The sequence below is a fragment of the Mizuhopecten yessoensis genome, unplaced genomic scaffold (genome assembly GCF_002113885.1).
Source record: "Mizuhopecten yessoensis strain PY_sf001 unplaced genomic scaffold, ASM211388v2 scaffold2369, whole genome shotgun sequence".
Lineage (NCBI taxonomy): Eukaryota > Metazoa > Mollusca > Bivalvia > Pectinida > Pectinidae > Mizuhopecten > Mizuhopecten yessoensis.
Window position 1 is genome coordinate 1,253,827 of NW_018404512.1, and position 72,089 is coordinate 1,325,915.

At 35.4% G+C, this 72,089-nt stretch overlaps 1 protein-coding gene across 2 annotated transcripts; it reads right to left on the reverse strand.

Annotated features, from left to right (window-relative positions):
* Positions 1-14,549: 14,549 nt before the first annotated feature.
* On the reverse strand, positions 14,550-49,978 carry LOC110445768 (leucine-rich repeat-containing protein 74A-like). Of its 2 annotated transcripts, none has more exons than XM_021490549.1 (13): positions 49,893-49,978; positions 32,560-32,815; positions 30,992-31,182; positions 30,436-30,543; positions 28,932-29,025; positions 28,332-28,381; positions 27,742-27,823; positions 26,608-26,693; positions 24,949-25,143; positions 22,847-22,942; positions 21,692-21,955; positions 20,771-20,856; positions 14,550-15,160 (listed from the first exon to the last, which is right to left on the reverse strand). In XM_021490549.1, the coding sequence occupies exons 1-13, from the start codon at positions 49,938-49,940 to the stop codon at positions 14,584-14,586; spliced, it is 2,133 nt and encodes a 710-aa protein (XP_021346224.1). In that variant the 5' UTR covers positions 49,941-49,978; the 3' UTR covers positions 14,550-14,583. The 2 variants fall into 2 exon arrangements, with proteins under 2 accessions (XP_021346224.1, XP_021346225.1); XM_021490550.1 differs by lacking the exon at positions 49,893-49,978 and adding an exon at positions 37,141-37,405.
* Between the last annotated feature and the right edge of the window lie 22,111 nt (positions 49,979-72,089).

Genomic DNA, 72,089 nt, shown 5'->3' on the forward strand with positions numbered 1-72,089 from the left:
CATTTAAATATAAAATTTAGAGTAACAGCGTTACATTACATATATGATAAATTACGAGCTCATAAAGTGATATTAATAATAACTGCGTTACTGTACCATTTATGTATAAGGGGATACTAACAATCACAGGGTTACCATACCATTAATTGATCGGGGGATACTAACAATCACAGGGTTACCATACCATTAATTGATCGGAGGATATAAACAATCACAGGGTTACCATACCATTAATTGATCGGGGGACATAAACAATCACAGGGTTACCATACCATTAATTGATCGGAGGATATTAACAATAACGGCCTAGCCGTACAATAAATTAATAAGGGAATCTAAACAATTACAAGGTTTCCGTTTAATTATTGATACGTGAGTAGAAACACTTACAGGGTTACCGTACAATACATTAGTAAGGAGATATTTGCACCGTTACATGTACCGTATCATTCATTTATAAAGTTATATTAATGATAACTGCGTTACTGTACAATTTATTTATAAAGGGACATTAATAATCACAGGGTTATTATACCAATAATTGATAAGGGGTAATAACTATAACGGCGTAACTGTACCATTAATTAATACAGGGATATTAGCGATTAATGTGTTACCATATGCATGCCATTAATTAATAAGGGGATATTACAAAGTGACTGTTACATTTATTAATGAGGGTATATTAATTATTACGGCGTTACTCTAGCATTACTAAATAAGGAGACAATTAATATAAGATAATATTTACAATTACGGTGTTAATTTACCATTAATTGATAATCGGATATCTATTATTACAGCCGTGCCATGATATATACGGATATAGCTTAACTTAGGAATATCTACTCTCCCAAATAAACAAGTACCGCATGATAATGATAATCTGAATTACAGATCACCAAACGTCATTCGCAATTCTAGGATGAGACGGTGTTACAATGTATGATCAGTCTTATTCAAGATCATAAAATGAATGTCCAACAATTTCAATGGTACAAGTCTCATTTTATGCAACTTCTTTCATAGAATCAAACAAAGATTATAATATAGTTAGATAAAATAAACAAATTTTCAGAATTTACTGCATTTTTTTCATTTCTTTTTTTAATTCAACATTCGTCATAGATAATATTTTAGCTTTAAACAACAATCAGTTGTGATTCTTATGCAATATTAATGCCAAATGATTCTTGCTTCATTTGAATGAAAAGAAAGTATTCACACAATATGGAATAACATGAAAAACCATATCTCTATCCTCGGATTCATCAAGCTCTATTACTAGGCATGTTTTACAGATTGGTTCCTCTGTCTAACGACAGGAACGCTATTGAGAGATGACTTTGACCTCCGTTCGCTAATTGACGTGACGTCACTAACAGATGACCTGGAGTTTCCTGCGTTAGTGACTTTGCCTTGGCCTCCGTTTTACCTTCGATGACTCAGCTACAAAGGCGATCCGCTCTTGGAGACGTTTGGTCTGGGCTGTTGGAACAAGATTGAGACAGATAAGATTTTGATTGGATTGTGGAAACAAGGGTTCCAAACTAAAATAGGTGATGTCATGACATCAATGGTTTATCAGATACCGGTGTAGTACGTAGTATACACTACATCATACATATCCATATTTTTGTCTCGGGTCGAAGAAAATGGACAAAATTTGGCCTATGCATTTCTAGAACTGCGCTGTCGTAGTTACGACACATTCTTTGTAAGTATGTACTTAGTGATATACTGTGTTGCTATGTTACAGCGCTGTCATACTTATGAAACATCCTTAGTTAGTATTTATGTAGTGACATACTTTGTTGCTATGTACAAGAGCTGTCATAGTTATGAAACACCCTTTGTTGTATCGACGAAGTGACAAACTTTGTTTCTATGCAACAGTGCTGTCGTAGTTTTAAAAAAGTGTAAGTAAATAATTATGTAACAGCGCTGTCATAGTTTTAAAATAGGTTAAGTTTGTGTAGACAAAGAGACATACTTTGTCGCTATGTACATGTAACCACGCTTTCATACTTATAAAACAACCTTAGTAAGTATTTATGTAATAACATACTTTGTTGCTATGTAACCAAGCTGTCGTACATGAAGTCATGAAACATCCTTTTAGGTATTGACGTAGTGACATTCTTTGTTGTTATTTAACAGCGCTGTCATAGTTTAAAAAGTGCAAGTTAATATTGACCAGTGACATAGGTTGTTGCTATGTAACAGCGCTGTCATAGTTTAAAAAGTGTAAGTTAATATTGACCAGTGACATAGGTTGTTGAGGTCATAGGTCATGAGCCATCCTTTGTAAGTATTTACGTAGTTACATACTTTGTTGTGTCATTACACCAATAAAACAACCTTTTGATAAAGTACAGATACCATGCAAACTTAATGTCATATCTACATATACTAATAAGCTACCGGCTGTTTGATAACGTACTTATAACGAATGTGGCTGGGATTATAATATTGGCTATCATTAAAATATATATATATATATTGGTAGCCAAGAAGCCCTAGAAGGCAGAAAGGCCTAGCGGACGATCTGAAAAATTGTTTCTATTCTATATTTTCCTTCGCAAGGACTTATTCATTTATTATCTACTATATATAGGTATATATTTATTGTTTGACTATCTCTTGTCCCGTGTTAAACATAACGCAAATGATATTTGTTTTATTAAATTTGTAAGTTTGACATAACACAGGTTCCGGATTACTGTTTAGTTATCAAATGTCGTGCGTTTGACATACAACAGGTGCAGCATAACTTTTTAGTTATCAAATGTCGTGCGTTTGACATACAACAGGTGCAGCATACCTTTTTAGTTATCAAATGTCGTGTGTTTGACATAAAACAGGTTCAGCATAACTGTTTAGTTATCAAGGGTCGTGCGTTTGACATAAAACGGGTGCAGCATAACAGTTTAGTGATCAAATGTCGTGTGTTTGACATAAAACAGGTTCAGCATACCTGTTTAGTTATCAAATGTTGTGCGTTTGACATAATGGCATACAACCGATACATAATCAATGTCAACTTATCAAATGTCGTGTGTTTGGCATACAACAGATAAGTTATCAAATGTCGTGCGTTTGACATAAAACAGGTGCAGCATAACAGTTTAGTTATCAAATGTCGTGTGTTTGGCATACAACCGATACAGAATCAATGTCAACTTATCAAATGTCGTGCGTTTGACATAAAACAGGTTCAGCATAACTGTTTAGTTATCAAATGTCGTGCGTTTGACATAAAACAGGTTCCGCACAACTGTTTAGTTATCAAATGTCGTGCGTTTGACATAAAACAGATCCTGCATAACTGTTTAGTTATCAAATGTCGTGCGGTTGACATAAAACAGGTGCAGCATAACTATTTGATTATCAAATGTCGTGTGTTTGACATAAAACATGTGCAGCATAACTTTTTAGTTATCAAATGTCTTGCGTTTGGCATAAAACAGGTGCAGCATAACTATTTCGTTATCAAATGTCGTGCGTTTGGCATAAAACAGGTGGAGCATAACTATTTCGTTATCAAATGTCGTGCGTTTGACATAAAACAGGTCCTGCATAACTGTTTAGTTATCAAATGTCGTGCGTTTGACATAAAACAGGTGCAGCATAACTGTTTGATTATCAAATGTCGTGTGTTTGACATAAAACAGGTGCAGCATAACTTTTTAGTTATCAAATGTCTTGCGTTTGGCATAAAACAGGTGCAGCATAACTGTTTAGTTATCAAATGTCGTGTGTTTGGCATACAACAGATACAGAATCAATGTTAATTTATCAAATGTCGTGCGTTTGGCATAAAACAGGTGGAGCATAACTATTTCGTTATCAAATGTCGTGCGTTTGACATAAAACAGGTCCTGCATAACTGTTTAGTTATCAAATGTCGTGCGTTTGACATAAAACAGGTGCAGCATAACTGTTTAGTTATCAAATGTCGTGCGTTTGACATAAAACAGGTGCAGCATAACTGTTTAGTTATCAAATGTCGTGCGTTTGACATAAAACAGGTGCAGCATAACTGTTTAGTTATCAAATGTCGTGCGTTTGACATAAAACAGGTGCAGCATAACTGTTTAGTTATCAAATGTCGTGCGTTTGACATAAAACAGGTGCAGCATAACTGTTTAGTTATCAAATGTCGTGCGTTTGACATAAAACAGGTGCAGCATAACTGTTTAGTTATCAAATGTCGTGCGTTTGACATAAAACAGGTGCAGCATAACTGTTTAGTTATCAAATGTCGTGCGTTTGACATAAAACAGGTGCAGCATAACTGTTTAGTTATCAAATGTCGTGCGTTTGACATAAAACAGGTGCAGCATAACTGTTTAGTTATCAAATGTCGTGCGTTTGACATAAAACAGGTGCAGCATAACTGTTTAGTTATCAAATGTCGTGCGTTTGACATAAAACAGGTGCAGCATAACTGTTTAGTTATCAAATGTCGTGCGTTTGACATAAAACAGGTGCAGCATAACTGTTTAGTTATCAAATGTCGTGCGTTTGACATAAAACAGGTGCAGCATAACTGTTTAGTTATCAAATGTCGTGCGTTTGACATAAAACAGGTGCAGCATAACTGTTTAGTTATCAAATGTCGTGTGTTTGGCATACAACAGATACAGAATCAATGTTAACTTATCAAATGTCGTGCGTTTGACATAAAACAGGTGCAGCATAACTGTTTAGTTATCAAATGTCGTGCGTTTGACATAAAACAGGTGCAGCATAACTGTTTAGTTATCAAATGTCGTGCGTTTGACATAAAACAGGTGCAGCATAACTGTTTAGTTATCAAATGTCGTGCGTTTGACATAAAACAGGTGCAGCATAACTGTTTAGTTATCAAATGTCGTGCGTTTGACATAAAACAGGTGCAGCATAACTGTTTAGTTATCAAATGTCGTGCGTTTGACATAAAACAGGTGCAGCATAACTGTTTAGTTATCAAATGTCGTGCGTTTGACATAAAACAGGTGCAGCATAACTGTTTAGTTATCAAATGTCGTGCGTTTGACATAAAACAGGTGCAGCATAACTGTTTAGTTATCAAATGTCGTGCGTTTGACATAAAACAGGTGCAGCATAACTGTTTAGTTATCAAATGTCGTGCGTTTGACATAAAACAGGTGCAGCATAACTGTTTAGTTATCAAATGTCGTGTGTTTGACATACAACAGATACAGAATCAATGTTAACTTATCAAATGTCGTGCGTTTGACATAAAACAGGTGCAGCATAACTGTTTAGTTATCAAATGTCGTGCGTTTGACATAAAACAGGTGCAGCATAACTGTTTAGTTATCAAATGTCGTGCGTTTGACATAAAACAGGTGCAGCATAACTGTTTAGTTATCAAATGTCGTGCGTTTGACATAAAACAGGTGCAGCATAACTGTTTAGTTATCAAATGTCGTGCGTTTGACATAAAACAGGTGCAGCATAACTGTTTAGTTATCAAATGTCGTGCGTTTGACATAAAACAGGTGCAGCATAACTGTTTAGTTATCAAATGTCGTGCGTTTGACATAAAACAGGTGCAGCATAACTGTTTAGTTATCAAATGTCGTGCGTTTGACATAAAACAGGTGCAGCATAACTGTTTAGTTATCAAATGTCGTGCGTTTGACATAAAACAGGTGCAGCATAACTGTTTAGTTATCAAATGTCGTGCGTTTGACATAAAACAGGTGCAGCATAACTGTTTAGTTATCAAATGTCGTGTGTTTGGCATACAACAGATACAGAATCAATGTTAACTTATCAAATGTCGTGCGTTTGACATAAAACAGGTGCAGCATAACTGTTTAGTTATCAAATGTCGTGCGTTTGACATAAAACAGGTGCAGCATAACTGTTTAGTTATCAAATGTCGTGCGTTTGACATAAAACAGGTGCAGCATAACTGTTTAGTTATCAAATGTCGTGCGTTTGACATAAAACAGGTGCAGCATAACTGTTTAGTTATCAAATGTCGTGCGTTTGACATAAAACAGGTGCAGCATAACTGTTTAGTTATCAAATGTCGTGCGTTTGACATAAAACAGGTGCAGCATAACTGTTTAGTTATCAAATGTCGTGCGTTTGACATAAAACAGGTGCAGCATAACTGTTTAGTTATCAAATGTCGTGCGTTTGACATAAAACAGGTGCAGCATAACTGTTTAGTTATCAAATGTCGTGCGTTTGACATAAAACAGGTGCAGCATAACTATTTAGTTATCAAATGTCGTGTGTTTGACATAAAACAGGTGCAGCATAACTGTTTAGTTATCAAATGTCGTGCGTTTGACATAAAACAGGTGCAGCATAACTGTTTAGTTATCAAATGTCGTGCGTTTGACATAAAACAGGTGCAGCATAACTGTTTAGTTATCAAATGTCGTGCGTTTGACATAAAACAGGTGCAGCATAACTGTTTAGTTATCAAATGTCGTGCGTTTGACATAAAACAGGTGCAGCATAACTGTTTAGTTATCAAATGTCGTGCGTTTGACATAAAACAGGTGCAGCATAACTGTTTAGTTATCAAATGTCGTGCGTTTGACATAAAACAGGTGCAGCATAACTGTTTAGTTATCAAATGTCGTGCGTTTGACATAAAACAGGTGCAGCATAACTGTTTAGTTATCAAATGTCGTGCGTTTGACATAAAACAGGTGCAGCATAACTGTTTAGTTATCAAATGTCGTGCGTTTGACATAAAACAGGTGCAGCATAACTGTTTAGTTATCAAATGTCGTGCGTTTGACATAAAACAGGTGCAGCATAACTGTTTAGTTATCAAATGTCGTGCGTTTGACATAAAACAGGTGCAGCATAACTGTTTAGTTATCAAATGTCGTGCGTTTGACATAAAACAGGTGCAGCATAACTGTTTAGTTATCAAATGTCGTGTGTTTGGCATACAACAGATACAGAATCAATGTTAACTTATCAAATGTCGTGCGTTTGACATAAAACAGGTGCAGCATAACTGTTTAGTTATCAAATGTCGTGCGTTTGACATAAAACAGGTGCAGCATAACTGTTTAGTTATCAAATGTCGTGCGTTTGACATAAAACAGGTGCAGCATAACTGTTTAGTTATCAAATGTCGTGCGTTTGACATAAAACAGGTGCAGCATAACTATTTAGTTATCAAATGTCGTGCGTTTGACATAAAACAGGTGCAGCATAACTGTTTAGTTATCAAATGTTGTGCGTTTGACATAAAACAGGTGGAGCATAACTGTTTCGTTATCAAATGTCGTGCGTTTGACATAAAACAGGTGCAGCATAACTGTTTAGTTATCAAATGTCGTGTGTTTGGCATTCAACAGATACAGAATCAATGTTAACTTATCAAATGTCGTGTGTTTGACATAAAACAGGTCCTGCACAACTGTTTAGTTATCAAATGTCGTGCGTTTGACATAAAACAGGTGCAGCATAACTATTTAGTTATCAAATGTTGTGCGTTTGGCATAAAACAGGTGGAGCATAACTATTTAGTTGTCATTTGTTGTGCGTTTGACATAAAACAGGTGGAGCATAACTGTTTCGTTATCAAATGTCGTGCGTTTGACATAAAACAGGTCCTGCATAACTGTTTAGTTATCAAATGTCGTGCGTTTGACATAAAACATGTGCAGCATAACTATTTAATTATCAAATGTCGTGTGTTTGACATACAACAGGTGCAGCATAACTTTTTAGTTATCAAATGTCGTGCATTTGACATAAAACAGGAGCAGCATAACTGTTTAGTTATCAAATGTCGTGTGATTGGCATACAACAGATACAGAATCAATGTTAACTTAACAAATGTCGTGCGTTTGACATAAAACAGGTGCAACATAACTGTTTAGTTATCAAATGTCGTGTGTTTGAGATACACCAGATACAGAATCAATGTTAACTTATCAGATGTCGTGCGTTTGACATAAAACAGGTGCAGCATAACTTTTTAGGTATCAAAGGTCGTGCGTTTGGCATAAAACAGGTGCAGCGTTTGACATAAAACAGGTGGAGCATAACTGTTTCGTTATCAAATGTCGTGCGTTTGACATAAAACAGGTTGATCATAACTTTTTAGTAATCAAATGTCTTGCGTTTGACATAAAACAGGTGGAGCATAACTGTTTAGTTATCAAGGGTCGTGCGTTTGACATAAAACAGGTGCAGCATAACTATTTGATTATCAAATGTCGTGTGTTTGACATAAAACAGGTGCAGCATAACTTTTTAGTTATCAAATGTCTTGCGTTTGACATAAAACAGGTGGAGCATAACTGTTTCGTTATCAAATGTCGTGCGTTTGACATAAAACAGGAACAGCATAACTATTTGATTATCAAATGTCGTGTGTTTGACATAAAACAGGTCCTGCACAACTGTTTAGTTATCAAATGTCGTGCGTTTGGCATAAAACAGGTGTAGCCTAACTATTTAGTTATCAAATGTTGTGCGTTTGACATAAAACAGGTGCAGCATAACTATTTGATTATCAAATGTCGTGTGTTTGACATAAAACAGGTGCAGCATAACTGTTTAGGTATCAAAGGTCGTGCGTTTGGCATAAAACAGGTGCAGCATAACTATTTAATTATCAAATGCCGTGTGTTTGACATAAAACAGGTGCTGCACAACTGTTTAGTTATCAAATGTCGTGCGTTTGACATAAAACATGTGCAGCATAACTATTTAATTATCAAATGTCGTGTGTTTGAAATAAAACAGGTGCAGCATAACTTTTTAGTTATCAAATGTCGTGCGTTTGACATAAAACAGGTCCTGCACAACTGTTTAGTTATCAAATGTCGTGCGTTTGACATAAAACAGGTCCTGCACAACTGTTTAGTTATCAAATGTCGTGCGTTTGACATAAAACATGTGCAGCATAACTATTTAATTATCAAATGTCGTGTGTTTGGCATACAACAGATACAGAATCAATGTTAACTTATCAAATATCGTGCGTGTGACATAAAACAGGTGCAGCATAACTATTTGATTATCAAATGTCGTGCGTTTGACATAAAACAGGTTGATCATAACTTTTTAGTAATCAAATGTCTTGCGTTTGACATAAAACAGGTGCAACATAACTGTTTAGTTATCAAATGTCGTGTGTTTGGCATAAAACAGGTACAGCATAACTGTTTAGTTATCAAATGTCGTGTGATTGGCATACAACAGATACAGAATCAATGTTAACTTAACAAATGTCGTGCGTTTGACATAAAACAGGTGCAACATAACTGTTTAGTTATCAAATGTCGTGTGTTTGAGATACACCAGATACAGAATCAATGTTAACTTATCAGATGTCGTGCGTTTGACATCAAACAGGTGCAGCATAACTATTTAGTTATCAAATGTCGTGCGTTTGACATAAAACATGTGCAGCATAACTATTTAATTATCAAATGTCGTGTGTTTGAAATAAAACAGGTGCAGCATAACTTTTTAGTTATCAAATGTCGTGCATTTGACATAAAACAGGAGCAGCATAACTGTTTAGTTATCAAATGTCGTGTGTTTGGCATTCAACAGATACAGAATCAATGTTAACTTATCAAATGTCGTGCGTTTGACATAAAACAGGTGCAACATAACTGTTTAGTTATCAAATGTCGTGTGTTTGGCATTCAACAGATACAGAATCAATGTTAACTTATCAAATATCGTGCGTGTGACATAAAACAGGTGCAGCATAACTATTTGATTATCAAATGTCGTGTGTTTGACATAAAACAGGTGCAGCATAACTTTTTAGTTATCAAATGTCGTGTGTTTGGTATACAACAGATACAGAATCAATGTTAACTTATCAAATGTCGTGCGTTTGACATAAAACAGGAACAGCATAACTATTTGATTATCAAATGTCGTGTGTTTGACATAAAACAGGTGCAGCATAACTGTTTAGTTATCAAAGGTCGTGCGTTTGGCATAAAACAGGTGCAGCGTTTGACATAAAACAGGTGGAGCATAACTGTTTCGTTATCAAATGTCGTGCGTTTGACATAAAACAGGTCCTGCACAACTGTTTAGTTATCAAATGTCGTGCGTTTGGCATAAAACAGGTCGAGCATAACTATTTAGTTATCAAATGTTGTGCGTTTGGCATAAAACAGGTGGAGCATAACTGTTTAGTTATCAAGGGTCGTGCGTTTGACATAAAACAGGTGCAGCATAACTGTTTAGTTATCAAATGTCGTGTGTTTGACATACACCAGATACAGAATCAATGTTAACTTATCAGATGTCGTGCGTTTGACATAAAACAGGTGCAGCATAACTATTTAGTTATCAAATGTCGTGCGTTTGACATAAAACAGGTGCAGCATAACTGTTTAGTTATCAAATGTCGTGTGTTTGGCATACAACAGATACAGAATCAATGTTAACTTATCAAATGTCGCGCGTTTGACATAAAACAGGTGCAGCATAACTATTTAGTTTTCAAATGCCGTGTGTTTGGCATACAACAGGTCCAGAATCAATGTTAAATTATCAAAGGTCGTGTGTTTGACATAAAACTGTCGAAGAATTGCTTTATATTTATCACATGTCGCGTGTTGTACAGAACACAAATGCTGCATAACTGTTTAATCATCAAATGTCGTGCATTTTACCAAAGCCATTTGCTGCATAACTGATTAGTTATCAAATGTCGTGTGTTTGGCATAAAATAGGTAAAGCATAACGGTTAGATTATCAAAGGTTGTGTGTTTGGCAAATAACAGGTGCAGAATCAATGTTTAATTATCAAATGTCGTGTGTTTGACATAAAACCGTCGAAGATTTGCTACATATTTATCACATGTCGCGTGTTGTACAGAACACAGATGCTGCATAACGTTATAACTATAAAGTATCGTCTTTTTGGCAGAAAACAGGTGCAGCATAACTGTTTGATTTTCAAATGTCGTGTGTTGTGTAGACAACATATGTTAATAACTGTTTAATCATCAAATGTCGTGCATTTTACAGAAGCCATATGCTGCATAACTGATTAGTTATCAAATGTCGTGTGTTTGGCATAAAATAGGTAAAGCATAACGGTTAGATTATCAAAGGTCGTGTGTTTGGCAAATAACTGGTGCAGAATCAATGTTTATTTGTGAAGTTTCGTGAGTTTGGCATGAAAGTGGTGCAGCATAACTGTTTACCTATCCAATGTCCTGTGCTTGGTATACAACATAAGAAGGATAACTGTTTACTTATCAAATGTCGTACGTTTTACATAAAACTGGTGAAGAATAACTGATGAACATTGCCAAACGTCGTGTCTTTTATAAAAGACAGGAGGTAACTGTTTAATAACCGATTGTCGTGTGTTTATATACAGTAGTTGGTACTGTGTAGGTTTATACTGGAGATTATAACACACAGTTGTAGGTACTCTGTAGGTTTATACTGGATATTATAACACCAAGTTATAGGTACACTGTAGGTTTATACTGGAGATTATAACACACAGTTACAGGTAATCTGTAGGTTAATACTGGAGATTATAACACCCAGTTATAGGTACACTGTAGGTTTATACTGGAGATTATAACATTATAACACACAGTTACAGGTAATCTGTAGCTTAATACTGGAGATTATAACCCCCACTTATAGGTACACTGTAGGTTTATACTAGAGATTAAAACACAGTTATAGGTACACTGTAGGATTATACTAGAGATTAAAACACAGTTATAGGTACACTGTAGGATTATACTAGAGATTAAAACACAGTTATAGGTACTCTGTATGTTTATACTGGAGATTATAACACAGTTATAGCTACACTGTAGGTTTATACTGGAGATGATAACACAGTTATAGGTACACTGTAGGTTTATACTGGAGATTATAACACAGTTATAGGTACACTGTAGGTTTATACTAGAGATTAAAACACAGTTATAGGTACTCTGTAGGTTTATACTGGATATTATAACACCAAGTTATAGGTACACTGTAGGTTTATACTGGCGATTATAACACAGTTATAGGTGCCGTGTAGGTTTATACTGGAGATTAAAACACAGTTATAGGTACACTGTAGGTTTATACTGGAGATTATAACACAGTTATAGGTACTCTGTATGTTTATACTGAATAGTATATCACAGTTATATATACTGTATATGTAGGTTTTTACTGGAGATTATAACACAGTTTTAGGTACACTGTAGGTTTATACTGGAGATTATAACACAGTTATAGGTACTCTGTAGGTTTATACTGGAGATTATAACACAGTTATAGGTACACTGTAGGTTTATACTGGAGATTATAACACAGTTATAGGTACACTGTAGGTTTATACTGGAGATTATAACACAGTTATAGGTACACTGTAGGTTTATACTGGAGATTATAACACAGTTATAGGTACACTGTAGGTTTATACTGGAGATTATAACACAGTTATAGGTACACTGTAGGTTTATACTGGAGATTATAACACAGTTATAGGTACACTGTAGGTTTATACTGGAGATTATAACACAGTTATAGGTACACTGTAGGTTTATACTGGAGATTATAACACAGTTATAGGTACTCTGTAGGTTTATACTGGAGATTATAACACAGTTATAGGTACACTGTAGGTTTATACTGGAGATTATAACACAGTTATAGGTACACTGTAGGTTTATACTGGAGATTATAACACAGTTATAGGTACACTGTAGGTTTATACTGGAGATTATAACACAGTTATAGGTACACTGTAGGTTTATACTGGAGATTATAACACAGTTATAGGTACACTGTAGGTTTATACTGGAGATTATAACACAGTTATAGGTACACTGTAGGTTTATACTGGAGATTATAACACAGTTATAGGTACACTGTAGGTTTATACTGGAGATTATAACACAGTTATAGGTACACTGTAGGTTTATACTGGAGATTATAACACAGTTATAGGTACACTGTAGGTTTATACTGGAGATTATAACACAGTTATAGGTACACTGTAGGTTTATACTGGAGATTATAACACAGTTATAGGTACACTGTAGGTTTATACTGGAGATTATAACACAGTTATAGGTACACTGTAGGTTTATACTGGAGATTATAACACAGTTATAGGTACACTGTAGGTTTATACTGGAGATTATAACACAGTTATAGGTACACTGTAGGTTTATACTGGAGATTATAACACAGTTATAGGTACACTGTAGGTTTATACTGGAGATTATAACACAGTTATAGGTACACTGTAGGTTTATACTGGAGATTATAACACAGTTATAGGTACACTGTAGGTTTATACTGGAGATTATAACACAGTTATAGGTACTCTGTAGGTTTATACTGGAGATTATAACACAGTTATAGGTACACTGTAGGTTTATACTGGAGATTATGACACACAGTTATAGGTAATCTGTAGTTTTATACTGGAGATTATGACACACAGTTATAGGTAATCTGTAGTTTTATACTGGAGATTATAACACAGTGATAGGTACTCTGTAGGTTTATACTGGAGATTATAACACACAGTTACATGTAATCTGTAGGTTTATACTGGAGATTATGACACAGTTATAGGTACTCTGTATGTTTATACTGGAGATAATAACAAAGTTGTAGGTACACTGTAGGTTTATACTGGAGATTATAACACAGTTATAGGTACTCTGTATGTTTATACTGGATAGTATATCACTGTTATATATACTGTATATGTAGGTTTTTACTGGAGATTATAACACAGTTTTAGGTACACTGTAGGTTTTTACTGGAGATTATAACACAGTTTTAGGTACACTGTAGGTTTATACTGGATATTATAACACACAGTTACAGGAACACTGTAGGTTTATACTGGAGATTATAACACAGTTTTAGGTACACTGTAGGTTTATACTGGATATTATAACACACAGTTACAGGTACACTGTAGGTTTATACTGGAGATTATAACACAGTTATAGGTACTCTGTAGGTTTATACTGGAGAGTATAACACAGTTATAGGTACACTGTAGGTTTATACTGGAGATTATAACACAGATTTAGGTACACTGTAGGTTTTTACTGGAGATTATAACACAGTTTTAGGCACACTGTAGGTTTATACTGGATATTATAACACACAGTTACAGGAACACTGTAGGTTTATACTGGAGATTATAACACAGTTATAGGTACGCTGTAGGTTTATACTGGAGATTATGACACAGTTATAGGTACTCTGTATGTTTATACTGGAGATAATAACAAAGTTGTAGGTACACTGTAGGTTTATACTGGATATTATAACACAGTTATAGATACTCTCTAGTTTAATAATGGATAGTATATCACAGTTATATATACTGTATATGTAGGTTTATACTGTGTATTGTAACACATGGACGCAAGATCAGGCGCACTTTCTAACTATGTGTTATAAGTAATATCCCTGGTAAGTGTTGGGATCAGCTCTTGGATATGTTTTCATGCATTATTTATATTTTAAGCATTGACATACAATGACACCAGAAGCAAAACGCAACACAAACATGCAATGTATATAGTTTAATAAATGTGTAAGCCAATCCTCAATCAAACGTGCATATCCATCCAACCTTTTTTTCCTGACATCCCCTTCTCCAAATTATTTCTAGGACTACTACTAAATAAAGCATGTGATTTGTCCTCTACACTAGTCTCATTGTTAGTAATAACGTCAGTAGAAATAGCCTCGTCACTCTGTTCAGAAATTACATCAACAGTTTTAAATTTCTTTTCTGCAATATCCTTATCAGTAGAAGCAGATGCTTTATCAGTAGTATCAGAACTCTTATCATTTTCAAGACCACTCAGATCAAATAAAGCAGAACTATTTTTCGCCGCTTTTGTCTCTCGGCGTTGTCTCACTTTCTCTCGATTTAAATCACGCTTATTTCCGGTCATGCGCACTGCTATTTCTCCATTATTGAAGCCTTTACTGAGTGACTGCTGAAATCGCTCAACCCTACTTTTAAATGCTGGATTGTTGGCCATCTGCTTAGCCATCAGACGCTGGAGCTTTATCCGAACCCGTCCGATCTCTGTGTCTTCCACATCTACTGATTGTTGTGTAGCTTTGTACATCTTATTCATCTTAGCTCGGTACTCCTGCTGACCCGCCATCATCTCGCTAAAACGACAAGCACAATCCTTATAACTAAATGTGTTACCAATCATCTCTCTACAACGACAATCAATCACTTCAACTAAATGTGTCACCAATTACGATAATCACAATCATTACAATAATAGGTGTCACAAATCATGGCTGTATGACGTCAAACCAAACCAATGCAAAGATAAGTGTCACCAATCATCTCTGTATAAAGACATTCACAATAATAACAATGATAATTGTCACCGATCATCCCACTACAACGACATTCACAATCATTGAAATAATACGTGTCACCAATCATCTCTGTATAAAGACATTCACAATGATAACAATGATAATTGTCACCGATCATCTCACTACAACGACATTCACAATTATTGAAATAATAAGTGTCACCAATCATCTCTGTATAACGACTCTTACAATCATCAAAATGATAAGTGTAACCAATTGTCTCTGTATAACGACATTCACAATCATTACATTGATAAATGTCACCGATCATCTCACTACTACGACATTAACAATCATTATAACGATGAGTGTCACTAATCATATCACTACAATGACATTTATAATCATTAAAATGATAAATGTCACCGATCTTTACCACAGACTTCATTAAGAAGTGTTACATCAGGATTACCTTACCACAGCCTCCATTAAGAAGCGTTTCAACAGGATTATTTTACCACAGACTTCATTAAGAAGTGTTACAACAGGACTGTTTTACCACAGACTTCATTAAGAAGTGTAAAGAAGTGTTTCAACAGGATTATTTTACCACAGACTTCGTTACAACAGGATTATTTTACCACAGACTTCGTTAAGAAGTGTAACATCAGGTTTACCTTACCACAGCCTTCATTAAGAAGTGTTACATCAGGATTACCTTAACACAGCCTCCATTAAGAAGTGTTACATCAGGATTACCTTACCACAGCCTCCATTAAGAAGTGTTTCAACAGGATTATTTTACCACAGACTTCATTAAGAAGTGTTACAACAGGACTGTTTTACCACAGACTTCATTAAGAAGTGTAACATCAGGATTACCTTACCACAGACTTCATTACGAAGTGTTACAACAGGACTATTTTACCACAGACTTCGTTAAGGAAATGTAACATCAGGTCTACCTTACCACAGACTTCATTAAGAAGTGTTACAACAGGATTACCTTACCACAGCCTTCATTAAGAAGTGTTATATCAAGATTACCTTACCACAGCCTCCATTAAGAAGTGTTACAGTAGGACTATTTTACCACAGACTTCATTAAGAAGTGTTATAACATGATTAATTTCCATGGACATTTTTTAATTGTTGTGATTAATTCCATTTAAACCATTATGTAAGATATATCAGCAAGATAGATTTTTTAACATTTTTAAGTGCCTTACCAGAATAATATTTCAAACTTTTATTGTAAATGTCATACAAGAAAAGACATCCGAAATCCTAGGAAAATCCAGTTTAAAGTTGCACAAGTTAAGACGGATAGATAAAAGATATCAGTTTTCAAGATTCATAAAATGTATCAGGTACACAATTTCAAACAAATGAACATGAACAAGATGTCAAAATATCCGAGGATCTATGTTCAACTTTGAGGTAGCAGAATACAGTAGAAATGGCCCGACTCTGATAAACAAGGCACATGTCGAGGAAATGTAAACACAGCGGATTTACCCTACACAACACATGTATACATGTATATATATTTGTAAACTGCATTACATTTACAATACATATAAAGCACTGAGAAGTGTATAAACCTCTTTTTTCTATGTATGTCACTTGTGTGAAAACCATGGTTACCACATCAAAAATTACCAAAAAATGCCAAAAAATGCTATTTTTAACCCAAAATTTGACCCCCGCAAGTAGTAATTTTTTTCCTAAGCTCTGTCTGAAATTAAAGATTACCTACCTGGTTGCAGAATTATCTGGGTCGCAGTAAAATTGTAGAACTTGATTTTTTGCAATTTTGCGTCGTGTGCTGTTGTCAAAATTTTACCTCCTGTAAAGCTAGCTTTTCATGTGTACGCACCCTTTCGTATTATGGCCAAAATTTTATTCTCGAACCAAAGAAATCTTCTTTCTTTTTTACAAATGTGAAGCTCACATAGCCCACTTCATCATGCTTATACCAATTTTAGTACAGTTTTATTTTTAATTTTTTTTTACATATCATTATACAGGGGTTAGCCATTTAACAAAAATATCACCCATGGCCACAACCCTCTACTGTACTCTGCTACCTTATACATCACTTTTTTTTCCCCAAAATTTAATCAAAACCTTTTAAATGTCTGGAAAATGCGACAATGAACACAATGATGTATCCGTTTCCTTTCTCACTTTAATAGTGACCGAGTAATATGAATTCTCCTGAAAAGTGTATTTACCAATTCTGCTCTCAAACTACCAACAAAGGGAGGTAATCTGAAAAATGAAAACTTGAATAGGTTTGTAGTTTTCATGAATAAAATTTCTTTTTGGGTGAAATATGATGCCTTGAGATCATGTGCATGTAGAAAACAAACAGTACAGTGATACTATGATGTTACTGTCTTGTTTGATGACGTCATAGTAACTGTGATGTCATCATAACTATGACGTCATCAATGGGCATCTATGACATCATCGAGGATCACTGATATCAAAATATTGAACACTAGGAAACCCATCTCAACAACAAACTAGCAACAGACACACTTCCCGTAACCGATGAACAGCACAGAAATGTAAGATATTCTGAGAAATCAGACAAGTGCCACCATAGCAACCGTTATTTACTTTCCTCGCCTAGAATTGACAGTGACCCTCAGAAATTGTTCATTTAACATATTTCGCTAGAAAAAAAAGATTTTCTTCAGCTGTAATTATGGAAATAAAATTTATTGACATTACTGACTTTGCTTATTTCATCTGTATGCTGAATCAAGTGGGAAAAAAACATCTAACATAGTGTAATTAAAATGAAAACAGATATTTAACCCATTTCCAATAAATACAACTTTATGTATTAGTAACCATGGCTACCGTGTGCTGGACTGAGGGAAACAGACTGAAATCTAGTATGAATGCATCAGGAGATAGCCTGTGAACTATTTGATGTTTGGTATCAACTTTACAACACATCAAAAATTACCAAAAAATGCCAAAAAATGCTATTTTTAACCCAAAATTTGACCCCCGCAACTAGTAATTTTTTTCCTAAGCTCTGTCTAAAATTAAAGATTACCTACCTGGTTGCAGAATTATCTGGGTCCCAGTAAAGTTGTAAAACTTGATTTTTTGCAATTTTGCGTCGTGTGCTGTTGTCAAAATTTTACCTCCTGTAAAGCTAGCTTTTCATGTGTACGCACCCTTTCGTATTATGGCCAAACTTTTATTCTCGAACCAAAGAAATCTTCTTTCATTTTTACAAATGTGAAGCTCACTTCATCATGCTTATACCAATTTTAGTGCAGTTTTATTTTTATATTTTTTTTTACATATCATTATACAGGGGTTAGCCATTTAACAAAAATATCACCCATGGCCAGAACCCTCTACTGTACACTGCTACCTGAAGATGAACCGTCGTGCGTTAACTTTTCTTTGTGAACACGATAACTTCAGTAAATGTTACCGAGTTTGATGAAACTTTGTATGCAGCCATATATCAATAAGATCTCGGACGAGTTCGAAAATGGGAATTATTCGACTGTAACGTACATAGTTATTGCCCTTTGTAATACTATTATTATTGGACCTTGTGAACACGATAACTTGAATAAATATTAACAGAGTTTGATGAAACTTTGTATGCAGCCATATATCAATAAGATCCCGGACGAGTTCGAAAATGGGAATTATTCGACTGTAACGTACATAGTTATTGCCCTTTGTAATACTATTATTATTGGACCTTGTGAACACGATAACTTGAATAAATATTAACAGAGTTTGATGAAACTTTGTATGCAGCCATATATCAATAAGATCCCGGACGAGTTCGAAAATGGGAATTATTCGACTGTAACGTACATAGTTATTGCCCTTTGTAATACTATTATTATTGGACCTTGTGAACACGATAACTTGAATAAATATTAACAGAGTTTGATGAAACTTTGTATGCAGCCATATATCAATAAGATCCCGGACGAGTTTGAAAATGGGAATTATTCGACAGTAACTTACAGAGTTATTGGCCTTTGTAATACTATTAGTATTGGACCTTGTGAACACAATCACTAGAGTAAATGTTAACCGAGTTTGATAAAACTCTGTATGCAGCCATATATCAATAAGATCCCGGACGAGTTTGAAAATGGGAATTATTCGACAGTAACTTACAGAGTTATTGGCCTTTGTAATACTATTATTATTGGACCTTGTGAACACAATCACTAGAGTAAATGTTAACCGAGTTTGATAAAACTTTGTATACAGCCATATGTCAAAAAGATCTCGGACAAGTTTGAAAATGGAAATTATTCGACAGTAACTTACAGAGGTTTTCCCCTTTGTAATATTATTATTATTGAACCTTGTGAACACGATAACTTGAATAAATGTTAACCGAGATTAATGAAACTTTGTATGCAGCCATATGACAATAAGATCCCGGACGAGTTCGAAAATGTGAATTATTCGACAGTAACGTACAGAGTTATTGCCCTTTGTAATATTAATATCATTGGCCCTTGTGAACACGATAATATTGGACCTTGTGAACACGATAACTTGAGTAAATGTTAACCGAGTTTGATGAAACTTTGTATGCAGCCATATATCAAAAAGATCTCGAACGACTTCGAAACTGGGAATCATTCGAATGTCACTTTAAGAGTTATTGCCCTTTGTAATAATATTATTATTGAACCTTGTAAACACAATAACTGTTGACGGAGTTCAATGAAACTTTGTCCGGTAATTATTTGACGGTAACCTGCAGAGTTATTGCCCCTTGTCATTATATTATTATTTGTCCCTGTGATGTTGATTGACATTACACAAGAATAGATGTAAATTCATTTGGTACACCTTTTTTTTCATTCATGACGCATTTTTGCTACTAACAAGGTGCTATTAAAATGTTGTGTCTTATTTAATAAATCATTGATTTACGCTTTTACTTGTTTCTTTTAACCAAGAACATTTTTATGGAAATTGAGGTTTTATAAAGGTACATCAAAGAAATATTACGTTATCTTGTTTTCAACGTTGAATATGGAACCAAGCCAGTTTCGAAAATTTGGCATTAAATAGTATCAATAATTTGGGGTTCATTTTCAACGTTGGGTATAGGAAGTAGTATTGGTGTCAATATACAGTATATGCACATAATAGCATATGCTAAATAATGTGTCATATAATATCAATATATATTTGATGTCATACAGAAAATGAAGTTTTGTAAAATACTTGAACCTAATATGACAAATATATATATACAATTTTAAGGAAAGACGTGGAACGTAGATTGTATTATATGTTTACTTTAAGGTGAACTTATACAAGGAATATGCATAGTTCTGGTCCATAAACCCATTTTTTTAAAAGCCTTATGTTCATGAGAATAAATGAATGCACTACACAAACAAATATTGGAAAAAAGTTACCGACCTGAATTCTATTTCACCACTGCCATCCTCGTCAAGCTTCTCAATCAATTTATCCAGCGCCTTGTCGGTAAGAGGGATATTGGCAAACTACAACATAAATACAGACATGTCGTTGAGGGGGATATTGGCAAATTACAACATAAAGGCAAACTTGTCTTTGAAATGAATATTGGTGAACTACAACATGACATCACACTTGTCTGGAAGGGAGATAGTGGCAAACTGCAACATAAAACAAATTTGTTTGTGAGAGGGATATTGTCAAAATACAACATAAAAACAAACTTGTCGGTGAGGGGAATATTGGTACACTACAACGTTAAAACAAACTTGTCGGTGAGGGGAACATTGGTACACTACAACGTTAAAACACACTTGTCGGTGAGAGGGATATTGTCAAACGACAATGTAAAAACAAACTTGTCTGTGAGAGGGATATTGGCAAGCTGCAACATAAAACAAACTTGTCTGTGAGAGGGATATTTGCACACTACAACGTTAAAAGAAATTTGTCTGTGAGAGGAATATTGGTACACCACAACGCAAGATCAAACTTGTCTGTGAGGGAGATATTGGCATAATACAATATATAAATAAGATTGTCAGCAAGGGGGGTAATGGCAAACTACAACCTAAAAACATACTTGTCTGTGAGGGGGATATTGGCAAACTACAACATATAGGCAAACTTGTCTGTGAGGGGAATATTGGTACACTACAACGTAAAAACAAGCTTGTCGGTGAGAGAGATATTGGCCAACTGAAACATAAAGGCAAACTTGTCTGTGAGGGAAATATTGGTACACTACAACAGAAAACACACTTGTCTGTGAGAGGGATATTGGCAAACTGCAACATAAAAACAAGCTTGTCAGCGAGGGGGATATTAACCTTAACCTTACAATACAGACACGTCACATACCTTTAGTCCTGTCATGATTTCGACCTTATCGAGTGACTTGCTGCCATCCTTATCAAGTGCGGCGAAAAGGTCCATCAGACGAAATCCCATTAGTTTACCAAACTCCATGAGGACCAGTACAGGGTTTTCGTCAACGAGTTCCATACCGTCAGGATCATCCCCTGACCCTTCCTGACCCCGCACTATCCCGTGCTTGATCTCAATCCCTCTCTCTTCGTGTAACGCGGTCGCTTGTGTAGCATATGCCTGCTCAACAACCTGGGTCTGGAAAAGGCGAAAGTCAAAATATCGTTTTGTAGATCATGTCAATGGTTTTCTATGCAGTCCGGGATAACATTAAGAAGACCATGGCGAGCATATGCAGGACAAAACTTCAATACGAAACAAACACAGTAGGAACATAAAAGCAATCGAAGCAAAGGAAAAACCATCATTTGTTTCATGATAATATCAGAGGCAAAACCATGGCCAACGTAAGGAAATATGTTTCCTGCGCCACATGTGATTCCCGTAGAAATGTCTCACGACAAATTATAAGACTAATAATATAACTAATGTGTGGTTACCCTACTGGAACAATTTTATACGGAAACTATCAATATTTCCTATTTAATAACTTGAATGTGTACTTTTAAAATGTAAACAATAGGTGCTTTGGTTTTTCATTTTCTGTATTTCGTAGATATTAACAGCGCATGAGTCTATACACGTATTACTCGAGCACATTTAGTTAAGACAAGTTCAGTTTTACTTTTAGCAGGCAAGGACTCACAAAACAGAACACCGCATCATATTAGTCATGTTTTATGAAATTAAGTGACGGCATTATATTCTTTAGATGATGTAAGTTTGGGGACTGTCTGATCATTTGTATTCATTGATTCATTAAAATATTGATCTGACGATTATTTTGCATGTTAAGATATGTGAAAGGATATACCTAATGTCGTATCGTACAGATTTCATTTCACTTTTTCTTTTTTTTTCTTTTTTCAAAATTGTGTGAACGAGTAACACATGAGAATAGAAGGTAAAAATCGCTTCAATGCATCGAACTTAAAATAAATACTATAATATTGTGCTATAAGAAAAATCGCCACATCATACACAAGCTTGCGAGTTGAGTACCCTCCCACGTTCGTGACCTGTACTTACGTGTATATCAACGATCTTGAGGCCATGGTCAGTACTGTTTTTCACAGTAGACAGTAACACAGCTGCTCCAGCCGTAGTCAGAGGGTTCAGCGCCAACTGTCATCACAACACAAACCATTTAGTTATCATACAAAATACCATCTGCTGAAATCAACCCCATACATCCAAATTATGATTATGGGCTTGGGGCATAGTATTTTCTGCTCAGCTTTACGGATAACATGAAATTAGAATTAGGATGTAGAAGTATAATACCATCTGCTCAGATCGATCTCACACAAACAATTTTATGTAAGGATCAACAAAGAACAACGTCGTCTGCTCGGGGAGACATCACATAGACAACTTTCGGTAAGGGTCAACAGGGAACAACACGATCTGCTCGGAGCAACATCACACAAATACTTTTCGGTAACGATCACCAGGGTACAGCACCGTCTGCTCGGTGCAACATCACATATATATTTTTAATTAGAAACTAGGAGACATTATGTCATCTTCTCAAAGCATAACAATGAAAAGAGACTTTGGGATACAACGCAATATCACTAGAACAAACTGATTTAGATCATAGGATATTTGGGATGTAACGCCAGCAGTTTAGAGAAATACAACAATGATATATTCAGACCCGGAGCCCGGTGTACAACAGTAGCAAGCACCTTAACACAACATAATCCATTTTACATAAGGACCATGGAATAATATCCCCAGCGGAGCCAAGTAACAAAACACAAACTATCGTATATAAGGTCCACGGATTCATAACACCAGCTGAGAAGCGCAACTCAACATAAACTGTTTTATAACTAGTAGCACGGGAACACAACGCCAGCTGAGCAGAGTTACATAGAATACAATCTATTTTGTAAAAGTACCACGGAAACATAACGCCAAATGAGCTGAGTAACAAAATCCAAACTATTCGATATAAGAAGCACGGGGACATAACGAAAGGAATTCAAAACAGAACAAATATGACATCCTGAGATATTGTTATTATTCGTTGTGATCCCTGGTATTAAATATGCACGCATAAACTTAAGTGAAGACATTGTCTACGAACGGTGGTTTAGATCAGTTTGGAGTGTTTGGCCCTGTAGCATGACAAACGAGTCCTAGAAGGACGAAACAGCTGTAAGGTACAGTGTAACAGATTATAAGGTACAGTGTAACAGATTGTAAGGTACAGTGTAACAGATTGTAATGTACAGTGTAACAGATTATAAGGTACAGTGTAACAGATTGTAAGGCACAGTGTAACAGATTGTAAGGTACAGTGTAACAGATTATAAGGTACAGTGTAACAGATTGTAAGGTACAGTGTAACAGATTGTAAGCATACTGTATTGTATTACTTAATCTAACAGTGGGATCACATGTGTGTGTCGTAAGTTCATTAAGCCCAAACTTAGGTCAAAATATCAATCATGATAGGTGAATCATCCATGTTTTCAATTAATATTCAGCAAACCTAAATGATCAAAATGGCGTCATTGTGTAGAAGCTTCTCCTGAAAACAACTTTAAAAGTTTTGTCAGCAACCTTAGATTTGTATGAAACAACCTGTATTAAAATTACGTCGTTTGCAGGAGTTTCGCTAGAAAAAGACTTTCCTACGATGGCCGACAAGAGCCTGGCAAAATAAATGTGAATTTTCATATCTTTGTGTACCATATCAAAGTGTACCGTGGTACAAAAAGATATGAAAGTTCATATCTTTTTGTCAGGCTCTTGTCGGCTATCGTACTTTCCTTTGCTACACAACAACTTGTAAAGTTATATTTGGCAAACCTATATTAGTACAATATTAGTCGTAGACTAATGGTATGACGTCAACGACGGTGAGTTACAAATATGTTAAAAATACGCTATTGTGAAGGAGCGCCACTAAACAAAAACCTTTCAAAGGTTAATATTGTTTTTTGTTTACACATTTATGCATCAAAACAATGTTAATTTGTAGGGGTTTCGTTAAGCAAGAACTGGATACATGACATCATGTGTAAGTTAAACTTTTGCATGCAGTAAAATATGAAAATGCCTTTCATAAGATGACTTTACTGTGGTGTTACAAGGAATAGTCACCTTATGGAACTTACCTTCAGGACTTTGAGAGTTGGATTTTTCTTCACTCCGGCCAACAACTTCTCCAGACATTCTTTATTGATTCTGTTGGATGAAAGGTCAAGCTCCTCGAGTGACCGATTGACCTCTAGCGCTGTGGCCATTGCCTTACATCCATCTATGTACAAACCATTCCAGGCCAGATTTAACCTCTTTATACTTCTGTTCAACTAAAGCAAAATAATAAAAATCTCGTCAAAATAGATTTACCACATCATCAAAATAACAGACAAAAGTCATCAAATCAGCAAATAATAAAGAATTCAATTTACTGTTTTCAGAGACAGAGAATCCAAGCCCAAAACCCTTACAAAAACGGCAGAACACATGACAGAGAATCCAAGCCCAAAACCCTTACAAAAACGGAAGAACACATATGAACCATTCTGCACAAGTATAGGTAGCAGTATACATTAGAGGGTTGTGGCCATGTGTGATATTTTTGTTAAATGGCTAACCCCTGTATAATGATATGTAAAAAAAATATAAAGATAGTATAAGCATGATGAAGTGGGCTATGTGAGTTTTTACATTTGTAAAAAAAAAAAACAGATTTTTTTGGTTCGAGAATTAAATTTTCGAACCGAAAGGGTGCCTACACATGAAAAGCTAGCTTTACAGGAGGTAACATTTTGACAACAGCACACGACGCAAAATTGCAAAAAAAAGATTTACAACTTTACTGGGACCCAGATAATTCTGCAACCAGGTAGGTAATCTTTAATTTCAGACAGAACTTAGGAAAAAAATTACTAGTTGCGGGGATCAAATTTTGGGTTAAAAATAACATTTTTTGGCATTTTTTGGTAATTTTTGATGTGGTAACCATGGTTTTCCAACAGTGACATACATAGAAAAAAGAGGTTTATACACTTCTCAGTAATTTATATGTATTGTAAATGTAATGCAGTTTACAAATATATACATGTATACATGTGTAGTGTAGGGTAAATCCGCTGTGTTTACATTTCCTCGACATGTGCCTTGTTTACCAGAGTCGGGCCATTTCTACTGTATACTGCTACCTATATGGCAATGGAATATTTTTTTTGTGTGAATTTCTGTATCGTGATATTTCAGTTTGTAATAGATTTTTTTTACTGTTTTCCATATCCTACATAGAAATAGAATATATATATATACATATATATGGAAATAATAAAAATGCAAGAAGACATATTCTCAAGGCCTTTCGCTGCTTTAAAGCTGGGTTTTTTTCATTTTCATATATTTTTCCTGTCACACGGTTTCCAATCTTTGTATATTCTTTATATATACATATAGATATAGACGATACTCATACCGACCGTAAACCATACCCATAGTAAAACTGACAGTATACCACTGTGGATACAAAGGTCAATGGTAGTGATACAGGAAACAGTACACCAGGCATGCATGTTAGAATTATATTAATATCAGCGATGCTACGGTAAAAGGTCTGAATATGTTATAGCGTGAAATAAAACCAAATACTTATCTATACAAGTGGAAGATCAACAAGACAGGAATAAATGCTGTATCAATATGATATCATCATTCAGATATTATGAAATTGTAAACAGGATATAACAGAACTATGTTAAGGTTAAAGATCATCTAAGGTTACGGTATAGCGTATGACGTGGGCATACCTGGAGGCCTATAGCCAAAGATACTCCACCAGATAGTCGGAGGTGATTCCAACTCAGGTCTAGATCCGTCAGCGTTTCACTGAATTCTAAAAGATAAAAGCATACACGTTGTAACGCAGCAGGTGGATGATGCAGTAATTAATCAGTAACATATCAGTATCTCAAATCATTTGGTAGGTTTGTCTTATACAGTTGAACATATTCGTCAAGTATTTACACCAATAAAATGTCAGCAAGTAATTACCCGGAGTAACTTTCTGCCCTAGGTGTGAACATTTCGACTGATTCATCTAAATATTGTGAGGTTATGGTAAAGCATGCGAACAATGTTGGATAAACAACCTTTTATGTATTGGACAAAGCTTTCTAATACCAATTATAAAAACCAATGATGCATGCAAGTAAATTGTATGAAAAATTCATTCCATAATCATACAGATAAAATATTAAAAATTTATACGAAATTAGCAATCCGTTAGAAATGATTATATAAGATTTATATATACTGTATTCGTAGCATTTTCCTATGAATTTTCCTATTGTCTGACCTATGACTTCTCCTTTCTCACAGACTGATAATGACTTACCTATGGCTTGACGTATGACTTACCTATGGCTTGACCTGTACCTTACCTATGGCTTGACCTATTGCTAACTTATGGCTTGACCTATAACTTACCTATGGCTTGACCTATTGCTAACATATGGCTTAACCTATACCTTACCTATGGCTTGACCTATTGCTAACCTATGGCTTGACCTATACCATACCTATGACCTATAAATTGCCGATGGCTTGACCTATAACTTACCTATGACTTGACATATAACTTATCTATGGCTTGACCTATAACTTACATATGGCTTGACCTTTTGCTTACCTATGGCTTGACCTATTGCTTACCTATGACTTGACCTATAACTTACCTATGGCTTGACATATTGCTAACTTATGGCTTGACCTATACCTTACCTATGGCTTGACCTATTGCTAACCTATGGCTTGACCTATTACTTACCTATGGCTTGACACATGACTTACCTGTAGCTTGACCTTTCACTTACCTATGGCTTGACCTATAACTTACCTATGGCTTGACACATGACTTACCTGTAGCTTAACCTATAACTTACCTATGGCTTGACCTATAACTTCTCCTCCTTCCTCTCGGAACTCGTTATGGCTTAGATTTAGTCGTGTTAATTTTGTTGTATCCTAGTAAAAGAGGAATATGCTTACAATCAGACCCGACGAGGAGAATTCTGACTCGACACTTATACTTTTATAATAGTTTAATGAATCGATTATGTGTGTCAGTCATGCTGTTATAATTCTGTATTTTATACATAGCTGTAATAAACAGTTTTGAAGATAAATCTGGAAGTGAAATTGAGGAACTCGACAAGGTTTGTGTTACCAGTAACCAAAAGCTAGGTTTTGCCAGGAGAGGCGTCAGGAATCGAAAAAGTAGTAAGAATGGATAAAAAATATTAAGATACCAAATGTTGCATTGAGATCAGCAGCTTTATGTTGGTTCCTTCTGAGTCTCAGAATAAGGCAACGAAATTAATTACACATTGGTTGAGTATTTGCTAATGTTAGGTATGAGTGGGGTTTGAGTATAGACAGCGAGATACAGTCACCGCATTGAGTAATAGTTGAGTTGTACTAAAACCTTGTCGCCTATATAACCTAGAGGAATAACGTTTTAAACCCTTCTTACCTCTATAACAGGCTGAAAGGCCTCAGCATCACATTCCCGTAATCCGTTCCCTAGAAAATGTCAATAGGAAATTATATGAAATGCACATTTGGATGATTCACAAGTATAGACTAAAACAAAAACTAATAAGACAAAAAGAGTTTCTAAACAAAATATTACATATATTTCTAGCTTAGGACAAATCTTATCTGGATGTAATCCTGGGTGAAGTTAAATGTTGTTTCTGTGAAATATGAGTAATAATCTTTCCAGTTTGGGTGATTAATACTCCAGTCGCTATTCATAAACCAGAATACATTATGTAACCAGGATAAGAACCTGGATATATTATCTGTCGGTGTTACACATGAAAAATTACTGGGACACGGGGGATTATTTGTGTATTTTCTACATTATAAATCCGGAACTACAACATGTGACATTACTTATTTGTATCATTTATGATATCACCAGACGTTTAACAGAAGTGCAGTATGTGTAAATCCCATAGCGCTAAAGCAGTCTACCTGGTACGTTGGGGTTGTCGATACAGTCACCGACACAAAAACCACTGACACTAACTACTTTATATTTGTATCACAAACCCTTTAGATGTACTACCTGACAGGTTAAGGCTGGTTACACAGTCGTAGTCCGATATGGCCTTCAGGATGCCTTTAGTTCCATCTATTTTCATATTGTTGTCTGCTAATGTCTGAAACGATCCAGCAACAGGTATCACTTAAGGAATTCTAGATTACAGATACTGGCATTTGCAATTCTTTCCCTGGCAGAAAGTATACACACTATTGTTTGTGTAATATAGCAACATCGCGTTAGTACATTTCAGGAAAGGGATTGAATGTCTGAGAGGGGTTGAATGTATGTAACAGTCTCTTCATGTTGAAACCACAGATACAAAATACACGATTCTTGATAGATCAGTGGGGTAACAGGTTTTTTTTTTGTAAGAGGGGCTTTGTTGGCTGATATCTTCACACGCTTAGGACTTTTAAAAACAACTATTTTGTCATGATTTTCCCGGTCTCCAATAACAACAGCATCAAGTTATCAAAAGTCGGACATACAACTGCAACTCCAGGTTTTATTGCATATCTTTCACAGTTACAGCTCTGTAGATCCTTTAAAAAATAATGTACGACGCATTTATCCAAGTTAGGTAGACTATAAAAAATTGGCAAAACAGAGGAGTCTACTCATTTTTATTTTTATTTCTAAATGCTTATCACAATTAGGTCAAAGTAGACTCAACTGACATACCCTTCTTTCAAGAGATATATTGCTATTGCAAGTACCTGGACGGGGCAGCGTACAAATTCGTGTAGTTCTTTGTGCCGTATCAGTACTGATCATTCACGTAAATGCTCATCCCAAACACTGGTGATGTCAAACTAATTATAACATTTTAAACAGATGTGGGTATTCTAGACAGGATCGTGACGCTCTTGGCAGTCAATAAGTTAAGCATCAACAATGCTAAATTTACCTTTACTGCATATATAATGGAGTTTTACTTTACTGCACGATATCTCAATCGGTGTTTTAAGGTGACCAATCTGACAGTGTTTTAAGGTGACCAATCGGACAGTGTTTTAAGGTGACCAATCGGACGGTGTTTTAAGGTGACCAATCGGACGGTGTTTTAAGTTGACTAATCGGACAGTGTTTTAAGATGACCAATCGGACGGTGTTTTAAGTTGACCAATTGGGCGGTGTTTTAAGGTGACAAGTTGGACTGTGTTAAAGGTGACCAGTTCGACTGAGTTTTAAGGTGACCAGTTGAACGATGTTATGTTGACAAGTGAATTGGTGTTTTAAGTTGACCAATCGGACGGTGTTTTGATGTGACCAGCTGGACTGTGTTTTGATGTGACCAGTTGGACTGTGTTTTGAGGTGACCAGTTGGATGGTGTTTTGAGGTGACCAGTTGGATGGTGTTTTGAGGTGATCAGTTGGACGGGCTTATAACGTTACTGGTTGGATGATGTTTTGAGGTGACCAGTTGGACGGTGTTTTGAGGTGACCAGTTGGAATGTGTTTTAAGTGACCAGTTGGACGGTTTTTTGAGGTGACCATTTAGACGATGATCTGAGGTGATACTCACCAAATCTGATATAAAATGGTTCTCCTGTAATAATTCTCCGACGTAGCTCCCTCCCGCCGGCCCCAGATCATTATCCGTCAGGTCCAACGTCGCCACGGTCGAGTTGTTCTAAAACAGAACATAATTTGCAATTTTGTTGGAGGTCAAACACAACAAATAAAATGCATAAAACACTATAGCTTTGACAACCTTGGACAAAGATTTCCGTTACATCATCACAGTAGGACAACACGGACCTCATGGTCCGATTTTCTGAGGAAGACGAAGACGGAGTTGCCTGGATAGACTACCACAAACCCCAAAAAAGGAAACAAATCGGATATGAATGAGAGATCTTGGTCCAACATTTCCCCCAAAATGTTTAAACTAGTATAATCAAATCCTTTAAATCTTGAACCAATGTAATGGAATCGTCACCATCAGTCGTTATTTAACCTTTCGTTGCATATCAATTGATATAACACTATGAAATGATTTCGAATGATGTTGACATGCAAAATGTGCTTACCAATGTTACAGTTTTGGTGTTATAATGATATCGGCTATTGTTACGTACCATAAGTGCAAGTGCGCATGCCTTTCCGCCTTTGGGCCCCAGCTCGTGGTGTCGCATGATGACGCTGTCCTTGACGAGATTACGACTGAAATGTTTGCTGATGACGACTTTGAGCTGTCGACATGCTTTATGGTAAACCTGCTGGGAGGGCGACAGCGTGGGCGAAGGGCGATGTTCATAGTCCTCCTCGTCTGGAGAGATATGTAAACGAGTGTATATTTGTTATGGTAAGCCTGGAAAGGTGAATTATTAGATGTAAATACTAGAAATACAAAAAAAGGGGAATTGAAGATAAAAGGGTTATCGTTGAGATAACCTGAGCTTTGTTTTTAGATGTGTCATGTTGAAATTTGATGGCGGAATACGCTTAGGATATATCCTAACTTCTGACCAGTTATCAATATCTAATGTGGAAAAAAAGGTATACACTTTCTTCTAATCCATTTTCCTTCAAGATCTCTTTGATGTTAATACATGATGATGGAATGATAAATTCTGTGTTAATTTAAAAATGTATCAATCTGATTTGAAGAAACATTTAAATAGATGTAATGTAATAATCTATTCTCATATTATTTCACGCAATATGAATATTCGAGGGATGATTTAGGCGAAGTGTACATTTCCCATCCATCTGAAATGTGTATTATCACGTTTATCAACATGCGAAATTTTGTTTCTCTATTATTCATTCTCGAATTGATTCATGTAATATGTATCTACCTACATTTGTTCGTGAGGAATGTTGATCTGAAATATATTTTGTCATAAACATTCTTCGTGCAAATTAGTTGCGAAAATAAAGCGGATAACAGTCGTAGTGAACTGTCACTCCTCACTGACAACACGTGGACCTTTACTTAACATTCCCATTGTCTTAACTGTTTACACCCTATTAAAAAGATCTACTCACAATACAAACGAATTACCAGGTAATACATGTTAATGATTAAACACTCCATGAACAGTTTTTATATATTCTTTTGAAGATATCTTTCAATTGTTATACGATTTATCAAGCGTATAAGCATAAGAATTAAAAAAAGGGTAAATCCAACCTCCTTACGCAGTAATAATATCTCTATATGCTGTAACAAACTTTACCACACATATTTACTAACACACATCGCGGTATTACTACTGTAGGGGATATACTCTTATTACCACTTCAACTGGCACATGTGTTTATATTTCTATCAGAACAGACTTATTCCAAAGACATTGCGATAATATCACAATACTACAGACATCACGGTATGATATCGATAACATGATGTAACGTCTTTAATTAACGTCGCAGTAATGTAAAATGTAAAAAAAAACACCATAAGGGTTAGTGAGTATACCACAGATTGTCGTACCGAAAACATGGCTGCGTACAGTACTGGATTCATACGCGACGTAAACATATTTATACGTTATCACTCACGGGTTAATCTTGCCGTCCGGACGGAAATCTTTTTTTAGAAGTCTGTGAACAGGCATTCTCATAAGATCTTTATTTATATGACACTAGGAAAGTATCAGCATTGTTACATATACTATATCTAGATACAGTTAGAGCTTACCATCCTGATCCAGATCGTCGGGGAAATCCTTGTCGAAGTCATACAAATCGGTTGCTGTGGTTACACTATGCATATCTGCACTTTCCGCTCTTGCATGCTCATCCGATCTTTCTGAGCCGCACAGATCCCCCTTTATCCTTCTAATATGCGCACTCTTGGCGCGACGCGTGGCTCCAGGTCGGTTCATACGGTACTTCGTCATGATTGAGTACGAGTCGCCTGTCTTGCAGCGGGTCACAAAGTTGAACATGTCAAACTGAGGATTAAATTACCACTTTGGATATTAAGATGGATCAATATGATTATTACATGTTCCAAATATATTATTGCAATCAATTCCGTAATTTCACATTGGCTGATGTGAGGACGTAGAATCGAAATACAGCAAATCGATTGAAACTAAAGAACAGGTTCATCAACAAACAACACAAAAACAAGAACAGGTTCACGAACAAACACAAACAAGAACATGTGCATCAACAGACAAAAACAAGAACGGGTTCATCAACAAACAACAACAAGATCAGATTCATCAACAGACAACAACATGAACAGGTTCATCAACAAACAAAATCAAGAAAAAGGTTCATCAACAAAAAACCAACAAGGTTAGGTTCATCAAAAAACAAAAGAATGAACAGATTCATCAACAAACAAAAAAAACAAGAACTGGTTCAAACACAAACACCAACAAGAACATGTTCATCAACAAACAACAACAAGAACAGTTTTATCAACAAACAAAAATGATAACAGGTTCATTAACAAACAGAAACAACAGCAGGTTCATCAACTAACACAAACAAGATCAGGTTCTCCAACAAAACAAAACAAAATCTGGTTCACGCACAAACACCAATAAGAACATGTTCATCAACAAACAAGAAAAAGAACAGGTTCATCAACAAAAACCAAGAAGAACAGGTTCATCAACAAACACCAACAAGATCAGGTTCAACAACAAACACCAACAGGATCAAGTTCATCAACAAACAACAAAAAGAACAAGTTCATCAATAAAACAAAACCTACAGCAGGTTCATCAACAAACAAAAACAGGTTCATTAACAACAGAAGCAAGTAATGATTCATCAACAAATAAAAAAATAAAATGAGAATGTTTTTTTCCGTTCCCCAACACTTGGGAACGTATTTTCTCAAAAGAAACCTACTCGCGCCAGATGACCTCCGAAACCGGAAATAGTGTCCACACAAATGTGGTCCGCGTAAGATAACAATCGTCGTCTTAAACATATCAATACAAAGTTACGAAAAAATATTGTGAGAATTATAACACCATTTTAAGTGTAAATGTGCATATGGAAAAGCCAGTGACGATAGCATTGTTTTATAAAATATTTGTTTACGTAGTTTTAAGGTTCATTGTATTTCTCAGCACAAAACATCTATTTGTTTACGTTTGTCACAGGCGATCGTTGACTATTGAGCTAAGAAGTCATTTAGAAAACATAATGTATCACACAGTTTTTTCAGTGTACTGGAATATTACACTGGAGTGTAAGGATATTTTCGTTTATAAACAGTTGGAACCTTTATATAAGAGAGATTTATAGATTATCACACTGTAATTTCAGGATTTGCCGTTCGAACAATTTTCTCATCGCTCGCACGTAGATAAGATCCGTAAGCCTCATGTTGTGCCTTTTATTAGGCAACATAATCTAGACTGGTAGCCAGATAACGTAAGATCACCCATTGCAAGATTCTGATGAGACTTTCTTGTGAAATAGTCATCGTTCTTATAGATTGGCCTCAATACAGCCATTATTTGTCTCAAGTCGACCCTTTTCGGAATGAACTAGATATAAGATTTAGGAGTTACCGTAGCCCCAACACGCGACCCAGTGGTGGAGGGCTAGTGGTAGCAGAATGTCAGACGCCTTAACCACTTGGCCACCGCAGTCCCACGACGCAATAAAGAATTAGAGGTGATATAACTGTTCGAGGAGGACACACGCACGTTATTGTGGCACGGTCTTAAAACTGCTGCCATTTCAGCTTTGATAAACATAGGGTACTGCCGATCGTGACCTTCTAGCGAAGAGACACTTTGATAAAAATTCCCATAAACTAATAGGTTACATCAATCTTCAATATAAACGATCACATTTGAAACTTAGAAATAAAGCTCAAAGGACTGTTTATTAAACCTTCAGTTTGAAGTTGCGTTTCTTTTTCGTTTCAGTATATAAATATAACTGTCTATATTTACCTTTGCATGACATTGTCACTATATAGCCTCTTTGAAAGCTGTGTCGTTGATGGGACTTTACCATGCAGCACGAGACACACTTCTTAGCGTATTAATACAACACTGTTCGGAACTACTATATCCAATGTAAATAAACATGACGGCTGCTGAAATATCGCTGGGCATTGTGAGATTTGACAATCCCATTGTAAATTTATGTGCAAAAGAAAAAAGTAAATAAAAATACTTTTGTTACAACAAAAACAAGGCCAAGGTCTGCAATATCGTACAAAATGCACATCGGTTGAAATCACCAATGCCGGCAATGGAAACAATTTTAACACTCATGCAATTTATCAGAAATATCGTCTGTTACACTGCACTGATCAACAGGGGTTCGTTACAAATGTCTGAAATACACATATTCTATAGACCTACTGACACATATGTTACAGACCTACTGATATGAGTCACAGCACACATACACATTTCAGACATTTGTAACGAACCCCTGTGCTCCGTCTCAAGATCACTCACTTTAAACGATATCAGTTTCACCCGTCTCGCAGCCACGGTTTCCTCAGTTTCTGATCACGACATGTCAAATAACAGGCTGTTATTGAATCTACCGACTGTAGTCAGATTCCCATGCAATAAAAAAAAATTCACGTCTGGATTCTTCACACAGAGAAACTTACGAATTAACTTCCAAAAGTAACTCCCTCTAAGAGGTCAAGGTCGGATTCACGGTGTTCACTATGCGCGAAATTTGTTCCGGGGAAAAATCGGAACAATTTAAAATCCTACTTTCAGCTCAGAGTTCTATTGATAAACTTAAATCACCCTGTAGACATATCATACGCAATTGTATTGATACTGAATTATGGAATAAAATTGAAGTGTTTGTTAAAATTTCGAAGTACTACTTTGCTAAGTTTAAATATAAATTATCAGTTAAAAAAGAACATAAGAGGCAGAGAAAACGTAAATATAAGTATTGAACTGTTTTTGTATGGTATTTATGATCTATTTAAATGACACTGCTTTGCAAGCAAACAAATCATAATGCGCTAGCGCACATTATTTTGTTTGCTTGCAAAGCTGTGTTATTCAAATAGATTTTAAATACCATACAAAAACAGTTCAATGCTTACCTACACGAGAGTGTAGATATAAACATTAACGTGACTATTTATATTCGGTGTACTTATTCCATGAAGCTTATTAGGAACAGTATCGTATGGCATGTTATTGATATCCACTGTAAGTAAATATGTCTATCAACCGATAAAAATGTCAGATTAAGATCAGATAGGGACTGTCCTACTTCAGAACGATTAATAAATTCTCAAATGTCTCTTACTTATTTATAAGTACATTAATTTATATCATAACATGATATTTTACCTCTGATAAAAAATTATAATTTAAAGAATTGCACAAAGATCACATACAGCGAAAGAAAATATGTCGCGCTCTTTAAACTTTTAGAACCAAACGAGGTAATTACAGCCTGTCTTATCTCCCTCACCTGTATAGGGTAAGGATATACCGACTAGTGTTACACATACCTTATATAAATATTATCGTTACACTGTGATTGATTTGTAAGTCATTACACTAGTTTATCGGTGTGTATAGGTGTAGTAATAGGTATCGTAGTTAATAACGACAGTATCATCCAATATTGGCACGTGATCTGACAATCAATGGTTGGTTCACGTGTTTACATCAACAACCATAACATAGATCTTTCTCACTATATTTATTAATATTTTTGTATTGATTATTGATTACGACAGCATATTGCATATGTTAAGTAACTTCTTGGTTCTTTTTTAAAGTATTTTCTGTTGTAATATTGTTTCATAGTGACTGTTTAACTCTTTTATATGTTGTGTTATGCAAATGTTTATGTTTCCTTCTTGAAAAACGGGCGGATCGTCCTTAAAGTTTGACAAAGCTCTCTGTCGGCACTGTCGTTATTACTTCTTTGTCTAGATATACAGGAAGTGCAATATACATCGTAAAGAAATTTCGGCTTTAAACATTTGTAATATTTCGTTGGAAAGTTTTGATTATTTTATATAGTTTGTGAGACGTCCGTATAAACACCAATACAGTCCATGGCTACTTAATCGTATCCGTTGATTCTTATTCAAATACCTTACCCACACACGTTAATAGAGATTAACTTACACATACACAAAGTACAGGTTAACAAAAACATCCCAAAAATACAGATTAACATTCACAGCCCGGGAAATAATGGCTTCCACAAACAACCTGCAGACGTACAGAAATCCACACACAACCCGAACAATACAGATTCACACGTGGAAACCAAATATATCTCATTTAATACTTACGATTGCCGGATCTGGAGTCACAGTGTTAGCCATTTTATGAATCGCGTGTATAACTAACGTCCTCGATCACAAATCAGTTCATATTTTTTTTTTAATATGCTATTCTTGATCTCAACATGTTAACGCTCCATCACTTGTGCTGATTAAAACTAATGTCTCGCGCGGTTGCTCCCAAACTGTAGCTCTGTATACCTGTCCATTTAGCCGGGTACTGTGATACACGACGCTGATCAGCTAAAGCTTGTCAACCTGACTGCAAATCAAACGAAGTGTTGTTCTATCCAAAAAATATTTTTTGTCTGTAGTCCGATTTACACCGTAATACAGTATGAATTAAACTTCACATGAAAGGACACTACTATACATTTGACGTTCTACGGACATTTTACTATCGTTTTAATCATAAGTTGGTCTTAGATAACTACCGTTCCGGCTGATTAGCGTAAATTATTCGAGTAACTTATATCGTGGGGGAGAGTGCCACTGATTTGAGCCGAGTCACCGGCCAAACCTACCTCTGTAACAAACAGAGTATTGTAATCGGGTAATCCAGTATCGGAATGTACTGACGGGATTATAACCGTATACACAGGCTGAGGTGTAAATTCTTAATCAGATAGACCCAACTTTACCCTTTACAAATTAAAGTAACTCTGTATCACGTTGCCCACTTAATATAAACCAATTCAAACCGATTCAATCATGTCTTATATCATTAGCCCTCGGTCACGGTATATATTACCTCATCTACATACTCTATGTTAATGGGATGGCGAGATATGTGCCATTTATACAGAAGAGAAACCATTGTAATAATGTACTTAAATGTATTTTTGAACATTTAGCATAAAACGTATGGCATTATACATATATGTCAGTAGGCCATAGCATTGTAGACATTTGATGTCATACCGTTATTTGACATAAAAATCATGAACATCACATAGTATTGGGTTACCTTATATATTCGACATACTACAGTGGTATCTTAAACAGGTATATTCGACATAATATTTACAAGGTAAAGTTGAAAAGGTGTTCATTATTTGGACAAAAAGGAAAACTGTCCCAGTTTACTTCGCTCATAAACCTGGGTTATCTGTTTAATCAACACTGAGGTACTTTATAGGATATACAGATCACACTGAGGTACTTTATAGGATGTACAGATCACACTGAGGCACTTTATAGGATGTACAGATCACACTGGGGTACCTTTATGGGATGTACAGATCACACTGTGGTACTTTATAGGATGTACAGATCACACTGAGGTACCTTTATAGGATATACAAATCACACTGAGGTACCTTTATAGGATGTACAGAACACACTGAGGTACTTTATCGGATGTAAAGATCACACTTAGGCACTTTATAGGATGTACAGATCACACTGAGGCACTTTATAGGATGTACAGATCACACTGAGGTACCTTTATAGGATATACAGATCACACTGAGGTACCTTTATGGGATGTACAGATCACACTGAGGTACTTTATAGGATGTACAGATCAAACTGAGGTACTTTATATGATGTACAGATCACACTGAGGTACCTTTATAGGATGTACAGATCACACTGAGGCACCTTATAGGATGTACAGATCACACTGAGGCACTTTATAGGATGTACAGATCACCCTGAGGTACCTTTATAGGATGTACAGATCACACTGAGGTACCTTTATAGGATGTACAGATCACAATGAGGTACCTTTATAAGATGTACAGATCACACTGAGGTATTTTATAGGAAGTACAGATCACACTGTGGTACTTTATAGGACGTACAGATCACACTGAGGTACATTTATAAGATGTACAGATCACACTGAGGTACTTTATAGGATGAACAGATCACACTGAGGTACCTTTATACGATATACAGATCACACTGAGGTCACTTTATCGGATGTACAGATCACACTGAGGAACCTTTATAGGATGTACAGATAGCACTGAGGTACTTTATAGGATGAACAGATCACACTGAGGTATTTTATAGGAAGTACAGATCACACTGTGGTACTTTATAGGATGTACAGATCACACTGAGGTACCTTTATAGGATGTACAGATAACACTGAGGTACTTTATAGGATGTACAGATCACACTGAGGTACCTTTTGTTTTTGACATAACACGCGGAATCGTATAAGCTGGCATTAGTACGAGGGAACTTGTAAACTGTACACGCTCTGAAAACAGTGGAGATACGTTCTTCTCGTCATTCTTTAAATCAAGATATCAATAACCCTTTAAATAATATTTATAGATATTTGGACTAACGTGTCAAAACGATAGGAGAAGACTTGGGTCTCCGCGTAACGGTCATCACTACGGATAATTCATTGTGTAAGGGTAACATTTCTCTATTACCATACATACTTACCTAAGTTAATATTCAAACGTTGCGTGTGTGTGTTTTCTTTTTGTGAACAATATCTTATAATAACACTCCTTTGCATTATCACTACCATATAAAGTTCTCCCCTGTGGATATGATTACTTCGTATTAAAAAATGTATGATCCTTCTGTGTTTTATTTATAAATTGATCAAACCTACTAGAATTATCTATTATACAATCATGTTACTAATGGGTCCTATTTATACACTGATCCAGTCACTTAGTGGGTCTGAGTCATACACTGATCCTGTCACTTAGTGGGTCTGAGTGATATACTGATCCTGTCACTTAGTTGGTTTGAGTTATACACTGATTCAGTCACTTAGTGGGTCTGAGTTACACACTGATCCTGTCACTTAGTTGGTCTGAGTCATACACTGATCCTGTCACTTAGTGGGTCTGAGTTATACACTGATTCAGTCACTTAGTGGGTCTGAGTGATATACTGATCCTGTCACTTAGTTGGTTTGAGTTATACACTGATTCAGTCACTTAGTGGGTCTGAGTTACACACTGATCCTGTCACTTAGTTGGTCTGAGTCATACACTGATCCTGTCACTTAGTGGGTCTGAGTTATACACTGATTCTGTCACTTAGTGGGTCTGAGTGATATACTGATCCTGTCACTTAGTTGGTCTGAGTTATACACTGATCCTGTCACTTAGTGGGTTTGAGTTATACACTGATCCTGTCACTTAGTGGGTCTGAGTCATACACTGATCCTGTCACTTAGTTGGTCTGAGTTATACACTGATTCAGTCACTTAGTGGGTCTGAGTTACACACTGATCCTGTCACTTAGTTGGTCTGAGTCATACACTGATCCTGTCACTAAGTGGGTCTGAGTCATACACTGATTCAGTCACTTAGTGGGTCTAAGTGATACACTGATCCTGTCACTTAGTAGGTCTGAGTTACACACTGATCCTGTCACTTAGTGTGTCTGAGTTATACACTTATCAAGTCACTTAGTGTGTTTGAGTCATACACTGATCCAGTCACTTAGTTGGTCTGAGTCATACACTGATCATGTCACTTAGTGTGTCTGAGTTATAAACTGATCCTGTCACTTAGTGGGTCTGAGTTACACACTGATCCTGTCACTAAGTGATCTGAGTCATACACTGATCATGTCACTTAGCATGTCTGAGTTATACACTGATCCAGTCACTTAGTAGGTCTGAGTTACACACTGATCCTGTCACTTAGTGTGTCTGAGTTGTACACTGATTCAGTCACTTAGTGTGTCTGAGTTATACACTGATCCAGTCACTTAGTGGGTCTGAGTCATACACTGATCCTATCACTTAGTGTGTATGAGTTATACACTGATCCAGTCACTTAGTGTGTCTGAGTTACACACTGATCATGTCACTTAGAGTGTCCGAGTCATACACTGATTCAGTCACTTAGTGTGTCTGAGTCATACACTGATTCAGTCACTTAGTGTGTCTGAGTCATACACTGATCCAGTCACTTAGTGTGTCTTAGTTACACACTGATCCTGTCACTTAGTGTGTCTGAGTCATACACTGATTCAGTCACTTAGTGTGTCTGAGTCATACACTGATTCAGTCACTTAGTGTGTCTGAGTCATACACTAATCCAGTCATTTAGTGTGTCTGAGTTATACACTGATTCAGTCACTTAGTGGGTCTGAGTGATACACTGATCCTATCACTTAATTGGTCTGAGTCATACACTGATTCAGTCACTTAGTGAGTCTGAGTTACACACTGATCCTGTCACTTAGTTGGTCTGAGTCATACACTGATTCAGTCACTTAGTGGGTCTGAATCATACACTGATCCTGTCACTTAGTGGGTCTGAGTTATACACTGTTCCTGTCACTTAGTGTGTTTGAGTTACACACTGATTATGTCACTTAGTGTGTTTGAGTTATACACTGATCCTGTCACTTAGTCGGTCTGAGTTATACACTGATGCTGTCACTTAGTGAGTCTGAGTCATACACTGATTATGCCACTTAGTGAGTCTGAGTCATACACTGATCCTGTCACTTAGTGGATCTGAGTCATACACTGATCCTGTCACTTAGTTAGTCTGAGTCATACACTGATCCTGTCACTTAGTGAGTCTGAGTTATACACTGATCCTGTCACTTGGTGAGTCTGAGTTATACACTGATACTGTCACTTAGTCGGTCTGAGTTACACACTGCTCCTGTCACTTAGTGAGTCTGAGTTATACACTGATCCTGTCACTTAGTGGGTCTGAGTTATACACTGTTCCTGTCACTTAGTGAGTATAAGTTATACACAGATCCTGTCACTTAGTGAGTCTGAGTTATACACTGATCCTGTCACTTAGTGAGTCTGAGTTATACACTGATCCTGTCACTTAGTCGGTCTGAGTTATACACTGATCCTGTCACTTAGTGAGTCTGAGTTATACACTGATCCTGTCACTTAGTGAGTCTGAGTCATACACTGATCCTGTCACCAAGTGAGTATAAGTTATACACAGATCCTGTCACTTAGGCAGTCTGAGTTATACATTGATTTTGTCACTTACCGGGTCTAAGTTATACACTGAATCTGTCACTTACGGGGTCTGAGTTATACACTGATCCTGTCACTTAGCAGGTCTGAGCTATACATCAAACCTGTCATTTACAGGGTCTGAGTTATCATATTTGACATAACATGGTGAGCATAACATAGTATTAGACTACCTTATATATTCGACAGAAATTTACAAGGTAAAGTTGAAAAGGTGTTCTTTATTCGGAAAAAAAGGAAAACTGTTAGACATGTAACTGACGGTCTAAATATTTTATATCATGAAGCGCTACAAGACCTTTTCATGAATGATCAAAAGTATACAGAATCGAGGGTCTCACCTCAACTGGAATAGCCCAAAGTATACAGAATCGAGGGAGCCACACCTCAACTGGAATGGTCCAAAGTATACAGAATCGAAGGTCTCACCTCAACTTGAATGGTCCAAAGTAAAACTAATCGAGGGACTCACCTCAACTGGAATTATCCAAAGTATACAGAATCGAAGGTCTCACCTCAACTGGAATGGTCCAAAGTATACAGAATCGGGGGACCCACACCTCAGCTGGAATGGTCCAAAGTATACAGAATCGAGGGTCTCACCTCAACTGGAATTATCCAAAGTATACAGAATCGAAGGTCTCACCTCAACTGGAATGGTCCAAAGTATACAGAATCGAGGGAGCCACACCTCAACTGGAATGATGCAAATTATACAGAATCGAGGGACCCGCACCTCAACTGGAATGGTCCAAAGTATACAGAATCGAGGGAGCCACACCTCAACTGGAATGATCCAAAGTATACAGAATAGAGGGTCTCAGCTCAAGTGGAATGGTCCAAAGTATACAGAATCGAGGAACTCGCACCTCAACTGGAATGGTCCAAAGTATACAGAATCGAGGGAGCCACCCCTCAACTGGAATGGTCCAAAGTATACAGAATCGAAGGTCTCACCTCAACTGGAATGGTCCAAAGTATACAGAATCGGGGGACCCGCACCTCAACTGGAATGGTCCAAAGTATACAGATTCGAGGGACCCGCACCTCAACTGGAATGGTCCAAAGAATACAGAATCGAGGGAGCCACACCTCAACTGGAATGATGCAAATTATACAGAATCGAGGGACCCGCACCTCAACTGGAATGGTCCAAAGTATACAGAATCGAGGGACTCGCACCTCAACTGGAATGGTCCAAAGATGTCTATAGATACTATGGAAGAGACCTCGCCGATCAATGGTCAAAACGAGGGCATGTTTAATTAGGAGCTTAGTATAAAAAATAAGAATAAAAAGTATGTTTTACTTGACCTAGCTATCCAAACAACACTAATGATCTTAGCGATGATTATGTACTTGTGGCAACATCAAAAAAGTTTACATGTAACATTCCTACCTATATATTTTAAAAATTTTGAAAGACAAAAAAATAGCTTATTGAACTTTGTATTGCAAAAGTGCCTCGTACGGACCTGCTTTGTTTGTAAAGGATTCCAAAATTTCACAAGACCTTATAAACGTTTTATAAGGTATACTACAGAGTGCGAACTTCCATCTTTTCTACCATAATTATCAGAGCTGTATTCGTGCTGGACGCTGTGTGCTACAGGAACAAACGTTAATGTGTAGACCTCAAAACATCGTTTGATTAATCTTAAGCATTCTCTTCTCAAAAATTGTTCTTCTATCAGATTATTTCTCTTCACCATTCTTTACAGTACCATGCCATAGACTTAAGTGAGGAAGCATTCGTTCTGTCATAAGAACTTTCTTTTAAAGGAAGGCAAACTGTGATGTGATTAATTGATTGTAATCGAAATTGGACCATTTCTTGTTGAAGGGGGGGGGGGGGGGGGGAGGCAAAAATGAAAATAAACAGGTAACACTTCCTGCTGTGTAGATTTTTCAAAGTTTCTAACGCCACTGATATACGTAGTGTAAGGGAAGGGATCAGAGAGAGACGATGCGTAGTTAAGGCTACACATATAATACACAACACAGTGACAGGTGTATACCTGTACCTCCACTACAGTATACGTTACATGTGTATCCGCCTCTGACATTAGATTACATACAGCCATTATAGGCTGGAATTTTAAATGGTATGTAATGACTCGCTAATTATTACTTAACTGATAACAGAGTTCAAAGTATTATTTCGTGATGACAATATTCAAAAGGTGCATGTTAAAACCATGGAAAGAGTGGCAAACATATTAATATCAGTTTAACAAACGTATTAAAATCAGTTTGTTCTCAGTATACACTGTCTTTTTACATCATATAGACCCATTTTACATTCAGTTTTAAAAACTGATCAATAGTTAGTTGATCGTTCATTTCCTATAGAACCTGATTTCAATTTTCGTTTTGTGTATAGACATTATGGATCATTTATACTTTGCAACAAGCAAGGGATATCAGTTTATTAACGTTCATGACTACATAAATCCCTATGAACATTTATCAGAGCTACATTGCCATAGTTATCGCTATACACCAATGATCTACGATGTTAGAACGGTCGGTATGACTAACTCACATCGTGGTGATCAGTCTATACCAACGTCAGACGAATTAAATACACGTTCTGAGGTTTTAGATTCTGTAAACACGCGGCGGGTTTGATAACACGTAACAAATCTTAACAGTCTAGTTATTAAATAACAGCATCGATTTCTTCTTACTAGATTAACTTTTTTAATTATAAAATCCAACGGAACAGGACTCGAAACTAATCCGCTTTTCTCAGATAACCGATCGAACATTTATTTCAAAGTTTTATTGTTTAATGGAAACTGCATCAATCTGATTTGAATATTGCAGCTTTTTCTCTATCGCATCCTTAGGACGGTTTTCTAATATCAGCCACCAAACAAAGTATTACTGAATGTTAACCACCAAACAAACCGTTACTGAATGTTAACCACCAAACAAAGTATTACTGAATGTTAACAACAAACAAAGTATTTATGAATGTTAACAACCAAACAAAGTGTTACTAAATGTTAACAACCAAACAAACAGTTACTGAATGTTAACAACCAAACAAACAGTTACTGTATGTTAACAGCCAAACAAAGTATTACTGAATGTTAACAACCAAACAAAAGTTACTGTATGTTAACAACCAAACAAACAGTTACTGAATGTTAACAACCAAACAAAGTATTACTGAATGTTAACATCAAACAAAGTGTTACTAAATGTTAACAACCAAACAAACAGTTACTGAATGTTAACAACCAAACAAAGTATTACTGAATGTTAACATCAAACAAAGTGTTACTAAATGTTAACAACAAACAAAGTGTTACTGAATGTTAACAACCAAACAAAGTGTTACTGAATGTTAACAACCAAACAAAGTGCTACTAAATGTTAACAACAAACAAAGTGTTACTGAATGTTAACAACCAAACAAAGTGTTACTGAATGTTAACAACCAAACAAAGTGTTACTGAATGTTAACAACCAAACAAAGTGTTACTAAATGTTAACAACCAAACAAACTGTTACTGAATGTTAACAACAAACAAAGTATTACTGAATGTTAACCACCAAACTAACTGTTACTGATTGTCAAACACTATCAGCAAAAACAATAACAGCAAACTCCAAACGAAACATTGCTGAAGGTTAAATAATAAACAAACCTTACCAACGGTTTAACAGCGAACAGGAGTTTATCCACAAGACAAGTCAATGGTTACTAAGTTAGCATCAATGCAGCGAAGAAAACTAAAGGTTTTACCAAATGTCATTTAATGGTAATAAACAAAACATTTAGCTATCAAATATAGCGGATGAATGACAAATTAATGTACCTGATATCCAGTCACCAATATATCATTAGATGGTTGAAGATTACATCCAAACAGAATGGACTGGAATTTGAATGTTTTGTAGAATTACTCACTAATTGATTAATAATTATCTAATGATAACCATTGCACTATACAATTTATTTATTGTATAATATATTGTATGTCCAGTTAGATGTCTAAGACATTCGGTAAGGATAATGTACTATGGACGATCCATCATTAGTTAAATCATCGCACTGTCTTTCACAAGGATAACATGTTAAAACATCGACGAAGTGTCTGTGTCATTACAGTGCCACGGTAATATATGTGATGTCGTTAAATGCCTAACTGACATAATATGAAAATAACTAAAAGGGTTCAATCCTGACTTTGACCTGTATGTGTTGAGACCCATGGCTGGAATTTAAATTATGGAAGTGTTTAAGAGATCAGGATGTTTACGTTTTGGTATTTTTCACGAATACTGAGATATAAATGTCTTGCATTTCACGCGAATACGAGGGTATTAATGCGTGGAATTTCACACAAATATTAGGATATAAACATCCGGTATTTCACACGGATACTTGGATACCAATGTCTTGTATTTCACACAAATACTAGGATACCAATGTCTGGTATTTCACACGAATACTTGGATATCAAAGTCTGGTATTTCACACGAATACCTGGATATAAATGTTTGGTATTTCACACGAATACTTGGATATAAATGTTTGGTATTTCACAAAAATACTTGGGTATCAATGTCTGGTATTTCACATGAATACTTGGATATTAATGTCTGGTATTTCACACGAATACTTGGATAGCAATGTCTGGTATTTCATACGAATACTTGGATATCAATGTCTGGTATTTCACAGGAATACTTGGATATCAATGTCTGGTATATCACACGAATACTTGGATAGCAATGTCTGGTATTTCACAAGAATACTAGGATATCAATGTTTGCTATTTCACACGAATACAAGGATATCAATGTCTGGTATTTCACAAGAATACTAAGATACCAATGTCTGGTATTTCACACAAATACTTGGATATCAATGTCTGGTATTTCACAAGAATACTAGGATATCAATGTTTGGTATTTACAAGAATACTAGTATATCAATGACTGGTATTTCACAAGAATACTTGGATATCAATGACTGGTATTTCACACGAATACTTGGATATCAATGTCTGGTATTTCATACGAATACTTGATATAAATGTCTTGTATTTTTCACGAATACTTGGATATCAATGACTGGTATTTCACAAGAATACTTGGATATCAATGACTGGTATTTCACAAGAATACTTGGGTATCAATGACTGGTATTTCACACGAATACTTGGATATCAATGTCTGGTATTTCACTCGAATACTTGGATAGCAATGTCTGGTATTTCATACGAATACTTGGATATCAATGTCTGGTATTTCATACGAATACTTGATATAAATGTCTGGTATTTTTCACGAATACTTGGATATCAATGACTGGTATTTCACAAGAATACTTGGATATCAATGACTGGTATTTCACACGAATACTTGGATATCAATGTCTGGTATTTCACACGAATACTTAGATATCAATGTCTGGTATTTCACAAGAATACTTGGATATCAATGACGGGTATTTCACGAGAATACTTGGATATTAATGTCTGGTATTTCACAAGAATACTAGGATATCAATGTTTGGTATTTCACATGAATACTTCGAAATTAATGTCTGGTATTTCACATGAATACTTGGATGTCTATAACTGGTATTTCACGAGAATACTTGTATATCAATGTCTGGTATTTCACGAGAATACTAGGATATCAATGTCTGGTATTTCACACGAATACTTGGATATCAATGTCTGGTATTTCACGAGAATACAAGGAAATCAATGTTTATTATTTCACAAGAATACTTGGATATCAATAACTGGTATTTCACGAGAATACTAGGATATCAATGTCTGGTATTTCACACGAATACCTGGATATCAATGTCTGGTATTTCACGAAAATACTAGGAAATCAATGTTTGTTAATTCACAAGAATACTTGGATATCAATAACTGGTATTTCACCAGAATACTTTGATATCAATGCCTGGTATTTCACGAGAATACTTGGATATCAATGTCTGGTATTTCACACGAATACTTGGATATCAATGTCTGTTATTTCACATAGATACTTTGAAATTAATGTCTGGTATTTCATATGAATACTTGGATATTAATGTCTGGTTTTTCACACGAATACTAGGATATCAATGTCTGATATTTTACATGAATACTTGGATATCAATGTCTGGTATTTCACAAGAATACTTGGATATAAATATTGTTTCACAAGAATACTTGTATATCAATGTCTGGTATTTCACGAGAATACTAGGATATCAATGTCTGGTATTTAACACGAATGCTTGGATATCAATGTCTGGTATTTCACGAGAATGCTTGGATATCAATGTCTGGTATTTCACGAAAATACTAGGAAATCAATGTTTGTTAATTCAGAAGGATACTTGGATATCAATAACTGGTATTTCACCAGAATACTTTGATATCAATGCCTGGTATTTCACGAGAATACTTGGATATCAATGTCTGGTATTTCAAAAGAATACTTGGATATAAATATTGTTTCACAAGAATACTTGTATATCAATGTCTAGTATTTCACGAGAATACTAGGATATCAATGTCTGGTATTTTACATGAATACTTGGATATCAATGTCTGGTTTTCACAAAAATACTAGGAAATAAATATTGTTTCACAACAATACAAGGATAGCAATGCCTGGTATTTCACAAGAATACTTGGATATCAATAACTGGTATTTCACGAGAATACTAGGATATCAATGTCTGGTATTTCACATGAATACTTGGATATTAATGTCTGGTTTTTCACACGAATACTAGGATATCAATGTCTGGTATTTTACATGAATACTTGGATATCAATGTCTGGTTTTCACAAAAATACTAGGAAATAAATATTGTTTCACAACAATACAAGGATAGCAATGCCTGGTATTTCACAAGAATACTTGGATATCAATTGCTGGTATTTCACAAGAATATTTGGATATCAATGGCTGGTATTTCACAAGAATACTAGGCTATCAATGTCTGGTATTTCATAAGAATAGTTGGATATCAATGGCTGGTATTTCACAAGAATACTAGGATATCAATGGCTGGTATTTCACAAGAATACTTGGAAATAAATATTGTTTCACAGCAATACAAGGATAGCAATGCCTGGTATTTCACAGGAATACATGGATATCAATGTCTGGTATTTCACAACAATACTAGCATAAATATAAAATGCTAATTATCTCAGGTTAATTTAGCATGGTAAGTTTTACAGATTAAATAAAAATCAAAATTATTACAGGTTATTATATAATAGTAATAAAACAGGTAAATATAACATGGTAATTATTACAATATACCTATATGTATAGTGATTGCTATTACAGGTAAATATAACATGGTAATTAGTACAGTATACCAATATGTATATTGGTAGCTATAACAGGTAAATATAAAATGGTAATTAGTACAGTATACCTATATGTATAGTGATTGCTATTACAGGTAAATATAACATGGTAATTGTTACAGTATACCTATATGTATAGTGGTAGCCATTACAGGTAAATATAACATGGTTATTATCACAGTATACCTATATGTATAGTGATTGCTATAACAGGTAAATATAACATGGTTATTATTACAGTATACCTATATGTATAGTGATTGCTATAACAGGTAAATATAACATGGTAATTATTACAGTATACCTATATGTATAGTGATAGCTATAACAGGTAAATATAACATGGTTATTATTACAGTATACCTATATGTATAGTGATTGCTATTACAGGTAAATATATATTGGCAAATAATACAGGTATTCATATTGTGGCTGTTATTACGAGTAAATATGAACCTTACCTGATTACTCTGACATATCTCCCTAAACTGACAGTCATCAGGAACCATGTACACTCCTCAGGTCCATCATATACATGCTGTTTTTCTCCAACAAAATGACGTCCTACGTCAAGTTCACATAGCGTTTTAAACATACAATACTTTCCCTGTGTACTCAGCCGTATCCCCTTCGGGATATTTAAGTGCTTAATTGACTAAGTCGCAAAGCACTTGATTTCGACCAAAGTGGCCTGGACGAAGCCTTGACATAAACTATGAAGGATTGAGATTGTTATAACACAATAGTGCTAGGTTTGTAAATAAATGGGTTTCGGTATATTGTTCAAGTTGTTCAGTGCTATAACGCATACTACAGGTTAATGTTTGTGACATCTAGACGTTTATTATCTTTGGCCGTATTGGTCATACTCAAAGGAATATTGGTAACTTCACGTTACAAATGTCGCGGTGTTATTTTAAGATTACTAAATATTTTGTTAGTAACACGCCAATATTGTAACAAAATCGTCAAACTATGCCTCAAGCTGACCCTTATACAGCTGTCCTTAAGTTCAGTTTATAATATATATTTATTATATTCCCTGCGCTTATAAATGGTCTGCTTAGAACAGAACTGTCATTCCTGGCCACCCCCCTTTGTACAACCTTTTGGACATTTACTGTAAACCATTATTACCGGAGGTCGTGACGTTACTGATTCTTTCTACAACATCAATTAAAGCTACAATAATTTGACAAACTCGTTAAAAGAACCATTTAGCTTTATTGACATATAGCTATTCCCTGTCATTCCGGAGTACGTGAAGCGTTAATCAAACAACTATTTCCGAGTCCTTTCTTGTGCGCTCCCATATAGATAGAGCGTCATTAGCCGCACCTTGGTGTGATAGGGCGACGAACATTGTAGGTAGACCAACTGTCGACGGATCAATCAATGGGAACAGCCTTAGCGAGTATACTCAGACATCGTTTTATACTCCCAACACTTACTATGTTTCCAATGTTCTGGAACAACTCTCCATTGTGTACTCGGTTGATACTGCTTTGTCATTAAACGGATTGAGAAGTAGTAATATTAGATGTGTTTGTGCACTTGTAAATAACAGGCTTTTGGGTATCGATATAATTCCCTTGTTCACCGAAGCTGATGTCCAATTATTTTGGTGAAACCAGTGTGCCGAAGTCGGCCCGACCTTGATTTTATCAACTTTTATTTTACAATTCAATTTACAACTAAACGTGCCCCCATCACGAACAAATTTATAGTGTTCATGCACAGGGGTTGTGTAGGTTTAAGGTAAATAGATATTACATCTGGCCGTCAAAAACCATAATAAAATCAATATCAAATATTAAGACAATATAGAGTCTATACACACGGACGATAACTGTCCTAAAACAAGGAAAATAACGCCAATTCACAACGATAAAATAGCGTCAAAACACAAGGCAAGATAGTGTCAACACTCAAAGGCAAAATAGCGTCAACACACATAGACAAAATAGCGTCAAAGCATAAGACAAAATAGCGTCAAAACACAAACCAAATAGTGTAACAACACAAGACAAAATAGCGTCAAAACACAAACCAAATAGTGTAAAAATCCAAGACAAAATAGCGTCAAAACACAAACCAAATAGTGTAAAAACAAAAGACAAATTAGCGTCAAAACACTAGACAAGATAGCGTCATCACTCAATGATAAAAATAGCATCAACACAAGGAAAGATAGCGTCAACACAAGGAAAGATAGCGTCAACACACAAGGCAGATGTTGTAAGTTAGTAAGTAATAAACAAAGAGATACGACTGATGTGGTAAGTAATAAACAAATGGACGGACAGATGTGGTAAGTAATAAACAAATGGACGGACAGACGTGGTGAGAAATAAACAAATTGATGCGACAAATGCTGTAAGTAATAAACAAAGGGATGCGACAGATGTTGTCAATAAGAAACAAAAGGATGCGACAGACGTGGTAAGTAATAAACAAAGGGATATGACACATGTGGTAAGTAATAAGCAAAGGGATGCGACAGATGTGGTAAGTAGTAAATAAAGTGATGTGACAGATGTGGTAAGTAATAGATAAAGGGATACGACAGATGTGATAAATAATAAACAAATGGACGGACAGATGTGGTGAGTAATAAACAAAGGGATGCGACATATGTGATAAGTAATAAACAAATGGACGGACAGATGTAGTAAGTAATAAATAAAGTGATGTGACAGATGTGGTAAGTTATAAATAAATGGTAGGACAGATGTGGTAGGTCATAAACAAATGGACGAACAGATGTGGTAAGTAATAAACAAAATGGTCGGACAGATGTGGTAAGTCATAAACAAATGGACGGACAGATGTGGTAAGTAATAAACAAATGGACGGACAGACGTGGTGAGAAATAAACAAATTGATGCGACAAATGCTGTAAGTAATAAACAAAGGGATGCGACAGATGTTGTCAATAAGAAACAAAAGGATGCGACAGACGTGGTAAGTAATAAACAAAGGGATATGACACATGTGGTAAGTAATAAGCAAAGGGATGCGACAGATGTGGTAAGTAGTAAATAAAGTGATGTGACAGATGTGGTAAGTAATAGATAAAGGGATACGACAGATGTGATAAATAATAAACAAATGGACGGACAGATGTGGTGAGTAATAAACAAAGGGATGCGACATATGTGATAAGTAATAAACAAATGGACGGACAGATGTAGTAAGTAATAAATAAAGGGATGTGACAGATGTGGTAAGTAATAAAAAAAATGGTCGGACAGATGTGGTAAGTAATAAACAAATGGACGGACAGATGTGGTAAGTAATAAGCAAAGGGATGCGACAGATGTGGTAAGTAGTAAATAAAGTGATGTGACAGATGTTGTAAGTAATAGATAAAGGGATACGACAGATGTGATAAATAATAAACAAATGGACGGACAGATGTGGTAAGTAATAAACAAACGGATGCGACAGATGTGATAAGTAATAAACAAATGGACGGACAGATGTGGTAAGTAATAAACAAATGGACGGACAAATGTAGTAAGTAATAAATAAAGGGATACGACAGATGTGGTTAGTTATAAACAAAGGGATGCGACAGATGTGGTAAGTCACAAACAAAGGGATGTGCCAGATGTTGTAAGGAATAAACAAAGGGATGCGACAGATGTGGTAAGTAATAAACAAAGGGGAAGTAACAGATGTTGTAAATAAGAAACAAAAGGATGCGACAGATGTGGTAAGTAATAAACAAAAGGATGCGACAGCTGTGGTAAGTAATAAACAAAGGGATGCGACAGATGTTGTCAGTAATAAACAAATGGATTCGACAGATGTGGTAAGTAATAAACAAAGGGATGCGACAGATTTTGTAAGTAATAAACAACGGGATGTGATAGATGTTGTAAGTAATAAACAAAGGGATGCGACAGAGGTTGTAAGTAAAAAACAAAAGGATGCGACAGATGTTGTAAGTAAGAAACAAAAGAATGCGACAGATGTGGTAAGGAATAAACAAAGGGATGCGATAGATGTTGTAAGTAATAAACAAAGGGATGTGATAGATGTTGTTAGTAATAAACAAAGGGATGCGACAGATGTGGTAAGTAATAAACAAACGGATGTGATAGATGTTGTTAGTAATAAACAAATGGACGCACAGATGTGGTTAGTAATAAACAAAGGGATGTGACAAATGTGGTAAGCAATAAACAAAGTGATGCGACAAACTTTGTAAGTAATAAACAAAGTAATGTGACAGATGTGGTAAGTAAGAAACAAAAGGATGCGACAGATTTGGTTAGTAATAAACAAAGGGATGCGACAGATGTTGTAAGTAATAAACAAAGGGATGCGATAGATGTTGTAGGTAATAAACAAAGGGATGTGATAGATGTTGTAAGTAATAAACAAAGGGATGTGACAGATGTTGTAAGTAATAAACAAAGGGATGGGACAGATGTTGTAAATACGAAACAAAAGGATGCGACAGCTGTGGCATGTAATAAACAAAGGGATGCGACAGCTGTTGTCAATAAGAAACAAAAGGATGCGACAGATGTGGTAAGTAATAAACAAAGTGATGCGACATATGTGGTAAGTAATAAACAAAGGGACGGACAGATGTGGTAAGTAATAAACAAAGGGAAGTGACAGATGTTGTCAATAAGAAACAAAAGGATGCGACAGATGTGGTAAGTAATAAACAAAGTGATGCGACATATGTGGTAAGTAATACACAAAGGGATTCGACAGATGTTGTTAGTAATAAACAAAGGGATATGACAGATGTTGTAAGAAATAAACAAAGGGATGTGACAGATGTTGTAGGTAAGAAACAAAAGGATTTGACAGATGTTGTAAGTAATAAACAAAGGGATGTGACAGATGTTGTAAGTAATAAACAAAGGGAAGTGACAGATGTTGTAAGTAAGAAACAAAAAAATGCGACAGATGTGGTAAGTAATAAACAAAGGGAAGTGACAGATGTTGTAAATAAGAAACAAAAGGATTCGACAGCTGTGGTAAGTAATAAACAAAGTGATGCGACATATGTGGTAAGTAATAAACAAAGGGATTCGACAGATGTTGTTAGTAATAAACAAAGTGATGCAACAGATGTGGTGAGTAATACACAAAGGGATTCGACAGATGTTGTTAGTAATGCACAAAGTGATGAAACATATGTGGTAAGTAATACACAAAGGGACGGACAGATGTGGTAAGTAATAAACAAAGAGATGAGACAGATGTTGTAAGAAATAAACAAAGGGATGCGACAGATGTGGTAAGTAAGAAACAAAGTGATGAGACAAATGTTGTAAGTAAGAAACAAAGGAACGGACAGATGTGGTAAGTAATATACAAAGGGACGGACAAATGTGGTAAGTAATAAACAAAGGAATGCGACAAACGTGGTAAGCGTTTCCCTCACCCCATGTGGCATCAGCCGAACCTCCGATTATTTCAAGATACTAGCAAAAGGCGTCATCAAACTCACTCGACTGCGCTCGGATTGTTTATGGCATATCGGCGGCAGAGGGAGGACATAAATGAATCAATTTACACTGGATTTCATAATGGAAGTGATGTAAGAAAATATGCCGATCAACGACGATTCTCAACATCACTCAGCCCACCACCAAAATTTGAGGTAACATAGAGCCACCATGGTGCTTGGGTGGAAGGTTTAATGTTTGGTTTGGTGCTTGTTAAACGAGATAGAAAATGTCCTGATTTTCTTACCTCGCTGCATCCCCAATACTCCAGGGGTTACACTTACTTTCGCTCTCAGCACCCCCGGAATATGTCATAGCAAAATTGAAGGCAAAAATATAGTTGTTTGATTGGTCTCAGGTAATAAAACCTGACCAATCGCTAGGCCGATACCTGTCCTTTGAAGATTACAAAGGAGCGACACCCAACTGCAAAGTAAGTCAATGTTTACCTTTACACGACCGCGAGATTGTTTTGATGTACATCAAAGGATCGAACTTTTCTGCTTGTCACGTCAACAAGGAAGCACACACTTAGCCTTCAGTTTTGCTACGACATATTTCAGGGGTGCAGAGAGCGAAAGTGAGAGTAACCCCTGGAGTATTGGGGATGACCTCGCTGGAGGATGAAGTTTTTATTCTCCAACAGTCCATGACTGATGATACTAAGAAATTGTCATTTAGACAGTCGAGAGAAGCACATGTAATTGATTATGGCTGAAACATTTAGATCTAAATAAAAACTCATAAAAGGGTAAGCATTGAAATCCCTATGCTGCAACTAAAACCCTTATAGTAAAATGGGCTTTTCTAAAGGACTATGACGAGAGGTTGTGGGTTTAAAACACATTTCTAAATGATACAGACTATAGGAAACAAAAAGCCTAAGACGAAAGACGAGATAGCCATGTTTCCGAAATTGAAAACTGCAGTGCTGTGGATGACATTGAATTTCAGCTATAGCCCCCTAAAGATGGTACGGTCAGCGTCAACATAAACTTCGTGATTATTCCTATTTAAAAAGCCGGATAAAAGGTAGGTCGTGAGATATGTGAATTGAATATACATTGTATTGAACGTTAGTTATCAAATAAGACGTATCGAATCTAACTAGTTCGAAATAAGGCATTAAGGCTTATGTCTTAAAAAGGATTCATCAAAATTATGACAAATCTATTATATTTGTAACCAATCGCATGACACCTTATTTTATTTTTATTCAATTTAAAATATCTTGTACAGGTTGTTGATACTTATATTAACTTAAAACGAAGATGGTAACCGCCAGTCGGAACCACAAAAATTATCATTAAATATCGCCGAACTGCTTTTCTATGCAAATAAATGATCTTAAGAAAATGTGACATTTTATAAGATACATGTATAATGCTTGATAAACTGCGCTTGGCGAGTTCAAAACGTCGTTAGTTGGAAATATCATTGTTTATACATGTAACACCTCAAGGTAATATAATTATGCACACACATTAAATGTTCCATAAAGGTCACGCTTTATAAAGATCATAGAAAACCTGAAGTCACCTTGCCCTCAGTTTTTCATTTACATATTATTAAATGACGGTACCAGAACCGGGTTTTTTTTAGTTTTTATTTGAAGACATCAGCCTTATCTCCCTAGTACAAACTTTACCAAATTCCTTCTGTGTCGTTTTAATAACAAAACGTTAAGTGCAGTATGTCTACATTACATATAACCGGCTATTGCTCTGTTCAGGATATACAAACTCCAGTCGTTATTTGATTTTAGGGTTATCAGCAATCTTCTTATTCCTGAAATTCACAAAAAAATGGAGCGATTTTGACGCATCTCCCCCTCTGTTAAACCGGCTGATTTGACAAATTTAGATTACCCTGTTTTTGGTCCCTAACATCACCTTTGAGTTATAAAAGGATGACACAGCTGTATGGTGCATTGTAATTAATTTGGCATACAGTATGTAAGACCAAATTGTAAAAGTATTCTCAAATGCGTAAAACAGGACCAAGAGATTTTCAATGTTATTGATTTTACTAAATTGTGATATTGCAGTGTCGAACATTTTTTTTCTGCAAACAAAGCAGCAAATAGTTATCAAAGATAAGTAGCGTTAGAACTTTTAAAACTTTATACTGAAAACTTGTATATCTCATAAGTATTAAAATCTGCATATGTTAAATCACTTTGTCTTTGATAGCAAAATATTCATAGCAAAGGGTAACTATTGACAACGTATGAGCTAGTATAGTGTGAGTCGGGACAATGACGACTGTCTATATCAAATTCTGTAAGGTTGTAATCATATTCCAACTATAACAAAATATTGAATTCAAAATAAGCTGCACGATATCACAGTCTAATAATTGGTTACGCGCACAACTTGCACACAAAGAGTACATACAACGTTACATCAGCGTGGACATGTAAACATCATTTACTAATGAAAGGGAGGTAACTCCGTCTGGGATAATACGCTTTCCCCCGTTTGATGCTGGAAAGACATAATTTACAAAGATCGTCGTCGGTATGCTGTTCTATAATACAAGCGGATCACCTCGAATCTGAAGAATGTTTCCATTGCTTACCGTTTTCGGACTAGCAAACCGATTTCTTCTGTAGTCATTTTTTAAAACACCGAAAGGTGAGAAAATTTGATCTTGTTAACACAATTTTACTTTTTTGTTTGGCACATAAACTTTTTAGAGTTTCCATTATATATTTTTGCTGCTAAAAATTGCCTATCCTGTTTTACAATAAAACTAAGTTTCATTCATAAAATCCTACTCAATTTTTTTTTGTAGTCTAGAAGGTCAAAATATATCACAATAACAGAAAGACATCGGAAGATTGAAATCTAACTAGCTCTAAAAAAATACACTAGCTTATCAATCAAAGTCTGATTTCATTCATGAAAACTTGTTCTTAAGCGTATATTAATACGTTTCCTAAGCATTCTAGGAAGTGGAAATCCTTCGCAGCAACCGAACTACAATAGCAGAAATAGCCAGAGTTTATGACTTCCTGGCAGCAGATAGTAAGCTATTCCACGACGCGGCCGAAACCCACCCGAAGCACCAGCTTGTTTACCTCATCACCCTTCAGTTACTCAGCTGTTCAATCAACAGTCTGGTACTGTGACCTTCACGATGGATTGTTAGACCAATTTTAATATTCCAAACTGTCTATACAATTTGGGAGGTTTGTTTGTGTTACAGTAATGTATATAACGGATTCTGTTACAAGAACAATATTGATTCCTTCTTTAAAACATGTTCGAAGCTCTATAAACCCTTTATTTCCAATCAGACATCTTTTCATTAATAAAATCACACATACAATGTATAAATATATAATATCAGTACATTTGGGTTTTTTTCAGTCTAAAACGTGAAAATCTATCACAATAACAGGAGGACAGTGTAAACTTGAAATCTGTGGAAACATCCAACTATTAATAAACCTGTTTTACAATCAAAACATATTTCCGTTGATAAACTGCTTCATATCTTTATATATCAATTCCTACTCAAATTGGACTCGATGCAACTACCAAATGTAACCTGTTTCATTGCCGATGAATTTGAACAGATTAACATTGCCTGTGCGTATGATTTTGCGAAGGGAGATAACATGTTTAAACAAAGAAGATACAATGCACTTGATGAGATTTTTACATGTTTATTGAAGCTACACAAGAAATTGATCAATCAACCAAAAACCGATCAACCAGCAAAATGTTATCAGCTCACGGTTGCTAGCATTAGTGACAAGTCATGTACTGCCCTAGAAATTCTCCCTCCGGCTACCCATACTGCTTCTTGTGTCAGTATCAACCCCCGGTACAAATAAAAAAAAAAACGTAGATCCATGTGGACCCGTGTTATATGAAATGTCGTCGACTGTCTAACTGTCTAACTCGACATTCAATAAGTGCATCTTCAAATTTCAGAAGATCGCAGCGGAGCCTGGGTACCCGCGTCTAGACATTATTTTTCCGCGATGACGCGTTAGAAAATTTGATATTTTATAAATTCATCAACAAAACTGAAATATGACATTTAAAATATGGTTTTGTGTTTTGTTTCTACATAATTTGGCTGTATTGAACTGTCAACATACACCATCATGTTGTATGATGGTCGTTCAATGACGGACTATACTTTTTACATAACGTCAATACGTAGACTTGCACAAGCTCCAGAACCTGTTGATTGAAATATAAGGTTTGAATCTTGCTTTGGTCGATTTCATAGGGTGATGAATTGAGTTGGTCTTGAAACAAATTAAACATGAAGTGCTTCGCAGTTCATTAAATTTGTTCCAATACCAACTCAATTTATAATTCCATGAAATCGATCAAAAAAATGTTCCAATCATTAAATATAAATAATTTTCTTTCGCTTTTGAGAAGGTCAAAATGTTCCACAAATCTTCCACAATAACAGGAAGCTAGTGACAGCTGTTAATATATCACACCGTCAAACTGTTGATACACTTGATTTAGAAATCGAAACACCTTTTCATTTATAGTAATCGTCAGAAACATATAAATAAATTTGGTCTGTATTGCAGAAGAAAGAAATCCATCACAACAACCAGACAACTGTGATAACTGGAAACCTTTCAAAACAACAGCAGAAAATAGAAGGATATCCTTCTTTCCCGCTAGGAGATTAATGGGGGCTGGTTTAAATGACAGCTGTGATACACACCACAGCGTCAGTGATTGTATATACCCCTCACATCGATGTCCTTTACAATTATGTACCTTCACAATAGGAACTGTGTGATACCAATATATACTGTAATTAATATTTCAATTTCTAAGTAAAATCTTAAATATTTGTTAAATTGTTAAAGCACCTGTCCATCCCTATAGGTACAAGCAATTAAAGACCCAGTCACAAAAGACTCATCGACAGTTCTGTTACTTGTCTGTAATCAGCAAGGTCCTTTTTGAACGCTGATTGCGTCGTAAGACCAGTCTTTAGTTTTAGATGGTCGCAGAAAATAGAGTTCATCAAAATAAGGAATAGTATTTGTTATGTCTCCTAACTAAGACAAAGTAAATTAAAAAATGGTGCTGACTGTTCTCTGCTTGATGTTGTTTTTTGAATATGTGGCGGTACGGACTGGTTGCCCCGTTGTCACTATAATAGGTCTAGATGTAATGTCACACTACTCTGTCAAACTAATGGCATTTCTGTGAGAAAGCGTTTAAAAGTTCCCCTTAATGCCGTCTAGATATGACCTCGGTTGTTGCGCAGACGTAAAACCACTCATGAAAGGAACATGAAGATCATGCTTACATCAGCGGTGAAATGGGTTGTTTTTGAGGCGTTGCCGTTATAAGCAAGACATTTCGTAACAGGAACAAAGGGAATACCTAAGTGTCAACAAAACCACAACTCGAACTCAAAAACTACCGCAAAACATGATCAAAGGGGAGATTTACATAGAGACCATTAGAAGATACCAGATAGTAGGACCAGGTGTTCCGGAGGGATGATATCATCGATGACAACAACCATGTAAATCTAAGTAATGTCACGTCCTCGCATCAAGAATTCGGAATGTGAGAACAAAACCACATAGCACTATAATGAGCCTAAAAAACTCATCGAGCTTCATATTTCACAAAATAAATAGCCTATTCCATGCAAGTTCCCGAGATTGACCATACAACCTGTCCATAGTCTTCATTAACCTGCACAGTTTGAAATCCTGTGTTGTAGATGTGTCCGTCAGCAGTCGACATCCATCACATTCATGCTATTCTGGGCAAGCCCTTGCGTATCGAATCAACTGCTTCAACTTGTACAAACCGTAAGTAGGGTAAGCAGGGATGTTGCTATATAGATATATATTTACATTTGCATGGCATTGTCACTATATAGTCTCTTTGAAAGGTGTGTCGTTGATGGGACTTTATTTACCATGCATCACGAGACACAATTCTTCGCGTATTAATACAACTGACCGGAACTACAATATCCAATATAAGTATAAACATGACGGCTGCTGAAATATCGCTGGGCATTGTGAGATTTGGTAATGCCATTGTAAATTTATGTGCAAAATTAAAAAAAAAATTAAAAAAAAAACACTTTTATTACAACGAAAACAAGACCAAGGTCTGCAATATCGTTCAAAATGCACATCGGTTGAAATCACCAATGCCGGCAATGGAAACAATTTTAACGCCCATGCAATTTATCAGAAATATCGTCTGTTACACTGCACAGATCAACAGGGGTTCGTTACAATTGTCTGAAATACACATATTCTATAGACCTACTGACACATATGTTACAGACCTACTGATAGGAGTCACAACACACATAAACATTTCAGATATTTGTAACGAACCTGTGCTCCGTCGCAAGATCACTCACTTCAAACGTTATCAGTTTCACGCTTCTCGCATCCACGGTTTCTGACGACAAGTCAAATAACGAGGCCGTTATAGAATCTACCGACTGTTGTCAGGTTCCCATACAATCAACAAATAAATTCACGCCTGGATTCTTCACAAAATTAGCAAAGAGAAAAGTTCGAATTAACTTCCAAAAATAACTTTATTTGCCATGCGCGAAATTTGTTCCGGGGAAAAATCGAAACAATTTCAAATAAAATCATATCAGCTCAGAGTTCTATTGATAAACTTAAATCACCCTATAGACATATCATACGCAATTGTATTGATACTGAATTGTGGAATAAAATTGAAGTGTTTGGTAAAATTTCAAAGTACTACTTTGTTAGCCAATTAGCACGCGATAATACGCTGTTCAAACTATTGAATGAAACTGTGTGGACTGTCGATAAGGTGGGCATTCTTAATTTTAAATTTAAATTGTAAGTTGAAAAAGAACATAAGAGGTAGAGAAAACGTAAATAATATAAGTATTGAACTGTTTTTGTATGATATTTATGATCTATTTGAATGACACAGCTTTGCAAGCAAACAACATAATGCGCGCTAACAATGCTTAAGAAATGTTCATGATCGGAAAGTCGGAATCACACCGCTTATTGTACAACTTAGAAGTATGCCGTCCATGTTGGTCTTGTTGTAAGTGAAGATCGAGGAAAGCGACTGAAGCTGAATAATCTGTGGTGACCTTGATTGGGGGGTATATATGGTCGATGTGGCCAATGAATTTCGTTTTATTCTAAGATATAAGCGATAGCGGTCGACTGTGATTGTATTAATGACAAACAATGATGCACTTTGACCTAACACAAGGATTTATGCTTTGTCACGAGAGAGAGAGAGAGAGAGAGAGAGAGAGAGTTCTATTGATATAGTACAATCTTATGAGTTGGTGTTCGGTAGAGAAAATGCTACATATTTCCCATGTAAGCACAGAGTACACACACACATCACTGCAAAATGACAAAAAAAGGAACTAAATGGAAATCAATAAGGAAATGAAATGCGTGGTTGAGATTGTGCTGTGCGCGTATATGACATCCGGAGGTCCTATCACAGTCATCATGTCCATTGTGACGTATGTTTTGTGTCGCCCACGACTGTCCCGACAATACAAGTCATGCTGCACTAATCAATAGTGGTTGACATGCTGTAGGGTTAGGAAGCACTTTCCTCGTGTTGTAGAAGTGAACGGATTGTGCTTATTTCCATTAATTACTTCCCCTGGTATGATTTATAACCGTGCGCGCGACTGAAACCGAATTATACGAACAGTAAGATAGGAAATATACAGTAAAGAAAATGTTTCAATTGCCTAAGCCATATCAATTGCAACAGAAACTATTGTATTTTTGAATATATGCAATGGGGTCTCATTTATTCGAACGTGAAAAATGAACACTTATACAACTTAACCTAAACATTTTAAATTCACAAACCAACTTATCGTGTTACCATAAATACACTGTTTATAAAGTATATGCCTGTTTTTATGGTATAGTAATGAGTTTGTTCGTCTCGCTAAAATGATAGCGACATTGCCGTGTATGTCGCATTGGTCCCGGGGATATGATGGTGAACGTGACGGGTTTGGTGTTATCGCTAATATTGAAGCGACCTTAGTATATTTGTTATAGTAGTCCCGCTGATAAAATGGTGAACATGCCCGGTGTAATATCATAGCGACGTTACCGTTTGTTGTGCATTGGTACCGCTGATATGAAGGTTAGCATGTTATTTTTGGTCTCGGTGGTAATAACTTTCTCGTTTACAATATCATTATCACAGATTATGATACAGCTGCGGGAAGCTTCCTTATTGAGAAGTTACAGGATATTTCAAATCCTTGATCATTATAATCCAAACTGGGGGGGACACAGAATAGCAAATGACATTTTTCACATATCTGAACAAAATCAGCGTGAATGTTCAGTTATACTCATATCATACTTAATACAACGTAACATAGGTTCACCTTCCACAATCCTAGTATATTTTTCAAAGAATGCATAAGTAGTATTAGATCATTCCTATAGTTCTGTCATTTACAAACACAGAATGCCTTGGTTTGACACATACGTGACAAATAAAGAATGATTTAAGTGCAAATACTTGTTAGGATTCATAATTCTAATCCTTTTAAGGTTTTGTTGACAGCGTCCTCTTAACATCACTGACGCCATCATTTCCTGGAACACCGATCTGTGAGCGTTGTGGGTAATCTATTGTATATCAAGTATTGATTCCCGGACCAGCTACGTCCATTCATAAACGCCATGCATTGACATAGTTGTCTTGTAGTGTAAAGATGCCATTCATGCTACCACAGCAAAATTGTCTGTGACGTCAACACATCTGATTCGATCGTCTCGTGAGATCATATTTGTTATAATTGTCATCGACTGCAGACTAATTTAATTCATGTGACGTCATAGCCACAACAAGGTTGGGCCAAATCTTTCTTAAGCCATTACAGATACGCAGTTACAATGCGGGGCTCTTAATAGGATCTATCTTAGAAACAGATATCGCTGATAATCGATTTTGTCAATGTTTTACAATTGAAAGTTCTAAGGATTTCGATAATTAGTACCTAATGATATTCCTCATGTGTCATGTCAGATTTAATCAGGACTTAAAGAGAAACATACATCTTACCGGGTTCCATAGGAAGACGTTTCTGTGATCTCGTTAATTTCGTTTTTCGGGACTTGATAATTGTTTAGTCAATGATTACATAGTGTTTGGTTACAGACTATGGTTTTGTCGTTAATTACATGTTCTGTGATATTTCATTGTTTCAGTGTACTCTGTTGATTATATGAAAATAATGATTGTGTTGCTGGTTTTCTCTAATATTCAATTTAAATCATACGTGTGTGTGACTTAGTTTAGGTACACATATACATAGTTTTCCGAATAGCCTATTAAGATTCGGGATATATATTTACATAGCAATATGCAGCTTGTTTGTTTTCGAACCATTTATGTTAATACCATCATGATACAGACAAAATATCGTTTAAACCAAAAAGAATTACGTTTCCATATTTGTTTTGAGAACATCATTTATTTTTTATTCAAATTTTTGTTGTCACATTCAAAACATACAAAAATGTGTAATAACAGTAAGTATAATAAAAGGCCACTGTGCGTATGCCATCTATATCTTTGAATTTGCATCTACAAAATTTAATTACAACAAATACAAATATAAAAATTCATACTGCTACATTACTACATTAATTTTGACATATTTCATGAGTGATTTAACTCTGAAGATTGTATCAAAAAAGAAAAACAAAATGCTTACAACTCCTTTCATGTATCCATATTTTGTAGTCTGTCAATGAAATTCCATTTTTGATTTACCATAATCTGTTTTTTATTGAATATGTACCGAGTTCACACTCTTCTACTCTTTTATATAAAAAAAAAACATTTTTGTTTTCCATTCAGTAATTTTAGGGGTTTTCCTCCTTAATTTGCACAAATAAATGTAATATTTTAATATTAAAATCAAAACATTTATTTCATATTCATTTTCAGTTTCCGAAATACCAAACACCATGATTACTGGGTCTCTTGATAAGTCTATTTCATATCGTGACATCAAGAGATACATAAAGGATGACCAAAGAGATTGCACATGACAACATTCCCATAATAAATGTACTAATGTTTCTCTTCCCTCACCACAAAATGTGCATCTCTCTGTTTCACTCAATTTCCATTGCATTAATTTGGTATTATTATATAGAATTCTATGAAAGAGTTGAATTGAAATTGCTCATGTCATCTGTAATATATCTCGGAATTGAATAAAACTTACACCAGCATTCTTTGGTAATGTTTACATGTAAAATTTCCTGCCATGCATCTTGACTTTTCTTTGGTATTTCTGAGACTGATTGCATAAATGTATAGAAATAGTTTGTAACCTTTTCATGTTTCTTCAAATACTGAGTAAATTTACATTGTTTTGCCTCAATTTGTTCATTTCTTTGAAATAAGATTAGTTCCCATGATCTTGGTATTGCATTTAAAATTCCATAAAATTCAATGAAATTAACAGCCAAATTGAATTTCTCACAAAAGTATTCATGTGTTAAAAATATATTGTTTTCGACAAGATTCCCAATTAAAAATTTCTTTTTCACACCAATATTTAAAAATAAAAATCTTATTATCAAGTTTAAGGAAGGTATTATACCAGATCGGCTGAGAAGCAACAGTGTCTGGTGTTGTGGTGAGTTCATCGCCAGTTAACTCTGCCCATGAAGTGAATATTTCTCTCCAAAAGATTTTTAAGAATTTGGAAACTTTTAAATGTCCTTTTTCATTTTAAAGACTTTATCTCCCAATATGGTTCAATTTTATCTAATATCAGTGTCTTCCAAGGTGAAATATTTAATGGATCCAATATCTTTTTAATCCATCACATTTTTAAGGCATGTCAAAAAGATATAATGTGTGGTACACGTAAACCTCCCTCATTATAATCCCCATACATAACAGTACGTTTTACGTTGTCTACCTTTTCGTTCTATAAAAATTCAAAGAAATATTTCTGTAGCTCTTTGACCATTTCTAAGGGTTGTTTGAATAAAAATGGACAGAGCTGAGTTTTTATAACAGTTCAATTGTACTTTGCCAATATATGTAAAATTTCTGAATGACCAATCATTTAGTAGCTCTTTGACAGTGACTAACTTTTGTCTGAAATTATCTTCAATACTATTTTCCAATTGTAAGTTATAAGTGATACCTAATCATTTAAATGTTCCTTGATGATTCCAACTCAAATTCCTATCTGGAAGCATTTCCTCTGCACAACCCCGTTTTGCCCCAATCCAAATTGCCTGTGTTTTTTTAATATTTAGCTTAAGACCAGAAACATTACCAAAATCATCTAAAATTTCAAGAACAGAATTTAAGGAATGTGGATCATCCGATAAAGTAAAAGAAGTGTCATCTGCATTTTTGATTTATCAAGTATTCTGAATCATTTACTTTGATATTCTTAATATCAGGATTTACTTTTATTACTGAACTTAACATTTCTACACATAGGATGAAGATATATGGACTAATAGGGTCGCCTTGTCTAACTCCACGACATACATTAAAACAATTTGAGCTACTACACAACATGAATTATCATTATAAAAAAGATTGTATCCATTGTAAAAGAGAAGGACCAAAGCCTTAAAAGGAAAGCGTATTTAAAGATAAGGTTAAACTCTAGAGAGTCGAAGCCTTTCTCAAATCTATGAGTAACAGTAACCCAGGGATACTTTCTTTTTCATTATTTTTTATTAAATCACAAACTAGCCTAGTGCATTCTCCAATATATCGACCTTTAAGGAAGCCTTTTTGTGTTTCACTTATATTATAATACTGTTTAAAACGGATCTAATTCTATTTGAAATAACCGAAGTAACAATTTTGTAGTCAACATTAAGTAAGGTAATAAGCCTCCAATTTTTTACATATTTACATTTACCTTCTTTCGGAATACATGCAATCATATCTTGACGTTGTGTTATAGATAGAAGTCCCTCGTCATATGCTTGATTAAGTAAATTAATTAAAAACCTATTGATATCTGTCAAAAAATTTTTACAGTAAGTTCATCTATCCAGATTTATTATTGTTCATATTTTTTCGGGATTTAAGACTTTCCTGGTAATTTATTTTTCCTTTTAGATGGCTACTTTGTTCCAGAGACAGTTTATTTATAAAGGGATTGTCATTCTCATTTGTGTATGAGCTAGTATAGATTGTCTGATAGAATGTGTTCTATTCTCCTAAACTGTCTTGTATATCTGTTATTTGTTCACCAGTTTCTGTTATAAGCTTTGGAATTAACTTTTCTTAATAATGTCTTTTTTCTAGATTGCCAAACAAACTGGAACTCCGTTCACCTTCAACTTTCCATCTTGCTTTTGCTCTCAAAACAACTCCTTTAATTTTACTCTCTCTAATCAACTTTAACTCGTTGTCTACTTCTTCAATAACCCCCAACTGCCTATCTTCTTCCTGCTGTAATTTTTCCAGTTTTAATTCTAGATCATTTTCTACTTTATCCCTTTCCCGTTTTTTATATGATAAGTGAGCAATAGTTTTTCCTCTAATCATTAGTTTTAAAGTATCCAATAGCAATTTATCACTTATCGAAAAAGGTAATAAGGTATATATCTTCCTCTTGAGGATTAGTAGCATATATTTCTACAACATCTCCAATACATTCTTTGACAAGATCAACATAATCCAGATCATTTAACAAACGTCCATGTTCCCTTTCCCTTTGGCTGATCAATACATTTTATAGATAAAATAAATTGGGGAGACATCCGACCTATAACTTGCATCAATACCGGTTTTACATACAAAAGGATTTAACTCTGAAGTCTAGCTTGTTTTCTCTGTGGACCATGCCATGTTAAAAAGTTCTTATCTTGATTTATCTCCCTCCATATATCTACTAAATCATTTTTCTCATTATTGATATAATTTCCTTTTGATTAGCTTCATTATTCCTGTTAACGTATTTGTTTTTTTGTCTACTACATAATTCTGTGGTGCATAATTAGAACATAATTAGATGGGTGTTGAAATACATAAATGTTTTTGAAGTACATTTTGACAGACATTAAAAACAATTTAATATAATTGGCTTTATCATCTTTATCTTTTGGTCGATTTAGATATATTTCATTTGCAAAACGCAATGGAATCAGACAAAAGTTAAAAACTCCTTTTCTTTCGTTATGTTATTTGTGAACCGGTACATGTCTGTCCAATGAGAACACTTAACCAGGTTCCGTTTTAATTAAACTGCTACTGTACCAAAAAGATGAATAACAAGAAATAAGGTGAAGCCTTTTGCGGCGAAACAACTGAATGGCATGAATGCTGTTGATACTGACGATGTCCACATCTCAGTTTCACAACTAGTTTCTTATTGCGGTATATGACGGAGCCCATACACTGATATGCTACATACTCATTTTATCAAGTAAGATTTCATTTTGACGAGTTATTTTCTAAATCTTAGTTGAATTATGCGATAGGTTTTTGTCCGGTGTCGTGCAATTCATGCAACCGATTTCTATACAATTTTGCCGGAAGGTTCCGTGGTCAAAGGCACAGCACGCCTGTGAACGATATGTATCTAAACCAAAGTGGCCTGATGTATGTGGCCCTAAGAGGTCAAATGTTGTGCTACAATCAAATACTTCTTTAATGGATGAAAGGGTATTGAGTTGTTTTATGTTTGTATTTCCTTAGCCCCTGTCATTCTATTAGCCCCGGGTCATATATTTTAGGGGACAGTTTTACCATATTAAATAATATGTTTTTATCATTTCCTTCTTTGTTTGAAAATTGCCAGCTATAAGATATAATATATTTCACACCGGGACATCACTTTGTCAGGGAAAGGCATATTTGAATTTGTAAGTCGTTTAAGCGAAGTCATATTTTGAACAAATGAAACAACATGTTATAATAAAAAACATTGACTGAAAAATAAACGAAATAATACTACATTCTAACGAAACAGTATTTTGAAAAAACGAAATAAAATAAGAGAGTAGCATATCAGTGTAGGGCTCCATAGTATGTCGCAGGTTATACAGGTACTGTATAGTTAACCAATACCAGCGCAAGCTACGTATCAAGGGAGTTTTAATCAATATGACGACAAAACACAACAATAGAATATGTCATGCGCAGTGTCAACAAAACAATAAATCGAACTCAGAATCGATAAATCTACGGTCAAACAAAGGTAAGATTATCATGCAGTCAAACAATCGTAAGAATTACATGGAGTCAAACAAAGGTAAGATTAACATGGAGTCAAACAAAGGTAAGATTAACATAGAGACAAACAAAGGTAAGATTAACATGGAGACAAACAAAGGTAAGATTTACAGGGAGACAAACAAAGGTAAGATTTACAGGAAGACAAACAAAGGTAAGATTAACATGGAGTCAAACAAATGTAAGATTAACATGGAGACAAACAAAAGTAAGATTTACATGCAGTCAAACAATCGTACAATTTACATGGAGACAAACAAAGGTAAGATTTACATGTAGGCAAACACAGGTTAGATTAAGATGCAGTCAAACAATCGTAAGATTTACATGGAGTCAAACAAAGGTAAGATTAACATGGAGACAAACAAAGGTAAGATTTACATGAAGACAAACAAAGGTAAGATTAACATGCAGTCAAACAATCGTAAGATTTACATGGAGACAAACGAAGGTAAGATTTACATGGAGACAAACAAAGGTAAGATTTACATGTAGGCAAACACAGGTTAGATTTACATGGAGACAAACAAAGGTAGGATTTACAGGGAGACAAAAAATGGTAAGATTTACATAAAGTCTAACAACCGTAAGATTTACATGTAGACAAACAAAGATGAGATTTACATGGAGCCCACCAAAGGTGCGATTTACATGGCGACAATCAAAGGTAAGATTTACATGATGACAAACAAATGTAAGATTTACATGTGGAGACCACCAAAGGTGCGATTTACATGGAGACAATCAAAGGTAAGATTCACATGAAGTAAAGACAAAGTAAGATTTACATGTAGACAAACAAAGATGAGATTGACATGGAGACCACCAAAGGTGCGATTTACATGGAGACAATCAAAGGTAAGATTCACATGAAGTAAAGACAAAGTAGGATTTACATGTAGACAAACAAAGATGAGCTTTACATGGAGACCACCAAAGGTGCGCTTTACATGGAGACAATCAAAGGTAAGATTCACATGAAGTAAAGACAAAGTAGGATTTACATGTAGACAAACAAAGATGAGCTTTACATGGAGACCACCAAAGGTGCGATTTACATGGCGACAATCAAAGGTAAGATTTACATGAAGTAAAGACAAAGCCAGATTTACATGTAGACAAACAAAGATGAGATTTACATGAAGACCACCAAAGGTGCGATTTACATGGAGACAATCAAAGGTAAGATTCACATGAAGTAAAGACAAAGTAAGATTTACATGTAGACAAACAAAGATGAGATTTACATGGAGCCCACCAAAGGTGCGATTTACATGGCGACAATCAAAGGTAAGATTTACATGAAGACAAACAAAGGTAAGATTTTCATGGAGACAAACAAAGGTAAGAATTACATTTAGGCAATCACAGGTTAGATTTACATGGAGACACACAAAGGAAAGATTTTCATGGAGACAAACAAAGGTAAGAATTACATTTAGGCAATCACAGGTTAGATTTACATGGAGACAAACGAATGTAAGATTTACATGGAGACAAACAAATGTAAGATTTACATGTGGAGACCACCAAAGGTGCGATTTACATGGCGACAATCAAAGGTAAGATTTACATGAAACAAAGGTAAGATTAACATGCAGTCAAACAATCGTAAGATTTACATGGAGTCAAAAAGAATTACATGGAGTCAAACAAAGGCAAGATTTAATTGGCGTCTAACAACCGTAAGATTTAAATGGCGTCAAACAAAGGTTAGATTTACATGGAGACACACAAAGGAAAGATTTACATGGAGACAAACAATGTTAATATTTCCATAGTATCACAATCGTTAGATTTACATGGCGTCAAACACAGGTTAGATTTACATGGAGACACACAAAGGTAAGATCTACATGATGACAAACAAATGTAAGATTTACATGGAGACAAACGAATGTAAGATTTACATGGAGACAAATAAAGGTAAGATTTACACTGAGACAAACAAAGGTAAGATTTACAGGGAGACAAACAAAGGTAAGATTAACATGAAGACAAACAAAGGTAAGATTAACATGAAGACAAACAAAGGTAAGATTAACATGAAGACAAACAAAGGTAAGATTTTCATGGAGACAAACAAAGGTAAGAATTACATTTAGGCAATCACAGGTTAGATTTACATGGAGACAAGTCAAACAAATGTAAGATTAACATGGAGACAAACAAAGGTAGGGCTTACAGGGAGACAAAAAATGGTAAGATTTACATAAAGTCTAACAACCGTAAGATTTACATGGCGTCAAACGAAGGTTAGATTTACATGGAGACAAACGAATGTAAGATTTACATGGAGAGACACAAAGGTAAGATTTACATGAAGTAAAGAAAAAGTAAGATTTACATGTAGACAAACAAAGATGAGCTTTACATGGAGACCACCAAAGGTGCGCTTTACATGGAGACAATCAAAGGTAAGATTCACATGAAGTAAAGACAAAGTAGGATTTACATGTAGACAAACAAAGATGAGCTTTACATGGAGACCACCAAAGGTGCGATTTACATGGCGACAATCAAAGGTAAGATTTACATGATGACAAACAAATGTAAGATTTACATGGAGAGACACAAAGGTAAGATTTACATGGCGTCAAACAAAGGTAAGATTTACATGGAGAGACACAAAGGTAAGATTTACATGGAGACAAACAAATGTAAGATTTACATGGAGACAAACAAAGGTAAGATTTAATTGGCGTCTAACAACCGTAAGATTTACATGGCGTCAAACGAAGGTTAGATTTACATGGAGACAAATAATGTTAATATTTCCATAGTCTCACAATCGTTAGATTTACATGGCGTCAAACGAAGGTTAGATTTACATGGAGACAATCAAAGGTAAGATTTACATTGAGACACACAAAGGTAAGATTTACATTGAGACAAACAAAGGTAAGATTTGCATGGCGTC

Coding starts and splice junctions, on each gene's coding strand:
- LOC110445768 (XM_021490549.1), bottom strand. CDS start 49,940: ATGGTTCCTGATGACTGTCAGTTTAGGGAGATATGTCAGAGTAATCAG. Junction 27,824..28,331: donor CCTTTCAGCCTGTTATAGAG/GTAAGAAGGGTT, acceptor CTCTTTTACTAG/GATACAACAAAATTAACACG. Junction 15,161..20,770: donor AGTGGTGAAATAGAATTCAG/GTCGGTAACTTT, acceptor TTGTCGTTTTAG/CGAGATGATGGCGGGTCAGC.